Below are 72,089 nucleotides of genomic sequence, written 5' to 3'. Positions count from 1 at the left end.
CAGGACAAAAGATAAAATTGACAATACCCCTCCCATTCCTTTCTACAGAGGTGTAAACACTTCAGCGTTCTCTCAAGCATGTGAAAACACATGTTACATTTTGTTTGTTGAAGTGAATTTTTATTCTATAAGATCATAAATATATGTGTTTACATATATATGTGTGGGTGTGAGTGCAGTGCATATAAAGATAGTGAAGGAGAGAACAAGAGGAGGTTGCATCATGTTTTTATTATTTTTCTTATGTAACAACATTTTGATAATGTTTCTAAGGCCATATCTATACATCTCTGTGATTTTTATTACAATTGCATAATAACCCAAATATGAATGTACCTCTGTCTCCTTATCCAATCTGAAGTTTATTTAATTATTTATTCCTATTATAACCAACTGCTGCAACCAACCTTTATAAATAAGTTGTTATGTCTTCATTTGCATGTTATTAAAATAGATTGCTAGATTTTTAATTTCTGATTAAACAAACCAGCAAACACTGCACTAATAGTCACACATTCAGTTCTCCCAATCTATTTAACATCTTATATTACAGTCTTTTCCAATATTACCAACATGACACGTAAGATATGATGCCCTGCTGTGTACATTGTCTCTGTTCAGGTCTAAGCATAGCGCATTTCATGATTTACTTGAAATACTAGTATTGTCTTCATGAAGATTTTGTTTTTAATCTTGGCTCCATTACCATGAGGTTGCTTTTCTCTTGCATTGGTTTTTCAGAACGGATTTAATATCTGATTTTTTTAAATTCAATCTGATACTACATTCTTTCAGTCACTCAGGTGACTTAGTAGGTGATTTTTCCAAGGAGGAAAATCCGGTCTTGAGATAAACCCCTTCAATTGATGCCCACGTCTACCCCTTCCCAAGTCTGTGGCTAGGGAATGTGTGCATGAGTGTGTAAGTACATGCACACACACAAACACATAAATGTTTTTTTCTTGGTATAAAATGAGTCAGAGAACCAAAAATAAACATGTATTTGTAAATGCTTGAGAAGGCTACCAAGGCTTCTATACTTCAATGGCAGTTATAAACATCCCTTGGTTCAATTTCTGGGTCCTTAATTCTCATGGTTTCTAGTCTTAGGGACTTACAAAGTAGTAAAGGGGGAAAATTGGTTTACTAATAATAAAAAATAAGACAAAACAATATAAAATTAACCACAAATGTTTGGGTTTGACAATCGATCTGCATTTAACCAGGGCCTGAAAGTTTAATAATTTCCAAGTTAAATAATTCCTAAAGATGACCAAGAAGAAAAGTCAAATGGCTTGTCTTCAAAATTGAGATATAAAACAGCAGATGGAAAGAGGGATATGAAGAACTCTCTGATATCTCTATATTATATATCTTTCATTGGAGTTTTATAGGTAGATCTCTGTATATCTCAGAGATAATGGGGGGAAAAAAGGAAAAGGAAATGTGGGAGGAACGAGATGTGAAAGTAAGAAAAAAAAACTTAAATAACATAGGCATCAACTTTAATATAAAGATGGAAATATTTCAAAAAGTTCAAGAAATTGGAAGAATTAAGAGAAAACACAATGAGTATTATAAGTTGAAAGAGTTGACAAAAAAAAAGATAAATCTCTGGAAAAGTACAGTAGTATATCCAGTATTGCAAAATCTTTTATAGCAAAGACTGCTTTTAAAAATCTAAAACTTTTATGCGAGTTTCCTGCCTAAATGCTTCTGAGGGGCTTTTGTTCATCGATGTGACTTAAAAGTCATTTTCTCCTGAATTCTAAGCATTATATTCTGCACAATTTTCTCTACTTGATTATGACTTCCATTTACTTTATGAAGAAAAGTATTACTACCATTTTTGATTTGCACACAAACACACACACACAGACACTTGGTGGAGTGATCATTGCATCTTTCATCAACATATTATGTTGATAATATGATAAATATTTAAAACTTATGATCAAAATATTGCATGCAGTCTATTGAGTATCTTTTTGGAATGAATAGACACACTACCTGACATTTTCAGGATAATTTTCAAAGTAGAATTTTGAACTAAGACATTTATAAATAGAAAGTGTTCTCTGGTAACTGAGATTGTGTTTCAATCTGAGAGACACAGACTCGTACATCATGGTAATCACTGAAATTAGGCGAATGTGCAAATAAAGCAAGTTATCTGTTCTTGCTCTATTTCCTTTTGTTCTTTCTTACAAAAGACAAATTGAATCATAAAATTACTTTCAGCTGCAAGTACCAGAAGATCCAGTTACAAGGAGGACAACAACAAGAGTTCATTAACTCATGTATCCAGAAATCCAGAAGTGGGTGGATCCTGGTTTGATGAATTCAGGAACCAAGTGCTGCCTGTTTATCTTTTCTGCATCTGCATCTGGGTATGTTTTTCTCATGGACACAGAAGTGTGGCAGTTCCCAGCACAAACAAAAGTGAGGGGGAAGAGAAGAGGCATGCTCCTTTTTAGGAAACTGTTTACTAAAGAAGAAAATCTCTTCTGGAAACTCCTTCGTGAACTTCTCCATATGATCCATGAAACATGGTAATGGATTGTCAGTTTTGGTCACCTGAATGCACATTTCTGATATAAGGTAAAGGGTGATGGAACAAAGTAGTTTGTGTGTGTGTGTGTGTGTGTGTGTATGTGTGTGTGTGTGTCTTTTAGTGGGGGCAGTGTTGTCAGTGGGCAGGAAATTAGCCTTATCTGTCATGTCAAATAAGTAAAAAAAAAAAAAAATGATAAAAGCTTTTTTATGTAGGATGATTTGTGTTTATGATGTTGAATTCAAGCCTATTGTTTCTTTCCACTTTCTACTTTGGAATATGTAACTGTTACTTGCTCTAATGAATATATACTGCCGGACATAGAGATAATTTGTATGGGGGGAAGGGTGGAGAAGAGTCAGAGAAAACGTATTCTGAATAAATTCACTAAATTTCCTATGCAGTGGTCCTTTAGACATAGCTTCATTTGGGGGGTGTCAGTTACCCACAGTCAACTGAAGTTCAAAAATACTAAACGAAAATTTTCAAGAATAATTAATCAATTTTGAATTGCACATTGTTCTGAGTAGTGGAATGCAATTTTGCACCATCCTCCATCCTGCCAGAATATGAATCCTTCCTTTGTCCAGTTACCCATTTAGTGTACTCCTCCTGCTTGTGAGTACCAATTAGGACTATCAGATCCACTGTCATGACACTGCAGTGCTTGTGTTCAAGTAAAACTTTTTTATGTAACAGTGACCCCAAGGAGCAAGAGTAGTGATACTGCAATATGTGTATGGCTAAGAGAAGCCATAAGGTGACTCCTTTAGGTGAAACTTCTCTACTTAATAAGAAAGTAAAAAGATCATAGGGGATTTCAGAACAGTAAGATATTTGCAGAGAAAGACATCATATTCAAATGACTTTTATTACAGTATATTGTTAATATTTGATTTTATTATTATTGTTAATTTCCTGCTGTATGCAATTTATAAATCAAACTTCCTCATAGATACAGGAGAATTATCATATGCAAGAATTTGGTACTCCATAGTTTTGGGCATTCACTGCAGTCCTGGAATGTTTTCTCTGCAGCTAAGGGGTCTAAGGGGGATTCTGAATGTTAAGGAGCAGCCTGTGCCCATAGTGGCCAACTGTTAGCATAACCCTGATCCCAAGACTAATTCAGACCCAGAGGGAAGCCACCTACCTTCTCCTGAGTGACCCTACTGAATTAAATGCCTCCTTACTGCTCTTATAAGTGAATAAAAAGGGGTTTTCATTAAATATCCAGGCCTAAAGCCAAGTATACTGCAGTCTTTCTGCCTAAAGAACATACAAATATGAAATAGCCTTGTAGATAATAAAACCCAACATTTTCCATCTTGGAATGGGACCCATGCTATAGAGGAAGCCTGAGGCATCCTAGAATTTTGACTCCTTGAAGAGGACATTGGCACCCTGGGGCAGAAACCTGTGGCAAAACTTCCCTGGAAATGCCTGCTATGAAAAAGTAACATAGGGACAAATTTCTGTTCAATTCCTCTGTTGTCCAGCCAGGGTCTGAGTAGAACTTGTGAGGGGCCCAGTCTATCATTCACACGTGTCAAGGCCAAGTCTCTGATCTCACAGAGGAATTTCGTCCAGAGTTCATTCGAGACAGAACTCCTGGGGCCTCTGACACCTGACCACAAAAGTGTCCATGTGGATGCACAGGCCCTCTGGGGGCTTTGGGCTATAGATATCCTCAGGTAGTTTATTCCATCTATCACTTTGTGTCTGGCCAGCCCACTTTTGGTGCAGAAGGGCACCATGTTTTGTCCACTATGTCTGTTACCCCTTCCACCAGAGGAGGGACACACTTATTTTCCTTGCATCAGATTTATAACCTTACTATAACCATAGAATCCACCATCAAACATTTTTGACATCTTGCAATAGAAAAAATTTCTCCCAGTGTTTTATGATAAAGGGCAATGGGTTACCTCCTTGACTATGCCTTTTCCTTGGCAGGAAGCTGCTCTGTTGCTCCTTCAACCTGGCGTCTGTGCTTCTCAGGACTGGCCACCCTGACCTGGTCTTTTCTGTGTTCAATTTTGGAGTGAGGAAGGAGAGTGATTGCATAGATAAATCCCTAATTCAGGTGCATACAAGCCCATTTGACTCCAAAACCACATTTAATTGACTGAATATCTGGTTCTCAAATTCATGGTAATTATGTTCCATACAGTGGCTGTGAACAATGAATTAGTGAAGACTGAGCCATTGCTCTTAGGGGACCTGCAATTCCTGTGGATTTCTAATCACAACATTTTCATCAGCTGATCAACACACAGCCTTGTTGTATATATCTCTCTGTTTGAAGACATCATATTCAATATTAACTTTTTAGATTTGTTAGCATTACCCTCATAGCTAACTGCACCATAACTCAAATAGACTTTATCTAAGACACATTATTTTCTCCATAAGGCACATCACAGTGAAATCACTAACAAATGTATATAAGTTTGAGAACCAGAGCTCTACATAGACCATGGAAAGCACACTTGTTTACCTTTTGAACTGAGATAAGAAGGCAGAGTATCCCCTTTGACCATCTCAGCAGGGAATATGCACGTTTGACAACTCAAGTTTTTCAGTGCTTGGCAAATGTCAGGGAAGGAGCATGAAAATGCCACAAGAGTTGATTTGGAGAGTTGCAAATAAATTTTAGCAAGCAAGTGAATTAGCAAATACAGAATTGGTGAATAACAAGGTCTCCTTATTAATAGCTCTTCTCTCTCCACCCCTTACTCCATGTCTCAATTGATATCACAGCTCAGAAATGGAGGAGAAGGCAGAGATTTCATTTTCCTCTATTGCTTTATTTTGAAAACTTAGGAAACTAAGGGCAAGTTAAAGAAACAGCAACACACACACTTCTTATCAGGACTAACCAGTTGACAACATTTTGCCACATTTACTAATTCTGTCTTCATCTACCTGTTTATATACTGACATTTCATTCCTCATGAACTCACCAAACGTTTTCTAATAATAAGGATAGTCTCCTACCTCACCACCATGATTGTCTAAAAATGACAAAATTCAGATTTTTTTCCTCTAACATATATGCAATTCATATTCAATACATGTTGATGTTTAAAAACATGTTACTTTTTAAATAGATCATTTATTTCAGAACACAAAGTCTACACACTGCTTACGGTCGTTATGATCCCTTTGTTTATTTTGTGAAGAGCAGTCTTACCATAGTATTTATTTACTGAGTTAGTTGCATTGTTTGTCATGACATCCACTGTTTTAAAGGTTTCATCCAACTGAGTAGCAGAATGCCCCTCGTTCTATAATTTTTAATGGTTTAATCAGAATTACATTCAAATTAAGCCATTATAAAAAGAATCCTGAATAGTAATTTTAATATTTATTATTGTGCCATGTCAAAAAGTATAGAATGTCAGCTTTATCTGCCATGGATGATACAAGTTAGAATGGTGGGAGAGGGGTTTTATTATTTAAGCTCCTAAATCTGTAATGCTTGATAACTAATTCCCTGAGGCATCTAAGATCTTTCTCTATTGAATTTTTCTACTTTTCAAAGTCTTTACATTCTATTCTTTTCTTTTTAACCTCTACTAACTCAGACATAGATATTCTCAATTGTTTTTAAGGTTTAAAATACCCAAAATAAATTTTACTATCCCTGGAACTGTAGCATGCTGTGTTTTCTCTCTTCTTCCTTTAAAAAATATATATCTTAAAGAACTAGTTTATATAATGTCTTAAATGACTTGCTGCTAGTTGACTCAATCAGTCAATGCAATCTGGATAGTGCCATGACCACTCTACCAGATGCTTCTTTCTAGGAACTGTAAAGGTGTGCTGAATGAATACTCCTCCATGTTTTCTTCATGTGTTCCTTTTGCCATATTTACAGCCATTCCTTTCCATTTTACTTTTATTATGCTATTATCATTTGGTTCTTTCTTTTCAAAATTTATTTCACCAATAGCCTCTCTGACTTTCATTCTAAGTCTATTTTTGGGAATCTTTGTCTTTACCTAAATACTGGTTATCCCCAAGTTTCAAACCTTAATGTTTGATTATATTCACCAAATTTATTTTCACTTATGCCCATAGCTTTCATGACCATGTGAGTTTGAATGATTTATACATCAGCACCTTGGCACTGGCTTATTTCCTAAGTCAGTCACCATATATAAAACCTATGTAAAAATTAGTTATTCTATAGGTATTTGTAGCTACATTTTACTCATATTATTTTATGTTGTAAGAATTTTCCCATGAAACTTTTTCCATATTTTGCATTTTGTGGTTCAGTCTCTTATTTTAAAATGCCTTTTGAAATGTAAACTAATTAATATGTTATATGTTATAGCATCTACAAAGAATCAGTCAATATGCTAGTTCTTGGTAACAGAGTGGTATAAACACAGTTCACTAGAGTTTTTATCCTTTTTATCCTTAGCAGCTCACAGTGTACTGAGGGCATGCTGACAGCCATATATATATATAAATATATATATATTTATTTATTTTATAAGTATGTAACTATATTTATTTTATAAATATGTATACTTATATGAATATTTGTGGTTCTTCAGCTTTTCTAATAAATGCACATTACATATGTGTGTGTGTGTGTGTGTGTGTGTGTGTGAATGTGTGTACAGGTCAAGTATTCCTTATACTAAATGCTTGGCACCAAGTGTTTTGAATTTCAGATTTGTTGTATATAGGGATATTTGTATATGCACATTAAGGTATCTGGGGATGGGGCCCAGGTCTAAACACAAAGTTTATTTGTGTTTTATATGTATATATAACCTGAAGATAATTATATACTACTTTTTTGTTTTGTTTTGTTTTTTGCGGTGCTGGGGATCAAACCCAGGGCCTTACGCTTGCAAGGCAAGCACTCTACTGACTGAGCTATCTCCCCATCTCCCCAGCCCCTATATACTACATTTTTAATGAGCCTTCATTTTGACTGCAACCTGCCATATAAAGTAAGGAAGTAAATTTTTCTGTGCCTATGTTTTGACTGCAACCTGCAATATAAAGTAAGGTGATAAATTTTCCACTTGGAAAATTTCATCATCGCTCATTATGTTTTGGATTTTAGAGCATTTCAGATTTTGGAATTTTAGATTATGAATGCTTGACCTGTAGGGTGTGTGTGTGTGTGTGTGTGTGTGTGTGTGTGTGTGTGTGTATTTATGTGTCTATAGTGATAGAAATCTATATACATCTATGAAAGTATTTGTTAGTTACTTGACCTTGTGCAATTGTAGGAGCTGATCAAGCAGTGGTACTAAGGTTGTCATCTTTGTGTTTGATGACGGGACATGAGGTTCACAGGACAAACAAGTTGGAATGGAGGATGAAGGGAAAGATTCAAAGTGCAGGTAAATTGGAGGAGAACTCTCTGGTATGCCCAAGCATGAAATGAAGCCCAAGAGGATGAACTGAAACTAATGTAAACTATTTTTTCCACAAACTTCAGTGGTGGGTGTATTCTGCAGAAATTAAGGCCCTTTGCCATGTAGCTAAACATGAACAATTATCCCAAAAGCTGAAGAAGCTGCAAGAGGACCAGGGAAAAATGGAGCTATTGCAGGCCTGACTGCTGGCTCATGTCAATGAGGAGAGCCAGAAGACTAGCCATAGCATCTGTGCATGACAATGCAACTGTTCTCTGCACTCCTTAAATTTTGCTCAAAAAACTTTTGAGTGGCCTGTTATACACAATAACATACAGGTCCAACTAGTCAATTAAATGTAGTGTGATAAGTGTAATTATTAAAAACAAGTATAGAAGTGAAAATAGGATAGATATAAGATGCTAGTTGACACTTCCAGAAACAAGGACAAATTATTAAACATTTTTTTGAAAATTATAAGAACTCTAAAATAGTCCCTCATGCATAGATGTGTAGGTTAACCTAATACCATTGAAAATTTAAGTGGATTTCTTTTGAAGTAAGTAAAGCACTTTAACAAACTTGAAAACTCTACCTTCTAACATACCTGTTCCGTCAGCCAATATTGGCCTCTACTCCATTGTCTTCCAATGCTGTTTACCTGTTTGTAATTTTTCTAAAAAACCAATCAATTTCAGACTTTCCTTGAGACTTTAACTGTCTTTTAAATTGATTTAGGGAAATGAGTTTCAGAAATGTGTGATATGAGTGGGTGGGACATTAAATTCAATAAAGAACAGAATATCCACACACTGCAAAAGTTGCTACTGTTAGTTGCAGTGTGGGGGGAACCAGACCAAGTATTTGAAGTTACTTTAAAATTTAACTAGTCACCTTTACAATTGTCAGACCCTGTTTCCTATAACCCTTCAGAGTCACTTCTAGTTTCCTATCTATATTGGCTTTCTTTATTTTTAAGTTGTTTTTTTATAATTGCTTCTAATCCTGCATTAATATATTTACTCATTAATTCATTTTTATAATTATTTCCAGCTGAAGATATGCCAATGCTTATGTTTTGCTAATAAATTTAAAAAATAACATTATTACTATTGAATATGTTGACAGGTACTTGAAATATGTGATCTCAATTAAACTTCATATTAACATAGCAAGTAGTTATTATCATATTCAATTTACTTGGAGAGTATAACTTAGAAAGATAATCAATCACAGAGTTAGGGTTTGAACATAAGTCTGTTCAAATCCAAGAATACTACACCAAGAAACTCACAGTCTAAGGCAAAGAAATGAGAAATGTAAATGAACAACCTCATCATTTAAACACTCAGTAGATTTATTTGGAAAATAAAATGTGGAAAATAAAAGTGACCAAATGGCTTTAGACTGACGGAAAGAACTTTATCTGGTCTTAAGGGATTAAGTAATCATTTATTAAGATGCGAAAATGAAAAAGGCTTATGCCAGAAAGAAAGGACTTATTTAAAACCAAAAAACTCATGTGGAAACAAAATCTTATTTGAAGAGCTGTGAGCAATTTAGAATGACTAATGACAATGTTAATGTAGGTATATGGTAATAGACAAGGACAGGGAACTAAGTGGTTTTCCAAAATCTGCATCAGTCAGCTTAAGCTCTCTAACAAAATACAAAATGGTGGCTTTAACAATAATAACAAAAATATTTCCTCACAGTTCTGGAGGCTAGATGTCCAAGTTCATGGTCCAGCAGGCCAGTATTTTTCTCTGAAGTCTCTTTTCTTGGCTTGTAGGCAGCTGCTATCTCACTGTGTGCTCACAGAAAATCTTTGTGCATGCACACAGAGCAAAAGGGAGAAAGAGAAAGAGATAGATTCTAATATTTATTCTGATCAGTATACTAATCCTACCAGATAAGGGCCCTGATCCTATGACTTCATTTAACCTTAGCTTATCTCCTTAAGGGACCTGTCTCCAAATGAGGTGAACTTGTGAGATACAATTTCAAAATAAGAATTTTTGGAAGGATGTGATTCAGCCTATAGCATTCCACCCCACCCCTCTCCCTAAACTTACGTGTCATTACTACATGCAAATCACATTGTTTCCATTCTACAGTCTCAAAGGTCTCAATTCATTCCAGTTTTAATTCTAAAGTCTGGAAGTCCCAAGGCTTCTTTAAAAATGATATAAATCCAGTATGGATGAGAATCCTTATTCCTGAGTACACTAAGTGATCCTCCACTTTTAGACCAGGTTGAGTTTTGACAATAGGAATGATGGGGAAAAAAAAGCAGAGAAATTTTTGAGATCTGAAGGAAATAGACCTTAAGAGGACTAGGAACCAGCTAGGTCTGAAGAATTAGGAGAATTGTCATTCTACAGATGATCCAGGTCTCCAGCTCTGACGAGGAAGTGCATAGTGTCCAATTTATCAAACACAATGAGGGGAGAATAACTGTGGAAAGGGAATGGGTTTGGTGAGAAGGTACACACAACTCATGCCTTCACTTTTTCCTATAAATCACTAACTCTCTCATATAACTAACAGTACATCAATTTACTTCTTGCCTGTTATCAGTCCTTTTGAAACTCAGCCCAACTGCGGGAACCTTCATTTATATGGGTTCACAGCAAACTGTAGTCTGAGTCATTGAGAAAATAAATGGCGCTATAATATAAGACCTTGTTTTAGAAGATAAAATTTTGGAATTACTGTATTGTCCTAAGCCAGAAATATGCAAGTTGAGCTCTTGAAACTCATTCCACAAACTAGGCTCTAACCTCCATCTTTTGGGAATGAGCTTCCACCCTGGTTCCTTGATGGTGTTTCAATTCAACTTGCCCTGTAAAAGAAGCTCCCAGGGTTCATAAGGCAGGATGACCTACCCTCTTCCTTCTGAGATGTTCATATCTGTCCCTTTCATTTGGGCTTTAAGCCGGGATTTTGTTTCGACTCAGGCGACAATGTCCATTAATCAATCTCTCTCTCTCTCTCTCTCTCTCTCTCACTTACACACACACACACACACACACACACAATCCCCCAGAAGACACTGCTTACCTCAGATCAGCTACCTCTCTACACTCCTTCTATCAATTCTCTTTCTAAACAGGAGTCCTTGGCTGAGGACACAAACAACAACACAGGTTTTTGTTTCCTAACATGACCTTATTATTTAAACTGCTTTGGAGCACCGCTGACAAGCAGCTGTTATGATTCAATCAAAGCCTCCAGTTGAATGTCTTCTAATTTTCTAAGTACAAATAAGGCAAAGTCACAGTTACACTGACAGATTTAATTATAATTTATTGAATATTTAGTTAAAAAGAAATTTTGTTCCCAAGCTATGAGAATTTCACAGTTTAGTCTTATTGGTATATTCCTGTTAGTCTGTTATCTCAGAAGTAAGAAAACTTTAAATTTAGCAAAAACTGTATTCAGTTAATAACGTGTATATATGGTATATTAATGGATGGTCAAGTATTCGGTTTTCCTCGCATTCTTTTATATCTATAAAGTGTGTTCATTTATTTATTCCTCGAGGTTAGATTGCAATGAATAAGTAAGTGCTAATTAATAGTCTGTTAAATCACCTGAAAAATAAATGCATAAACTTAAATATTTAAGAGCAAACAACAGTAGCTGCACCACGTTTGTTGGTACATTACCATGACACTTGCATCTGCTTTCTGACAAAGTTGGTGATAGCATTGAAATGTGAGTAGGAGAGTTATTAGCAATCATTCAGAATTACTACTTTAAAACATTTAAAATACTATTTGTTCTCCCACTCTTTTGAACTCAGGAGCATATAAAATAGTAATATTAATGAAAAATAACTTATCCTCTAAAAGTTATCAGAATCCAAAAGTATGAATGGCATTAAGAGATCTGTAGTTCTAGTAGATTTGACCATAGGGTTATAATAGGATAAAACTTTATCATACATTTCATGTAATTTGGTGAAATATTTTGCCCAACAATTTTGGGTTAAGTATTATATTGCCTAATAAGAATAAATGAACTCAATTATTATCAAATAATATTCATTCAAAACAAGTAGCACTAAGTCTATTAGTAGAAAAGGAGGAAATAAAAAGTTAAATTTAAAATCTAAGCTAATCATAAGCTCCTTGTAAATACTATGTGAATCATCTGAATTAGAATTTGATATCATATATTTTTCCTTCTGAAGAAATTTAGTTTGTAGAAAACATATTTACTGGAAAATTGTTTTTGAAATCTTTTGTAACACAGAAAAACTTACTAGAGCCAAACACATTTTTCTAGACAATGCAAACACCTAAGAAGACTTAAAAGCTTCTTCACAGAAAAGGAAACAATCAAGAGCATGAAGATAGAGCCTACATAATGGGAGAAAAATCTTGCTACCTGCACCTCAGATAGAGCATTAATCTCCAGGATATATATAAAGAACGCAAAAACCTTAAAGTCTGCTGGGCATGGTAGTGCATGCCTGTAATCCTAGCAGCTCAGGAGGGTGAAGCAGGAGAATCACAAGTTCAAAGACAGGTTCAACAACTTATCAAGGTCCTGAGCAACTTGAGAAGACCCTGTCTCAAAATAAAATGTAAAAAGGACTCCAGATATGGCTCAGGGGTTAAGTGTCCCTGGGTTCAATTCCTGGTACAAAACCAAACCAAATGAAACAAATATTTACCACCCCCAAAATAAAGAATCCAATCAATAAATGGGCAAAAGAACTAAACAGGCACTTCACAGAAGAAATATTCATGGTCAACAAATATATGAAAAATGTCCAACATCTCCAGCAATTAAAGAAATGCAGATCAAAACTACACTGAGATTATATCTCACTTCCAGTCAGGATGGAAATTCTTAAGAATACAAGTAACAATAAATGTTGGTGAGGTTGTGGGAAAAAAGGTACTCACATGGAAAAGGCATTCCAACACATTGCTGGTAGGACTGCAAATTGGTGCAACCTCTATGGAAAGAAGTATGGGGACTCCTCAAAAAACTAAGAATGGAAACACCATTTAACCAAGTTATTCCACTCCATGGTATATACTTAAAAGATTTAAAATCAGCATACTTCAGTCACATAGCCACCTCAATGTTCATAGCAGCTCAACTCAGTAGCTAAGCGATGGGACCAACCTGGGTGCACTTCAATAGATGAATGGATAAAGAAAATGTGGTGTACATACACAATGGAATATCACTCAGTTATAAAGAAGAATGAAATGATGGCATTTTCTGGTAAATGGATGGAATTGAAGAATATCTTGCTAAGTGAAATAATTCAGTCCCTTTTGGTCTTTTTGACCAAAAGTCAGACGTTCTTTTTGATATGTGGATGCTAATACATAACACGGGTTGGGGGAGAATAGAATTTCAGTGCATTAGACAAAGAAAAATGAAGGGAATGGAAGGGGATAGAATAGGAAAGAGAATGAATTGGACATGACTTTCCTATGTATATATATGAATATGTAACCATATTCATGAAACTCTACATTATGTACGACCCCAAGACTCGGATCCTAATTAGAATAAGTTATGCTCCATGTATGTATAACAGGTCAAAATACACTGTGCTGTCATGTATATCTAAAAAGAACAAAAAACTGTAATGTTAAGAAAAAAGAAAACACGGAGATGATAATTTTAAATTTAACATCAGTATTTTGTCAATTATATTTATTTTTATTATATGCAATAATATAAAATTGAATAGTAGGGAAAACAAAGATACTTCATTTCTTACCAGTGAATCATGCAAGCTCCTTCTGGCCACAATGTCCCAGACTTTTTTTTTTTTTTTTTTTAAGAATGACCCCTCGGCCATTCTATAGAATCTGACACTCATTATTAACAGTGCTATCTCTCTCCTGGCTCAGAGCAAGCCAGGCCATTGAAAATATTTTTTCCTTTGACTTTAATCTTGAGCAAAGTAAAGCATTGTATCAAATGTAGTTGGAAAATTTTATTCACATAGTACCTTTAAAGATTAGCCTTCCTTGGTTCCTATACTCTCTAGGCCTGGATTAGACTTGATAAACTAAACAGAGACAGTTTATTCTGTTGTAGTTAATAAAGTTACCTGAAAAAATACACTGGTGTACCCAGGATCATTTCTTCTCAAATGCTCAAGAGTAGTTTCAAACTTCTTAGAAATAATTGTAATACAGAAAAGTCAAGTGCCTTCATTGAAAAATGACATGTAGGTAAACTGAAACTGCTATGGTATGAATTTTTCCCTTCAAGTTCAACGTAGGTGGGAAAGGAGAGATGATAGAATGAGACAGACAGAATATGTATGATTACATGAATGGTGTGAATCTGCATTGTGCGCAACCATAGAAATGAAAAGTTGTACCCCATTTGCATACAATGAATCCAAATAGAGTCTGTAAAAATAGACTTTTATGAAGTGATTGGATCATGAGGGTGGAGTTCTTATGCCTGGGATTAAAATCTTTAAAGCAGAAGCTTCTGAGAGATCCCTCAGCCCTGATAAGGGGCTATCTGCAATGAGATTGCCCTCAATAGAAAGAATCTGCTGGTGATCTTGGCCTTCCATCCTCTAGACCTGAGAGTGACAAATTAATGCCATTTATAAGTCACCAATTTCATACCGTTTTGTAATAGCAGCTGAAAGAGATTGTGAAACTTATCAGAATACAAATGGTGTCATTTTTGTCAAGTCCTAACCAAAAATAAATTAGTGAATCCAGAAGGTTACGAAGAAGAACATCTTATGCATATATGCCTGACAAAGACTGCCAGAACCACAATCTTATACAAAGGCCACCATAGGCTTTTACAAAATATCTATGTAATTCTTACTTTTGCATTTAAAATTGTTCCTTGAATATATTCATAAGCTATTATGGCATACACTCTTATTGCAATGCTATTCTATTTCCAAATAAGCTTAGTTAATATTTAGGGAATAACTCTCCGTTAGGCTGATGAGGTGAAGTCAGTAACAAAGGCTCTTTTTCAGGCATTAACCCTGTTACATATGTGATTGTCAAATAATATTTTAGATGTTTTGAAAGTATTCTGACTGAGATTAACATATAATTGGGCTCAGTAAATTAGATTATTCTTTTTGATCATTCCAAGGTCTTCCTAGAGCAATAAGGTTTGGGGGATGTGAGTTTTATCTTTCCTTTGGACTCAAATTGTAACATTGGATTTTTTTTTTTTCCTGGATGTAGAACCTTTTTGACCTTTGGATTGGAAATAAACCCCCCTCTTCTCCTGGTCCTCAAGCATTTATACTCATTCTGGAACTACACCCTCAGCTTTTTGGATCTTCAACTCATCTGCAGATCCTGGAACTTTTAGCCTTCATAACCATGTGAGCAAATATATTCTCTCTTCTATTTTTCTCTCTCTCCTTCTGTTTTTATTTCTCTATATCAAAAGATACACACACACACACACACACACACACACACACACACACACACACAATCACAAAACAAGTTATGTCCTGTTGACATAATGAATATGAACACCATTTACCCAAACTGTAAATCTGAGGAAAATTACAAATTTTCTCATTAGGACTTTTTGGTATGCTTAAACACATCACACAAGTTCCTTAGGATCTGTTCATTTTTCTTTATTTCCCTATTTATTCATAAGATTTGATCATTTAAAATGACTTGTATACAAGTTTGTTGAACAAAGTTTGTCTACACACTGAACATGCTTTTGAATCCCTCTAGTAAGATTTTCAGTTTAGTGTTTGTATTTTTTTAGTATCAGAATTTGTTTGGTTCCTTTTAATAATTCCTATTTATCTTGGTATTTTATTTTATTTATACATAGTTTTATTTTCCTTACTTCTGTTTGTGTTCTCCTTTAGTTCATTTTGCACAATTTAGACAGCTATATTTTAAAGTATTGATCAAATAATTCTGAGGACTATGTTCTTTTAGTCCTATTTCTACAGTTTCAAATTGTGTTTTTGCATGGGTCACGTTTCCCTGTTTCTTTGTATGTCCTGCAAATTTTGTCAAAAAGTTGGACATTTGAATTAACAGCCACCTGCTCCCATCTTTGCAGTCTGGCTCTGTGCATGAAAACATCTTCATTGTTAGTTTGTCATAAAGACTTGAGACTTCAGCTCACATTTGCTTGGCACCTCTCATCCCTAAATCTGTATTTTTCCTAATTCCCTTACATAAATGAATGTTCTTAAGTGTCTTAGTTTCCCTAAGCATCTCTCCATTCATTTTTCTCAGGACCTTACATCTTTGTTGCATTTATTGCCCCAATTCCTCTCAAAGTTGTAGGTTTACTGTACTTTGTATTTGTCAGAATGCCTGACACAGTTTTCAGTGGTTTCCCAGCCTGAAACAGAAACTGTGTCACTGTCCTTATCAGTATTCTGAGGTAGGCAAGATAGAAACCAATCCGTTCTGATGACACCAAACAATCTAGAATGCTTCAGGAAAATTTCACTTCTTTCATCCATTCTGAAAAATGAATGGAGAATTAGGTGAGTTCCTACCAACCTTGTCAAGCTACATTGTGTAGAGTGTGGTAAAAAGGAAAGCAAGAATTCACCCAAATTGTCCAATTTTTTTTTTTTTTTTTTTTTTTTTTTTAGCAATGCTGGGGATTGAATCCAGGGCCTTATGCTTACAAGGCAAGCATTCTACCAACGGAGATATCTCCCCAGTCCAAAATTTTCTATTTCTTATACTGTGATTTTTTCTTCTTTGGGGAGTTCTTTTTTGTGGCTAAAGATTCTAAAAAATTCTCCAGCACTCCAGGACAGCTACTTTGACCTTCATGTTACCATTTACTTGGTGTTTTCATTGGTATATATGCCTTGAGCTTCCTAATTTGTCATTGTTGACATAAATATGCTCAAAAAGACTCAGGAGTTAAGACTATTATTCTAAAGGCTTTATTTTACAAATCTCATGTAGGGTTCCCTTAGGTGTGATCTACATCAGTCTGTTTTGTCCCTTTGAATAGATATACCTTTATGTTTATCCGCATGCTTATGATTTTTTCATTGTTAAAAATTTTACTTCTCTATATTATAATGTAGTAGCACTGGAAATCATTATCCTTGCTTTTTTATTGTTTGAGGTATAATACTCCACTTGAATAATATATTTCCCCATCCCTTTTCTCAGACTGTATTCCTTTTCATGTGTGATCACTAAAGATTTTGTTCATTAACTTGCATATAATTAGAACTTTGATGGATAACTTTTTAAATATAAAATGCTAAAAAAAGTCAGGTGCAGTGGCACACACCTATAATCCCAGGGGCTTAGGAGGCTGAGGCAGGAGTATTGCAAGTTCAAAGCCAGCCTCTGTAAAAGTGAGGCACTAAGCAACTCAGTGAGAACCTGTCTCTAAATAAAATACAAAAAGGGGCTAGGGATGTGGCTCAGTGGTTGAGTCCCTGAGTTCAATCCCTAGTACCCCCCCCCCCGCCAAAAAAAAAGGGTAAAAAAACCAACAAACCCAAACTACCAGCTGTCTTTAAAAATAGGTCTGTGCTTGGGATTTTTAATACTCAGATTTGCAGCCATCCTAGTAAATAACATGAAGTAAATGTTAATGTCTTCTCACATCTTGTCTAAACATGGTTTTTGACCTGGAAATATGTATGGATTTACACATTACTCCATATACAAGGATGCTTTTGAGTGACCTACCTTCCTGAAAAAATTCCTTCTTCAGCTTTTGCTCGCAGACTTCTCAGACTTTATTTAGTCTATTTTATGTTTCAACTATAGTCTTTTGCCTCAGGCATTTTTGGGTGATGTTTTTCCCTTAAAATGTTTTTGAACAATGCATTTTTTTTGTTCTACATTATTTCTGAGTTAGAGAACATATAGCACAGTATGTAAGAAATTACCTAGCAAGGTTAAAACAGATCTATACAATAACCTGCAAGTAGATATTGTTTATTCTTCCTCCAAAACCAGGGAGTAGGATTCTACAGGCCAATATTATGAAGACAGGCTACTGTATTAAAGACTGCTATCAAAACAGAAAAATGTGGGACAAGTGAAAGTAATGGTTTCTGGAGATAATCTTCAGTTTCTTCTTCCAGTTCACTAGTAAACTGAAATTAGTACATGCACAAACAAAAATGCCACAAAATTTTTATACCAACTTTAAGTTGCCTTTTTCTAAATTCCCTATCTGTCTGCTTGCTATAAACCCTTCGTCAATATCCAGAACTCTAAAAAAAGTGATTTCTGACAATTTCTGCTGATTTTTGATGTTTTTGTCAGAGCTCGCTCCTCTTTCATTTTGCTGACACCATTTCTTGGTTACTTTTTATAGTAATATTTTGTATTTCCATGGGAAATTTCCTTAACATTAGGATCTTTTTAAAAGTTGCATATTTTCCAATAAGCCTTGATTAAAATGCTTGCATTTTGCCTTACTCTGTCAAATTTATGGGAAAATCACATAAAAATATGAGACAAATGAAAAAAATTAATACAATCTAGTATAAGAACAATTCATCACCCCTGAGCCAGGTGAGCTCAGAGGATAAAAAACAAAGAACATCTTTCATCTTTTCTCTTTACCTAATCCTCAATCTGACATTCAAGGAGCAGCTCACTAAAACTAAGGTTAATAAATGTCAGTTTCTACTTTAATGATTGGAAAGCAAGTAATAGAAGGGCTGCTGGATTTTCATTCTCATCACTGTGGTTTCTTGAATCACTATCAATTTATGTGACTATGTCTTAAGAAATTTTAGTTTGAATAATTAAAGTTATATATGCTTAATCATAAATCAACTTTAGAGTTATATAGAAACTGGTGGGTAATATTGAATGCTATATTTCAATAATCAACCTGAACTCATACCCAGTATGATGCAAAACCAAGCTTAAAGTTCCTCAGGGTCTGAGTCCTGTTCTTTGCTTTATAATCCCATGTACTTTATGTAATGGTTTTTCTTCTTCCTGTTGCTATTACTTTTTATTTTGTAAAAGGGAATAATTTTAGTCAAGCAACACAGAAGTCATTTTGTCTGGAACTGAAAACACTGAAGTTCACCTGGATAATAAAAAAACCAACAAAACACACACACACACACACACACACACACACACACACACACACACACACGTGGAATTGAAGCCAAGGTAGAAAAACATTGATCCAGACAGGTGAATGGAAATGTGGCAAAAGGGAAATAATAAAGTTACAGTTGCAAAAACCTACATATGACCAGTGATAATAGGGTGTCCTTGAGGATGAGATTAGAAAGATCTGAAACAAAGTAGCTAAGGAAATAGACTTATATAAGGAGGTATTTAGAAATTGAAATATTTTTCCAACTCACATGTGCATTTTAGTCAACACCAGGTATTGCTAAACTGGAAAAATGAAATAGGAACTGGTCTCCAGCAATCAATAGAAATCACATATAATAAAGTGAAACAGAGAAGTAACCCTAGCTTCACCAAGGTGAGGCTGATTAGTGGAATAATTACCCTCACAAAACAGGCCTTGCAAGGGCATTTTTCAAGCATATCTTTATTTAAATGCAATCTAGGTAATATTTAAGGTCTTCAAATATACTTTGCACCATCACACATTGTGTTGAATGGCAAAAATATTAAAGGCTACAAAATTTCAGGCAAGAAAAACATTTACAGATCTGGTTCTCAGTCTTAGATTTCTTATATTCTACTTATGCTTAGAAGATATGTTAGTGAGTTCCTCTGGTCATTTTATACAGCAGAAACCTGAATAAGCAGACATAGTATCATGAAAGGACCATTCTGTATGATGTTCCTTGCCTATCATTGTGTAAATATAATCCTACACAAAAGATGAGAGCAATTAAACAGGGAAAGAATTAGACAATCTAAATTATGAAGCATTGTTATCCCAGTGGTCATATGGACCAAGCCTCTGTAAAGAAAGCACATCGGAAAAACAATGAACTATAAAGGAAGGTCTAATAGAGGGGAAGAATAAAACGAAATTAGCTTACAGAAGTAATTATCATTATAAATGTAAAAAGCAATACGAGTAAAAATAATAATTTTTAAGGTAACATTTGGAGTCAAGATAAAACTACAGCAGGAAGAACTCTTATAAATGAGATGGGTAGACTTACTAAAAGGATTTGCTTTGAAGGTCAATATTCAATTAATGTAATTGCTAAGATACTGACATGGGACCTGATTTATGGATATTTGTAGGACTAAAATGTTCTGTTTTTAGAAACCAAAGCAGTTTTAATAGTTTACATCATAAACTACAACCACATATATCCAAGCTGATTAGGCCAAAAGGGCCAGTGTAATTTTGAAAGACCAGGTTCTCATCTACAAGGAATAATGGATTGTGCCTGCAACCGTGGAGAAGTTCCAGATAAGTCCAATAGGCATTTTATGCAAGACATGATGTTAGAAAGCAACACATCAGTGGTCTAGCATACATACCGCATGCTACCTAATAGTGGCTAGGATTGAAGTGAGATCTGACAGATTCCAGATGTTAAAATGTGATTGATAAGTCAACAGTGGATATTATCACTGCAATTGGATAAAACAGCCACTTTGAGTCTACTGAAATTCATTAGTCAGTCTTCAATTGCATGAAACATAATCCTTATTTTTCAGAAAATGTTACTTATTGGCTATAATTTCCAGCTTGTATGGGTGGTCCAAACTTTTCTCAACCTTTCAAAGGATAACTCTGATGTTATTGATGGTCAAGAGCAGATTTGAATCATGGTACTAGGCATAAACTTTATTGGGGAAAAGAATAATTAGAATATATGAAGCTAACTTTATTAATTCTCTCTACAGACACATACACATACATAATGCATTATCTTAAGATTGTCATGATAAATTTCTGGCACCGGGGAAAGGAGCTAGAAGGACTTCTTTTAGCCTTTAGGTAGAGAAAAACAAATATATTTTTGTAAGTAATCAAATAATGTAAGACTCTCCTTGGGAATTGTGAACAAAAGTTCAATAGCAGGACTTTAAAGCATATTTATTTGTGAAATAGTTTATTCATGGAATATGGCAGCACGATATTTAAAACAAATAAAACAGGGATGCCTCCGTTAAAGGTGCTCTGTGTGTCTCACATCTCTGTGTTCAATAGATGGCAAACCCTGTCCATTTTGTTCATTTGGTCTTGTTGACATTATGCTGTGGATATGAAGTGTCACCTGAAGACTCATGTATTGAACGCTTAGCCCCCAATATAGCAATGTTCAGAAGTGGACCTTTTGTGACTCAATTGGTCATGAGGGCTCTGAACCTGAGTTCATTAATTCATTAATAGATGAATGGATTATGTGGAGGCAGTGAAAACTATAGAAGGTGGGATCTGGCTAAAGAAAGTAGGGCTCTGGAAAGTTATTTGTTGTCCTTGGCCCCATTCTCTTTCTCTCTCTGTTACCTGGCTGCCAGGAGTTAGGCAGCTTTCCTCTGCCATGATGTACTACCTCCCTTAAGGTCAAAAACAGTAGACCCAGTCAACTGTTGACTGATACTTTTGAAAGTGTGAGTCAAAATAAAGCTTTCATCCTTTAAGTTGCTTATGTCAGTAATTTGGTTGCAATGAGGAAATACTAACTAATTCAGTTGCCAATTTATGGTGTGTCATTAGATAAGAAATGATCTATAGCTGCTTTAAAAAAAATTGAATGGGATCAACTTCTATTCACTAACTAATCCCTAAATTTTATTTCTCAGTTTTATTATACAGATTAATTGAATCTGGAGCTGTTGTCAAGTGAAGTTTCTTATGATGCTTATAATAATATGGTTACCTTGTTCTTTTACTAAGCATTATAAGCACCTAATATATGCAAATCATCCTGCCAAAGACCAAGGATTTTCAAAGAAAATTGGGGCAAAGTCCCCTCTCTACTTTTCACTCTCAAGGAACTTGCAAGAACTGGAGAGAGAACTACAGAAATAATTCAGATCTAAGCAAACCTAAATGTGTACTAAGATATAAATATAAACAAATAACTTTGGGCCACACCAGAGAAATAATAATTAATATAGCAGTCAATGTCATTGGTCTGAAGGCCAGAGGAACCAAGAAGGAAACTGACCATCCTAAACCTCCATAAACTTCATTGCCTCATCTGTGAAATTGGCATAGCAATCCCTTACTCAGATGACTATATGGAAATCAAATGTAATTATACCGCTCTTTGCTTAGCTCACACTAGCTAGAAGAAGGGTAATTCTGTTAAGTTAGTTTAGAAGAGCTAGAAAAGATAACTTACATTTTGAGATTATTGAGTGCAAGTTATAATGGAAAATCCATGTTTGACAATTGAGAAGAAATATTTGCACATATTTAAGGGTAGTTATTGTCAAAAAATATATGCCCTCTATATATTTTATTCTGATTAATGCACCCACATCAACTTTTTGTCTTTATTACTGCCTGAGATTCTGAATGCAGTGATTGTGGGTAGTAGGAAAAAGTCACTTGTGTCTAGATACAGAGTAATGCTGACTCTAATTCCTTTTAATCATGGTTTCATAATTTTCTTATCTGTGGCTTGTTTATTCTTCCTTGCCCATGCATATTTAATTAATATCCTTTTCCTGCCAAATTCATTTTTTTCTCCCTAGACTCATGGTTTCCCTTGCTTTGCTGGCATTTTCTCTTAGATATACAAATTTACACAAATATCAGTTTAATTTAGCATGCAATAATTGAATGACATCTATATACTAGGCTTTGTGACTGAATCTGGGGATACAAAAATAAATAATTTTTGGCATCATCAAATATGCCAAACACACTCTTGATCCTCATAAGCTGCCCCTTCACTTACTTTGGCCAAAAAATTATTGTAGTAACTTTCACCATTCACTACTGAGTGTCCCAAATACACCTACAATTCCATCTCAGTACACATTGGATGGATAGTCCTTATTTTGTCTTTTTTTTTTCTAGGAATATCAGTATATCAGTAATGTGTGACATAAGGTTGGATGGAATGTTCAAGGACCATAGATGGCAACTATCTGGGAAATTCAATTGCTGAAAAGAGCTATCTCCAAATATGGCCAGGAAACCCAATGATGATATCAATCATTGGTAGATCAGCCCTAGGATATGTCTAGTTTCCATAATTGTTAAGTGTCTAGAGAAGTACAGCATTGAGCAAAGGACAACCTCACCTAAATGACAATCTCTTATCAACCCAATTGCAGATAGCAAGCAGTGCTTTGTCAAGAAAGCATGCAAATATTTTCATCTAAAGAGCAATCCCACCAGACATGAGCCACCTTACAAGGCCCCCTATTCCAGTTCCTAGTTCTTCTGAACACAGAGGACATCATTTTTGCCTTTAGTACAAATGTAGAAGCACTCATCAATAACACATCATATTATCATTTGTGTCATTACAGATTTGTTTAGTGCCCTGGAGGACTTCATAACACAGCTCTGAGAGCATTATAGACACAGAAAGAGGCAAAAGAAACAGGTTGAAATATAATTTAAGAGCTGAAAGAATTTCCCCTTTACCAGAATATTATAGCTATAAAGCTTTTAAGCAGTTTGGGGTTTCAAAGGAGCTCAAGCCTGGGGAATGTACTGACAGAGGCAAAGGCTGGAAAGATGGACCAGCCATGCTTTAGGAATGGCCACATCTCCACAGACAGCAGAGTCAAAGATGAATTGGATTCATAACTCAAGCCAACATCTCCTGCCCATTTCTTCCCTAATCCTGGCATTTTGGAGTCTACCCTTATTTAATACAAAGAGATCAGTTTCATAGCTAGCATTTTTCAAAAATGTGTGCATCTTAGAATCTACTTCTAAACATTGTAAAGATTGAGGTTAATACACCAAAGGATTTTAAATCCAAGTATCAAATTAATTGCCTCTTAAAAATTGAGTTTAGGGATATCTAATTTGGGATTAAGTACTAAACAGAATTACTTTTAATCATGGCAGAGGCATAAATAAAGGAGTACATGACTCACCTAAAGCTTTGAATGATTAAATCTATGGAAAATGACTGTCCTCACATATCTTCCATCAATTACCCTGTGGATATAAGTGTGCACTGAAAGGTGATTTTTTTTTTCCTATAAGGTCCAGATATATTTTCACATCTTTGCAGTTTCCAATATCTTCAGTCAGACAAGATGATTTCTTCTTCCCTGCAATCCTAGGAGAGTTTGCTCACCTATTGTATCACATACCAGAGACTTTACAAGTATAAACTTCAGAATCAGTATACTATTCAAATTTCAGCTATAACATCTTCTACCTATATGACCATGGGGTAATAACAATTTCTTTAAGCTACAAGTGTTCATCATCTGAAAATGTGAGAAAACAATGAATCATGTATTTCCCAGGTTGTCAGACATACCATCCTTAACATAATGAATAGATTTTTTCTGAGGGGCTTGGATTCTGGAGGCCCAGTCCCTAGTTTGTACTTCCAAATCCAGCAACTGAGCTTTAACACCTGAAATGGAGTTAATAGGTATCCAGATTTTACTTTCTACCTAATTATGCTCCTGTGTTATAAGTTGTTGGGTGCATTACATATCATCCCTGCATCTTGTAAATAGTAACAGGAGTATGTTTGCATAGTACTGAACAGTTTATAATGTATAAGGAAATAGTTTGTTTTTATTGTTATAACAAAATGTGGTTTATAACTTATGATACTTTTTAAGGTCTGCTCACTTCTGTAATTTCCTTTATGTAATGCAAATTATGTTTTATTATCTAATTGAGTGACACAGTGTCTTATCCAGAGTAGATGCTCAAAAGGAAAACAAATAAAAATTTCCAATTATCCTGTGTATTTGGGTCTTGCAGTTCTGTAAATATATTATCTTTTTATTAACTACTTTCTTCAGATTAATGGCTTAATGCCCTGCAATAATGATTTTAATATCATTAATGGAGACATAGGGTCCTACAAATGGTAGAATCTTTATTAGAAACTGGATATATAATAACAAGTCTTCATTTGGCTTTGAAAAGACTGTTTATTATGATTTAAGGACTGTGAAGTAAAGTTCTTAAGAATGTTCAGAAAAATTGTTTATATTCTATACATGCCTTTTCAGATCTGAGTTGGCTTGGCAATATCAAAATAAGCCAAGATGTGATCTGGGCCTTACATAAACTTATTAAGTCCTTAAAAGCAGATTTAATAAGTCTTTTCCGTATCAATGACTACAAACTTGAGGCAGAAACATAGACTATAAGATTAGCATACTGCATGAAAAGTCATATGTAATTGGTAAGATATTGTTTTTACTGACTAGTCTATAGAAATTTATTACAAGACAAAAATCAAAAAAACATGGCAAAAAAAAAAAAACATGGATGACAAATTGTTGAAAAAGGCATCAATTCACTTTTATCAACCTGAACAATCACAGTATCAAATCAGAATGAAACCAAAGATGTCATCAGCAAGTTTTCTTCCATTCTCCCTTAGGCTAATAGTACCTTAAGCCCTCTTCTTTTCATCTTTAGTTGTCCAGTTGAAGAAGACGTTTTAAAGTAGGAAGCTTTAAAGTAGGAAGTACTTTATGGAAGTCAGCTTTGCAAATTTTAACATCAATGCTACAACTAAATGGCTCTTTCCTAGTCACTATTCTTCATGCCTCCGTATGTCTTCCAGGCCCAGTACTGCCTTGGTCTTGTCATTTAGTCAGCATTCTGATCTTCCTCCCTGATCACCTTACTTGTTTTCTCCAGTCTTATCCCATGAATGGAACACAAATTTTTCCCCATCTCTGAGCAAGAAGGACTTACTTCTCATACTCAGAATTCCTTTCCTAACATTTAATCCATGTCTTTTAAGCAGAAGTCTCATTAGCTCATAGTTTTCTCACTTACAACCTAGTACTGACCCTATTTCTAAATGAAATATATCATCATGTTATACATAACCACTTTAACACAATTATTGCAATTATCACATATTAAGAGAATGTTAGATACAAAAATGTCTATTTTAATTTTTGGATGTTGATGTTTTATTTTCTTAAGAAGTATGAGAGTTTTTTTTTTATTAGTGATAGGATAACAATTCCCTTTTATACACACATCACTTCATCTTCTTAATATTTTGAATATGTTCAGATTGCTTCATTTCAAAAGCTTTGGCATTTTCAATGTAACAGACACTGTTCATAGGTCCCCAAACCTTTAAGTAAATGATCCATAGTAAATATTTGATCAAGCAATTAACACTAATTTAAAAAATATATAAATGAGGTGATTATTCTAACATAAAAAATGCACGCCCTATCAAGTTGGTGACATATTTAATTATTTTCTTTTTAATTGTCCCTTTTTTCCATCGATGGATTAAGAAATTGATTAATCCGTGATTCTAAATAGATTTTGTTATATTCTCATTTATTATTAAACAAACTTCCTTAAAACTGCTATTTGCCCACTGCTTGAAACATAGTCATGTACCGCTCTAGAGAACTGTGTTCCAAAATGTTTTTTGTTTTTCTTTTTTGTTTTTGTTTTTTTTGTTTTGGTAAATATACATATCACAGATGCTATAACAAGAGTGTGTCAGTACTAATTAGACTTGTCAGAGCTGTCAATTTCTAAAGTCATTTGTGCTTCCCATATCTTTCCTGGTACATGAAACCTACTTTTGAAACTGCTGATTGCTCTAATCTAAAATATTCTGGACTCCACCTGTATCTACTTCCTGCTTTCCGGTCCAACTCCATGATTTCTGATTTTGGCTGGGCATCAGTTCCAATTCTGCCTTAATACTCTATTCCTGACTTTCTCTTTATATTGAAATTTTTTAATAAAAAGGGCCCAACAGCAAATATTTTTGACTCTCATATAAAAATGAGAAAATGGCAGCTTCTACTTGGATACTTAAATGTATCTAGAATCTTCATTTATATATTCAAAGTTGTAGTATAAGTACAAAACCATACAGTTAAGCTGAAAATTGACTAAAGATGTCATCATATAGTGTGTTCTGCTTAGAGTTTGCCATAAACAATTTACCTAGGGGGTCCTAGAAGACAAGTTGGTAGTTCATGTAAAAAGGAAGTATGAGAACTGGCATGTAAGTATTTGAAATATAAAGGATTAATTAGTGTCATAGAATTTATTTCATCAGAAGCATTATTTAATATTAATATTACATAAATTAAATATGAGATCAGTCTGCTGCATTTTCTCAAAGAAAACAAAAATTTAATTAGCAACTTTTCCACACAAGAACAGTTGAAAATTCTATCATTATCATATTGCTGTTTTTTAATATATAATGACTTTCTCAGTCCTAGAAACTAAGTAAAGACAAGCATAGAGTGATATTTAGACTCATTGATTCCAACACATAGGCACATTCGCCAATGAACTCACCCCAACAGCTTCCACTGAGATACAGTCAGGAGGAAAAAATGGAAATGAGTGCCATGTGCAGCTGGACCTAAATACTGTGTTTGTATATGGACACCAAGAGAGAAGAATGGAAAAGTAGCATTTCTAGAGTTTTCACTTTGTTATAGGCATTCGCTGTTTCTCTAATCTTCTCAACTCTTTTGTGTTTAGCCTTTGCTTTATGTCAAGGTTGTTTATACATTTATTTTTATATTTTTATTTTGAATGCAGTGTAGTTTTAATAAGTGTAGTTTTAATAAAGGTCTTAAAAGAATTTGACAAATGGGTTCAAAATGCCTTCACATGCATGCTTAGTATGCACTAGGTTCTGGATTTGATACGCAGCATCCTGTGTATCCTGCACATACACACATACAAAAAATAAATAAATAAATAAATAAACAAAAAGAAAGAGAAGAAAGAAAATTTTAAAATGTCTTCACATTTGTTCTGGGCCCCTTCTAAATGGAATATGAATAAGGCAAGAAAACTTTGATGTTGCTTTTTTATAAAGCCTGGTTTTGATTCTCTTTTAGTGTAAACTTCCCAAAGAAGAATTCTCACTAAACACAGCTGTGAACTGAACTTAAAGTAGATCATCCACTCCACACTGTCTTCCTGGTAACCCTTTCACACCATAAGCACACACTATCAGCTCAGCTTTCATTCTAGCTTAATAAGTGCAAGAAACTATTACCTGAGCACACTCAGTTTATATCCGTCAAATGGCTACTTTTACGCACATGCATTTCAGTGATAAAATTTCATCATTGCATTGAAAAAATTCATCATAACTTTTTCCTTTGAAATTACCAAAATGTTCATTGTGATTTAATAGCACATCATTGAACAGGATCTTCAAGAACAAAGAAAAATAGCTTATTATGTACATAGATGTACAACCACACAAGGGAAGTTTCTCTAGTGCCTTTAGGGTACTTTATGTTTGCAAATTCATGTCTTGTGTTTGTCTTAGGAAGAAGAAGAACTGTTTGCCATAGTTCATTCCGCTATTTTTGTTTCTTCTTCTGGGACTCCAGTTATTAGTGTTTTTTCCCTCTATATTTTCATGTTCAGCTTCATTGTTTAACCCAGTTGTTCTCTTCTGAATGTTAAGAATATGTCTCACATCTGTCTTCCAGGTTATTGGTAACATTCTCATTATATTGATCTTGCTCCTTTTTCCCTCGTGCAGTGAAGCAGATGCTGCTATTGCTTCTCAGAAAACCTCCTTTTAATCTTAATAGATTGTTTTCACATTTTTTATCTTGAGAAGTTCTCATTTTATGAGAACCAGTTCTTGCATAAGTTTCAGGGCAGCTGAATCCTCTCTGAGTCCTGTTAACATCTCTAAATATGTCAAGAATGGAGAAGTCATTATTGAAATGGACACATGGTGAGTATTGGAAACAATTAAACAGTGATTAGGCCAATTTTGATGCCAAGCATAAGTATGAAAAAGAAAAACTACTGAATTAAAATGTTTGATTAAAATATTTTGGTGTCAGCACTAAATATCTGCAATTAAGAAGTGGAGGAAAAGGGAAAATACAGTAATGCTCATTCTTAGTACTTTGCCTTTAGAGGAATTAATAAGTATAGTTTTTAGTCAAAAGAGAGTGTTAGTATTTCTCATATGATAAAAATAATACATGCTGAGAGATAAAAAATAAAATTACCTGAAAGCTTTTATGCCAGGATTTTTGGTAAATTTCTTTCTGTCCTCATCTTTATTTCTACACACAAACACACTGGCACACATACACAGATACAACCATAAAATTTAAAATAAATTGGGCAATACATTAAAATAATAGATATTTTAAAACATGTATATTCATATACATAATATATGTACTACAGGGACATATTTTCATATAAAGCCATATAAAGCTATAAGATACTTTTCAGCATTTGCAAAGTATTGCAGAGTTTAGATGTACGCTAATTTTCTGAGTCAATAATCATAGTATTGAAATTGTTTAAAGATGTTTTCTGTTCAAATTATGATTGGTTGAACATCACCATTTGCCCATGATTAAAACATATCTAATTATTCTTTCAAAAAAATTGAATATCTTTAGTAAGTGGGTTGCATGCACTTTATATTTTCATATAAATTACCACCTATTTGTTTTTGAAATCTTGAGTCATATTTTGCTGACACTAGCAGTGTTTAAAGAGTGCCTGGATGCAACTATCCTTGCAAAACAGATTGTTGTTTTCTGTTATTTACATTTCTTTTCTGCGGCTACCAATTATTTTACAAGTTTTAATAAGTCAAGATTATATTCTAGTTCTTTAACGAATTGATAGTTCATGCCTTTTACCCACATTACTGCTTCAGCATTTTTCTTTGTGCAAGATATGGGATCTATGATGAATTTTAGTCTATCATGGAATGATCTGATGAAACTATTGAGTAAATCTAATTTTGACAATGGAGCTAGAATCAGAAATATTCCTACTTTGCTCAGGAGTACAAATGGAAAAGAATTCTGGAGATTTACTTAATAATATGTAAGAGTTGACATTGTAAGAGATGACATTGTAAATATACTTAAATGAAGGCATCCTAAAAGGGAGAGGGAGAGATGTAAAAAAAAAAAAAGTTTTACTCATGGAAACATATAAATCAATGGCTAATGGAATATGCATATATATTGTTCTCTCTTATATTTAATTTTTTAATTCCACATTTGGTTGCTTATTTATAGAAATGAATATTAATCTTGCATCATGAGACTTGCTATTGTTATTTATCAGTTCCAAGTGATTATATTTTATTCTTGGGGTTGTCTACCTAGATAATCAAGTTATCTGAAAGTAAAAACAATTTTATTAATTTATTTTCAGTCTGTACACAGTTTTATTTCACTTATTTGTTATGGTTTATAGTTTGATATGGAACAGGAATGGTAAGAGAGAATTTCCTCATCTTGTCTCATTCTTAGGGGAAGAGTGTTGTTCTCTCATCAATTATAATATTAGGGATAATTTTAACATCTCTCTTATTCTATTAAATAATTCTTAAATTTCTATTTTTTGTTTTATCATTAATGAGTATTAAAATTTGTCAAAGCTTGTTCTGAATTTATTAATACGATTACAGTATTTTTCTTGCTGAATCTGTTAATATAGGGAATTACATTGATTTATGGAAGTACATGATCTGTATATGGAGAGCTGAGAAACACTGGATGAAAGAAACTATAGAAGAGTATATATATGCATGGAGATGTATTCATGCTCTGGGATTTTAGAAGTCTACACTGTTAAAATGTCAGTTCTTAATTTGATCTATAGATTCAATGTGATCTCAATCAAAATTTTAGCAAGTATTGTGAAGTTATCAACAACTTGATTTTATAATTTATTCTCAAAGGTAAAAGACATAGAACAGGCAAAATAATCCCATAGAACAACAAAGTTATTCTGAGATGGTCTTGCTCAAAGATAACCAAGCACTAGACAAAATTAGCTCAGAAGTAGAGTGCTTGTAAAACATGCAGAGTGCCCTGGGTTCAATCCCCAATACCCAAAACAGAAAAACAAAAAGTAAAAAATCTAAACAGACACCTGACTATATAAAGCATATAAGTGACAAATAAATATATAAAAATTACCAACATTAAAGGAAATTAAAATCAGAAACAATTACACAATTTTTAGGATAGCTAAAATTCAGTAACTAGTGATACCAGTTGCTTCTGAAGCTGCAGAAAAACAAATTTTCATTCCATGCTGACAGGCATACAAAGTGATTCAGCCCATTTTAGTTGGCAGTTTTTATAAATCTAAACAGTTTTTATAAATCTTAACCCTAATATCCAAAATTCACTTTCCTTTGTATTTAAACCAACTGATTTGGTAACTTTTATTTACACAAGAACTGCACACAAATGCTCACAGCAACTTTATGATTCATAATTGACAAAAGCGGGAAGCAACTACAATAGGTGAATGTCTATATGAACTGTGGTGCATGGATGAAAGGAAGTTGAGTTCAAGGATAAGAAGGAATGAGCTATCAAGCTGCTGTGGTTTGAAAGTCTCCTGGAAACTCATGTTGACACGTAATTGACATTGTAACAATGCTGAGAGGGAGAATCATTAAAAGGTGAGTAGATCAGGCACTCTGCCCTCTGAATGGATTAATGCTGTGTGGCAGGACTGGGCTAATTATCATAGGAGTAGCATTGTTATTAAACATCTTTCACAAACATACTCTTTTGCCATGTGATGTCTGCCATCACACTTCAAGGCAACAGCAAGACCCTTCCCAGAAGCTTCCTCCATGTTCTTGTGATTCCCAGCTTCTAAAACTCTGATAAATAAATTTATTTTCATTCTACCCAGAAAGCAGACTAAGACTCAAGCCATGAAAAGACATGGGTGAATCTCAAAAGTATACTGCAAAGAAATTGTTCTGAAAAGGTATGTACTGGACCAACTAGAATGACAATAAAAACATTAGTTGTTTCCAGGGGTTTTCAAAGACAAATTGAGCCACAGGGTATATTTTAGTTGAGGAAATTGTTCTATGTGATACTGTAATGCTGGATACATAATACTATAAATTTGACAAAACTCACAGAACTTTATAGCATAATGAATGGATATAATTATATGAAATTTAAAAGAAATGATTTAGGAGGTTAGGCAATTTTAATAGAATTCAAACTGTGACAAGAGAATCGAATTGCATGATAAATATATGAAATAACCTTACTAAAGGGAATGAGATTAAATTTTCTGACCTAATTTTGGCTATGAGTAGACATCATAAGACTAGTGGTAAAATAAACTGAATATAGATTCTGTACTATAGTAAGTAAAATTGTTTCTCAGTGGAATATTGAGTTATAATTTTAGCATCAATATTCTGGTACTTAAAAAAATAAGGAACTAGCAGATGGTGGGAGGCAGGATTCTCACTACTGGAATAAGAGGTTACAGAAAATCAAAGGGAAAAGTATAGAATAACCAATGAGTTATTGGATTGTCATTGAAGAGGTCAGTATGAACCTGTGTTTAGCTTAATATGGATAACAAAATATATATTCAGGCATATTTGCAGATATGTGTGTACACATGGATTAATATGTATACATGGATTTCATTTTTCAGTCAGTTAATAAAGCCTAGAGGTAATGAAACCCCTCCAATTCTGTACTCAGCTATTAGTTTTTAGATACCCTTCTCCAGTAAAAGGAGATAAGACTCCTCTGAAAAACATCTAATTCTAAGCCTAGTGCATACAACTCACATGATAAACCTGGAGCATTTTGAAATTAGGAAGTGCCAAACAAAGCAAGACAAAGCAAAACTCCATGATGAGGGAATGTCAAAGGGGCATAGGAGCTAGGAAAAAGTTTCCAGTGGCGAAAGCTAGAACAGTTTGAGCAACCAATAATGTAATACTGGACTATAGTGCTAAATATAAATAAAAATCTGTGAACCCACACTGATATAAATGATTCCTTGAGTAAATTAATAAATGGGAGATGCAGGATACATTTTCCATGTATGCAGAATAATTTTTAAGAAGATTCGTGTAGAATCTTTCGAGGCGGCAGTAGAACATAACTCCTTATTCCTTGACTTAATGCTGGGCATAGTAACTTTCTTCCAAAAAGTATAGCATGGAAAGAGTCACTTCACTTTGGAGAAATCTGGCAAACACTACATGAGCCAGCTGGTTAGTTTAACAATAGCCATAAGCCATGCTGGGAGAATAAACCCTTGATAACTTGGATGTGAATGGTATTTTATCCCTGTGATCTTCCTGCCTAAAACCCCTAACCCCAGTGTAACCATATGGAAAGTATCAGATAAATCCCAGTTAAGGGATATTCTACCAAGTGTCAGATTAGTACTCCTTCAAAATATCTAAACTGCCTAAAAGAAGGAAAATCTGAAGAACTGTCAGTTCAGAAGAGCTCAAAGAGACATGATGAATAATTGGGAAGTGGTATCCTAGATGGAATCCTGGAACAGGAAGAGGGTAAGCGTTAAATTTTTTTTAAAATATATGAATGTAGTATAGATTTTGTTAGTAAAATGTGTTACTATTGGGTCATCAGTTGTTAGAAATATTTCATACTGCTATAACATGTTAATAATAGGAGAAACTCAGTGCAGAAATATGGGAACTCTCCATACTATACAAATATTCTACAAACCTAAGATGAATTTAAAATAGTGTATTAAATTTGGAAAGCAAGGTGACGAAGAATAAAAGAGGAAGAAGATCATCTTCTCAGATGGGATTGTCAGAGATATAGGACAATCTGGCACTATGAACATACCAGCTTTTGTTATAGGCAATTTTCCCATGAATGACCAGGACTTAAAAGTAACATTAAAATATATATTATGCCAGGGAGAGATGGCAAGGAAGGGTGTAAAGAACTAAGGGAAAAAAAAAAAAACCCACCAAAAATATCAAATAACCCAATCAATAAATTGGTAACTGAACTAATTAAACAAACATCTCTCAAAAATAGAAATACATATGGCCAATAAAAGCATGAAAAAAATGTTCAATATCCTTAGCAATCAGGAAGTTCTAATTAAAACTACACTGAAATTTCATTTCACTTCAATTAGAATGACAATGGTCAAATACAAATAGTGACAATTGCTAGCAAGAATGAGGGGGAAAAGATACACTCATACATCTTTGGTGGGACTGAAAATTAGTGTAACTAATTTGGAAAGCAGTATGAAAATTCCTGAAAAGCCTAGGAATGGAACCACCATATGACCCATCTATCCTACTCCTTGTTATTTACCCAAAAGAATTAAAATCAGCAAACTATAGAGATACCTTAATACCAAAGTTTATAGCACCCAATTCACAATAGCCAAGTTATAGAACCACCCCAGATGCCTGTCAATAGATAAATGGATAAAAAAATGTGGTATATGTACACAATGGAGTTCTAGTCAGCAATACAGAACAAAAATTATGGCATTTACTGGTAAATGGATGAAAACAACATCAGATTAAGTGGAATAAACCTGACAGAAAGAATGTCTTTTTTTTTCCCCTCATGTGCAGAAACTAGAGAGAAAAAGGGGAATTAAAAAAGGGGTTTCATGAAAACAGAAGGGATATCAGTAGAGTAGAAGTGGGCAACCAAGAAGGAGGGAGAAAAAGAGAAAGGACTTGTGAGTGAAATTGACCTAACTGTGCATGTGCTATGTGCAACATATCACGATGCATTCCAATTTTATATATAACTATAGTACTAATTTTAAAAATAAATAAATGGAAGAAAGATCAATAGAATAGAGAAAGGTGTCAGAGGGAGAGAAGAGGGAAGAGAAAAAGCAAGTACTGGGGATTGAAATGGAGCCAACTATATTATATGCATTTATGAATTTGTCAATATGAAAAACAATAGCATGCACAATTATAATGCATTAATTAAAAATATGGTATGCATGTATGATTAAATACTCTGAGATCTTCAAAACACTTTAAAAATATATTTCTTGACATTCCAGGAGGTTTACAATCTATTGTATCAGAAGCATATGTGGGTGGGTACGTGGTTCCACTGCCTCTTTAAGTGTGCTTCTTTGTGCTTTGCAATAGGTTTTGTAGTTAAGACTCAATGGAAAAAAATAATGCTTTGGTTATTTAATTTATTTTATTCTTGAAGAAACAAAGTGTTTTTCACAAGCTATATTCCTCAAATAATAAAAAATGGAAATGTATGGTACTCTGCCAACTTGAAACAAGTGCTAAAACAAACCTAGGCTGTTAAAAGAAAGTTTCCTTGAGGAAGTGGTATTTGACCTGAGATCTAGCAGAATAAGAGAATTTAAATAATAAGTGAAAAGAACACCATTTTTAGCTGACCCAAGGAGATGCTTAAAATTACTATGGACTCTTAGAGAAACTGAATAAAATAAGATAAAAAAATAAATATAAAAATAACTTGGAAAGTGGCAAATCATGGAGCCAGAAAAGAAGTCACCATTCTTGTCTTGCAGTACATAATGGATGCTTTTCTTTTTTCCTTACAGTAATGGGAAAATATTGAAAGATGTTTAAAAAGAAGGTAGTAGTATGGAACTTTAATTTGTGAATTATTATTTAAGTCACAGCATGCAGAAAAGGCATAAAAGGGGCAAGAAAGTATTAGGATATAGTATCAGGAAGCCTGGGCTAGAAAACACAGACCCCCTCCAGCTATTCTAAGCAGAAACAAAATGTATTTGATGGCCTTATTAGGTAACATACTGTTTTAGTCAGCTATTTTGTTGCTGTGACTAAAAGATCTTGGAGCCAGAATTAAAGATAGGCAGTCAGTGTAGATAGGCAATCGGGCTGGACTGAGAAAATGGAGGCCAGTTCGGGTTGGGAAGTTGGAGACTGCCTGTGGGAGATTGGAATATTAATGTCTCCAGGGCCCTTTGATTACCAAGATTACCTGCCTATACTACCCTCCCAAAAGGTTGCAGACAGGGAGTTGTTAATTAATGCCTCCTGGGCTGCTTCCTGCCTGGATGCTCCATTTGGCCCTTGTACCTGCCCATCTGCTTCTTACCTTGTGGCCATCCCACCAGCATCTCCTGGTCCTAGTCACATCGCATACACAGGAAGGAGAGAAATAAGGGGGAAGAGAGCAGGAGAACAAAGAAAATCTAAAATATATAAAAGGGAGCAGGATGTTCTCATTTCTTGGGATACCAGACTACCAGCTATGGCCCCCTTCTCCCTCCCAGGAGAAGTCTATGTTTTTTACTTTTAAATAAAATCTGCTGTATGCTTGCCTCAGCGTGATTCTCGACTGTTCGAACTTCAACATTTGAGGAAAGCAGAACTCGTCACCAATAATCAGTAGTATCAGTCTTAGCAGAACAATTGTAGAGGAGGAAAAGTTTGAGGGCTCAGGGTTTCAGCGGTCCGCGGAAGGCTGGCTCCATTCCTTGGGGCTTGAGGTGAGGCTGAACATCGTGGCAGGAGAGCCTGACTCATATGATGATCAGAAAGCAGAGAGAGACTTTACTTGTCAGATACAAATGTATACCTAAAACCATGCCCCAATTCCCACCTCCTCCAGCCACATCCTACCACTTCAGTTACCGCTCAGCTAATCCCACTCAAGGAATTAAATCACCGATTAGGTTAAGATTCTTAAAACCCAATCATTTCTCCTCTGAACCTTTTTGCATCATCTCACAGGTGAACTTTTGGGGGACACCTCACATCCAAACCATAATGCTTACAGATGTCCAGGGGAGTCATAGAATCAGTAGTGCAAATGATTCAGTCAGGAAGCATACTTTTAAAAAGTACAATATAAATAATTACTGGAAAACAAACTTCGACGAGCATAAAAAATAAGATTAAAGTTTTCATAATTAGACTCAATAGACGTGAGTTGTATTCCAATAAATATAATCAGAATAATTTTAATTCATTAATATAGGAAAAAGTCAATATCTCTACTTTTTTCATTGCTATTGTTCATATAAGGGCCTAATTTGGAGAATTATTATTGCTAACTTTTTGTTTTTTTACAATCATAATTAAACAAAAGGTTAAGAACCAGTGATTGCCATGTTAACACCTGTTTTTAATGGGATGGATAATCTTGTTGATAGTTAATTACTTTCAGTTGATTGATGACAATGTTCCTCTTGAGAACTAATTTATATACGAATTGTTTTAATGTTTTGTTTTAAACAAACTCATAGTAGAGAAACCACAGTCTCACAGAGGTGGTATATTGGAATGAAAGACATTTTAAGCAATTTTGCATTCACAAAATATTCACTCATTGAGTTGATCACCAGTGAGGAAAGTTATGACAGATTTTCAGAACTGAACTTTAATTCCTTCATCAGTAGCCAATTTTAATAATTTAATCTGTAAAGTTATTGTTGTCTTTAAAATACTTTTAAAGGGAGAAACTGATTCCACGTCCATTCACTTTCTTTTTGTTTTATTTGTTTTCTTTTCTTTTTTTTTTTTCTCTTTACTATTTATGGATCTTTAATGAAAAATAGAACACTTAATCAAATTTTATTAGGTATCCTGTGATAGCCTTTCTCAGTTGTACCCTGTCAAGGTCATCACCTAACCCATGGTAAAACATGAAATATAGTACCATAATCTGCAGAAACACTACTCTTCTAGGTTTCCGTCTTTCACGTATGAAACTTACATTTTCTCACATTGTTATACCTTCTTGGTATAAAATGACACACATATTTAACATGGCCCTACACAGAAGGCCTGGTTTACAGCTCTTACTGTACATGACTCGCCTTACACATTTGACAAAACCCTGGTTGGTATCCTATTCATTTGAGCATGTCCTTGGATGTTGCATCAACAACAACTTGCTCTAAGAGCATCTCCATTTCTGCACATATCTTATCACAGAGCAGTGCTAGTGCTCAAGTGGACACATGATCATTGCAGCCACTGCTGTCAGAGAACATGGTATGCTTCAGATCGGCTGGGCAGCTGGCTGAACTACCAGGGACTTCTCCACTAATACCCTGGCAGGGAGCAGTCCCTCGACTTCTGGGACAAAAATGATCCCCTGAATGCTATCTTTCTCATGCCCATCCCTTTTGAGCTGAAGATCTCACACTGATTTGTAATGGTTGGCAGAGCTCAGCTTACCATCATGCAATCTGAAGAAAACAGCCTGAAAACTTTGTCCCTGATTTTTCCCAGTCAGGACAGCAGTGAGGGTTCAGATTGTCTGGAAACAACAAACACAGAAATGGTTTTCAAAAGATACTGTGGAGTTAAAGCAGGATGTATCTCTACAGTAGACCCTATAAAAGGAATTCAGGATAGAAGATTTCATTATCACCTTTACCAGGCACTTAATTGCTTTGTCTCTGAGACCAGCCTGAGTAACCATGTCTACCATGAATCAGAGAGCAGGCTGGTGCCTAATTGTTTTAATTTCAGGACTGCCAGAAAATATCTCTGTGCAAATCTTTTCTCCAATTTGTTAAATTGCCTTTGTTAAAAGGACAAAGGCTTGTAATTTATATAGAGTGGTAGTTAAAATTTAAAAAACACCACCTCATTTGAATATAAAAGCTATCAGACTTTCGAGAAGGATTTTCCACTTGGTCAGAGAAGCAGATAGCAGAACAAACCTAAAAGTTGCAGAAGAAACAAAACTTGGCCTACTGTCACATTTGGTAGCCTGTTAGCTCATGCTGTCTACTACCAATTTTCACAATTTTGAACAGAGCCTAAGTTATTCCTGAGAGAGGGAGCTAAAGAAGTATTAAAATGAATATATATATATATATATATATATATATATATATATATATATATTGTTTTGTCCTTCCTCTAAATAGTGCAAGTCAGAGTGAAATCCACTGCTATATTTGATCCTAGGATCATTTATCTATCTGCCCTTCTCTTGCTGATTCTCAGTTTTGATTTGCTGTTTTTTTCCTGGGTAGTGAGAGGAAACAACATGCCTCTTTTCCTACCAGTCTAAAAATAAACCTGCCTTAATTAAATTGCAAATGCAGTCATTAGGGTTTGATTCAAGAAAAATGACATGTGTTGGCATTACATAAGATCCCTTTGAAGCTTTCATGGAGTGCTGCAAGCAGCCCTTGCTAACTTGCCTTGGTCAAATCTGGAGAATACAGAATCGTGAACAGGCGCACATGGAATGTACAGAGAGATCTCACTAAGTTTTAAACCTATTTCTTTTGGAAAGTGAGGGGGAAAGTATGTTCACCCAACTCTGTTTCAAATTGTTCCCAGTGCTTCCACAAAATCTTTGTAAGCTCAAATAAAAATGTGAAACTTCCCGAGAAAACTTTGAGTACCCAAGTGATTCCTGAGAGGTGGCACTGCTTCAAAAGTTTTGTGGTTCAGGGCACCGTCAAAATGGGAGGTAGAGGCTACAGCCAGGATTGGTTACATCCACAGCTCCACAGCCGAGGTGCAATTTGAGATCCACATAATGTGCAATGAAACAGGTTGTTGATTGAAGTAAGTAATAAAAACACCAGCGAGCATATTGCCTTAGGGGACCAACAAATAAAACTCCTGAAAGAGGCAATAAGAGATCAGTGTGCTGAATGTTCATTTTGAATCCTCTGTAAGATGAGACTGTTGATCTGTCTTACGCTTCCATTTGGTTAAACATATTCTGTTGTCTTGTAGTTTTAAAGTGAAAATGTACTTGTTGTGAGGGTCACTTGATGAGTATTCAGGATGTGAAGCACATCAGCCCATGGGAGGGTTGTTAAGACTCCTCCAGTGATGAACCCAGGCCCTGCAGGAATTAAAATCATAGTTTGCAATTCTAAATCGAAATCAGGCAGATGCTGGTTAGTTACTGTACACAAAATGTGTACGCTGAGAGCCACACAGCCTTTTCATTTGAAATAGGAAAATCTAAGAGGTGAGACACGTAGAGCAGAGAAAACAGTTATATATTACTTTATTCCTACTCAAATAATAATCAGGGCTTATTAATCATTTTGCCTCACATGTTTCTAGGAATACAGAAGTAAACAACCCCCCAAAATATCTTGTCATCCTACAGCTGATATTACAGTGAAGAGGACAGAAAACATCAGTTGACATGTGCAATATACTGATTGAAACAAGAGCCCCTCCCACCTGCTCAAAGTGCCTAGCAAGGTGGACTAGATAAACACCTATGGCTTGCCTAATGGAAGAGAGGCATCTGCCTACTGGCAGTGGTCTCAACTACCTGTGTCACTGATGTATCTTCTCTACCAACCCAAAGTTGAACAGCCATTGCTAATGATCTTAGAGAGCTTTGATTAGTAAATGTTAAGATAGAGGAAACTTACATAGGATATAGTTATGTCATCAGGATCTAACATCAGTTTTAGCAATCTAAATATATTCTAATTTTTCTCTGTGTGACCTTTTGGTTCAGAGTTAACAGAAACACTCTCCATTTCTCTTCACCTCATCACTTAATTTTCTTAATTTATCATGGCTACCTTTATATGTCATTTTCACTGACTTATTTCATTTTCCATATGGCTTTTGCACTTTAGTATATATTTGACATTTTTAACCTGACTTTAGGATCCGTCTTTTCTAGGGAAATTAAGTCTAATTTTTTATGATTTTGGCCCGTATTTTATTTATTTATTTATTTATTTATTTAAATTAAAAATCATAAATTTACATAGGGCAATGTTGTTTGATTCATTCTGTTATTTTTTCCCTTCCCCCCCACCCCTACCACCCCTCTTTTCCCTCTATACAGTCCTTCCTTCCTCCATTCTTACCACCCTCCTTATCCCTAACCCTAAACCTAACCCTAACCCTAACGCTAACCCCTCCTACCCCCCCTTATATGTCCTCATCCGCTAATCAGCGAGATCATTCGTCCTTTAGTTTTTTGAGATTGGCTTATCTCACTTAGCATGATATCCTCCAATTTCATCCATTTGCCTGCAAATGCCATAATTTTATCATTCTTCATGGCGGAGTAATATTCCATTGTATGTATATGCCACAGTTTCTTTATCCATTCATCAACTGAAGGGCATCTAGGTTGGTTTCACAATTTTTTGTGTTTCTTTTCTGTTTCATGGTTTCATAGTTTTTGCTATATGAATCATATGACTAGTGTGTGTGCATATGGTATATATAATGAATGTTGAAATCTTAAGTTAATAAAAGGAACACATACCTAATAATTAACATTAAAATTTAGACCATCTCTAGGCTCAAGCCCAGAGTAAAACAAACAAGAAAAACAAAATAACCACATTCCTATAGCCATAGTTTTGACCAACCATCTATGGCTCACATTTTGCATTTTGTCTACACATCTTGAAGATTTAGAAACTATTTTTAATTGTTAAATGCAGGCATATTTATAGTGTCATACAGTTGCAAATATCTATATCTATGCATGTTATCAAAAGGAGTTTGGTCCCTCTTCAGCTTCCTGGGGTGATGAAGAGGTAGAAAGAGGCTCAGGTAGTATCATTCTGATAAGAGATAGGGAGTGACTCCAGAGGTTGGAGGGCTGATGGAAATCTTCATTGTGCCCATTTGCTGTAGTTTTGTTAGGGACGGTATTAAACAAAAGCTATCAAAATAGTATATTCGGATTTTAATATTTTAGAATATTCTCTTAATTCCATATTAGATTTGTTTATACATGTATTAATTTCTGTTTAATCATCTTTGACAGTTGAGAGGTCATTGCTCATGACATGTTGAAGAGATTTTGCCTCAGTTTCCTCATGGTCTTACTAATTGCTAATACTCTCTTCTCACTCGGAAGCTATTTGCTATAATTTTCCATGGTTTGTTCCTCATCCAGGCAACCTAGCGGGAGGAAAGAAATGTGGTAGTCCCAGAAGAATATCTTTATCTCAGTGAGATTTCTTACCTGTGGGTGAAATAGCTTCTCTTTGAGGTAAATGCAAATGTTTTTGTTTTAACTTTAATTCAGCATTCGCTTTGCTCAGCATCCACCAAGAGTATAATGAGGATATGCCTAGTCTCCATTGATATATTGCTACATACCAAGAGAAAAAAGATCTATTCTATCAAGGAGCAGCCCATTCACATCTGGGCTGTAATGTGTTCTTGGTTTTCTGAGTAAGAAGAGCAACTTCCCTCAGCCACTACTCTTAGGAAGTGGAGATTGCAACAGCTAGGGGAATATATTTTTTTCCCTTAGTATCTTAAACAGCTGCTTGAACTCTAAAATGACAGTTTTGTATGCATTGTGTTAGTCAATGTCTTCTAAGCCAGTGAACAAGGAGAAATTACAAGTAGGACCTCAGTATTTTTAAAGTTTTAAATACATCATACCAAAATGTGCAATGATTCTTAGCATTTTTATTATATTTATTATATTGGCCTAGCCTGGATGGCTCTGTCAGAAAACTTTTCTATTTAATGCCAAGTGTTCCTTTTTCCCAGTTTTGGAGATTATAGTTGTATCTGCGATTGGAGCCAGAGGTGGGAGTGCTGGCCAAAAAGGCCTTAGCTCAAAGTCTCAGTCCCAACTAGAATGGACTGTGAAATGAAAGTTCAGAATACTTAAAAATGATAGCAGTTTATCCCAGAGCTAGTACTGGAAGACACATTGGGTAAGAAAATTTTAGTTTAAAACAAAACCAAAGCAGAACAGAATAATGAAAAATTACTACGAGATATAGAGGTTATGTTGATTTTTGGCAAAGCAGAGTCTTTCAATTTATTTAGAGACAGATAATTCACATACAGATGTGACTAATTCTGTAACAGCAAACTAATAAGAAAGAATTTAAAATTTTTGCTTTACAGCTAAGTCCTTAACTTAGATTATGAAGATGTATTTTTTTTCACTTTTATTAGAGAAAAATTACAAAAAAAAAAAATTGGAATTAGCAATCTGAACATGTGCTTTCCATGATGGAAAAGGTAGGTTTTTTAAAAATAAACAATTTGTAGTAAAGAGAAATATATTAAAATTATATTGAATGATGATAAACACAAATCCTTACATTTGGCATTGGGGGTGCGGATAACAAACAGTAAATGAAGAAGTCATCATTAATTGCAAACACCGTAGGCCTCATCGTGTGTGTTCTCACTGCACCAAATAATAAACCCAATTTATAGACTATAAGTATTTTCCTGTAGTGGCTTTTGGCTAGAGGACAATGACATGTCTATGAAAAGCTATGGCCAGTGAAGAGTACAAGGTGATAATCTTTTTTTTCATATTTTGAATGCTGCATTCCAACTGTATTAGCTTATGAGGAGTACAGAATTCATTTCCCCACCCTTGGCTGGGGGCCTTATCCCAATATCCATAGTTGGACAATATCATGATCTTATAATTTTTCTTCATGTTGCCTGATAAAAATCTCATAAATATTAACTGTTGGGACTTACTTTAACTGGGATGGAATTGAGGATGTAGTTGCCACCTATTTTTTTTTTAACATAGTAGATGGCATTTAATGTTCATCTTGTTAGATCTATTGTTTCCTTAGGTCACAATTTGATTCTGAAATTGTAATTGGAAACTTTAATAACAGCCTTTAATCTAGTAATTATGTTCCTGGAACTAAAGAAGAGAACTAAATTCAACAAAGTGAAGGAATCAGAGCCTTGTGGTCCTCTTCTGGAGTAGTAGCACCTTTTCCTCCGTGGATTCTCATTTTATGCAGGAGAATATAAGGCGACTTTGTCAAATACTTTGCTAAAGGCATGTAAACCTATAAACCCCAAAATGTTCAGAAAATGGGATGAATGTCATTTATACCTGCAGGTGTCTTAGATTTATTATGTATTTTGAATTTGGATTGGGACTAAGAAAAATTATCAGAAGAAATAATAGAATGTATCCACATGGACAAAGTGAGCAATATGGATAATGTCAAATCAGTACTTAAAAAAACCAGGAAACATGCAGAAGAAGAGATCATAAAAACTGAATATACATTTTCTATTACCAGAGTCTAGTTCTTGTCAACCCATTACCTATACCAGTTACCAATGGGAAATGTCTGCACTAAGGGAAAGGTACATGCTTTAGTGTAAGTTGTGATTCTTGAAATCCACAAGAGTCCCTTGCTCAATTATGCCAGATTAGGTGGAAAAATGTCCTCCACCATCCTCCAACATAGACTAAAATACACCTAAGATGTCTTGTTTCCCCTGTCTCCTTGCTTTCAAACCACTTAGTACGTAAGAATGAGGTCAGGTGAAAGTAGAACAAAGAACAAAATATGAAGAACTCTTTCGTACCAGCTGGAGGAAAAGGGTGTGTTAGTATATGTTCTCTTACTTAACAGGTCCTGGGTCTGAGACAGAAATCCAGGGATTTGATGTTGATTTCTCATTTTCACAATTACTCAATAAGGAGGAAAGAAAAAAAAAGTATATTTTTAGAATTGAATTTGAATCATAAGGATATGAAATTATTAATTGATATTTTGTGTTAATTAAAATTTGAATTTTCTAAGATATTTCTCCTAACCCTTGTCTGTTACACTGTGAATGGCTTACACTTGTTCAGGCTAGTGTGTGGTGAAGTTCCATTTACCAACCACAGTGCTTGGCATATAAATAGTTTGTTGTGTCAATAAATAAAAGTAAATGCGATTCCATTTAGTTCAAAAACATAAAAAGTATATTAGTAAAGGTACTAAGTGCCTTAATAAAGTCTCCATTCTCAATAACAAAATAACAATTTTGTTTTCCATTAAAGAGAGATACTATTTAGATTGATTAGGAGACTCAGGTCCCCATGTTTATTCAGAGACTGAGGCTCTACCTTTATTTAGCTAAGATACCTGATGGTCACCAACAGACAAAAAAGAAAAGTAATGGTACTGAGAAGCTGCTCCTCTTCTTAATTGCCAGTGCCTTCAACTGATACCACCACCCAGATTCCCTTCATCAATGAGTTCTGCTTACCTGACCCAATCTTGATGCAAGGTGACCTGGAAAATGAAGTTGAGTTGTGTCCATGAGGAGGAATTGTGTGTACAGAGCCTCTAACCAGTCTTCACTATGTAGTCATGCTGCAGAACCTTATACAAACTTTGTTAAATAGTGTTGGTAGATTTGATCTCACAAGACTATGTAGTAGCATAATTGGTGATAGTCTGCTGATGTATAGCTCTCAATAGTCATTAAATTCAGAGGCTTGTGCTGGCCCAAAAGTGTTTTCTTAGATTATAATTTATAGAATCTCAGTTTACAGTTACATTATAGAGAATAAAAAATTTTGTTAAAGTCGATCTAGAGAGGGGGAGAGAACTAAAGAAAGAATATTGCCTCCTCTTAAGTTATACGAATTAGGTCTCTCACTTAAAATAAAAAAAAAAATGATTTACTACAATTATAGCTCATAAAGCCAAACTGGTGGATATTTTCATTTTCTTTATAATTCGATCTATACGTTTTTTGAATTTTTCTATGCAGAGATTAATTTACTAAAGTTTAGTTTATACTAGTTCAAAATTACACATGTAAATGTAATTTATATTATATATCACCGACTATATTTCTAATATGAGTTTCTTATTAACCTTTTTAAAAATACTTAGAAATTTAAAATTGTGAAGTTGTTGACCTAATTGTCATTTTTATATTTGGAGCTAATGACTCCCAGGAATAGGTAGTTAAATGTTTAGTTATAAGAAGGACACAGAATGCTTTTTGTTAAACAAACAACAGAATTTTACTTACTTGTATATTTATGCCCAGGAGTGTTTAAGAGTGGTTGTAGAGATAACACAAAAGAATAGTCATGGATTTTTAAATAAACACTTGTTTAAAGATTATATGTGTGAGGCATTGTGAAGAAAAAGCATTATAGAAGGTAGAAAATCATCCTTCATATCTAATGATGGCTAATTTTAGTTGTCAATTTGACCAAAATAAAGGATGTCCAGAAAACTATCAAAACATTATTTCTGGGTTTGTTTGTTGGGGTGCTTCTGAAAGAAATTAACACATGAACTACTAGAATGAGTAGAGAAGATTGCCCTGACGCTACAGGCCAGTACCATCCAGTCCTTTCAGGGCTGGAATAGAACCAGAAATCAGAGGAAGAGCAAATTTCTCTCTGTGCTTTTGTTGGAGTCCCTATGTATCTTCTCCTGTCCTCAGATATTGGTATTCCCAGTTCTTGGGTCTGCAGACTAGGACTTGGATTATACCATTGGCTGTCTCTGTTCTCAGGTTTCTGGGATTGGAATGCAGCTATATCACTGGCTTTCCTGAGTCTCCAGTTTGTGGATGCAGATTGTGGGCCTTCTCAGACTTCAGAATAAATCTAAGACTTCTCAGCCTTTCTGCAATAAATCTCCTTCTATTTATTTATGTATCATATTGGTTCTGACTCTCTGGAGAGCATTGAATAATATGGTATTATAGATAACAGATGGAAGTATTGATGAGGAAATATCAGGGAACAAATGTAAGAAAAAAGACCCATACCCCCCCCATAAAAAAGCATAATGTTATGAAAAAGGCAAAATGTTATGTGACATTTAGTTTGAAAGAAAGGAAAACAGGCCATTTTCTTTTTGGACAGATTCTCTTCAGTTTGGTGAGCACATTCCAAATGAACACAGTTGGTGAGGAAACAAGAAAGGGTCTCATCCATTATGTTTGTTTGGAAAAGGATAAGTCATATGCATTCATCAATTACATGGTAAATGTTGTTGCCTGATGACCTATAGGTATGGACAATGCACTTTTATAGTTATTAGCCAAAAAAAAAAAGCAAAATGGGGGTGAAGGTGGGATATGAGTTACTCCACTGTTTTTAGCAAAATAAATACAGAAAAATAGACAAAAACTTTTCAAGAAATGTATTACTATTCATTATAGACATATTGGAAGAAAATGTTCATATAAGATTCTCAAAAATTAAAATATAAATGCTAATAAACAGTTGGACTTCCATACCCTTCTTGATGCCTTGCATTTATCAATCCACTTAATTTCCACACAATACTTAGGAGTCAGTATCAAAACCATACCCAAACTATATATGAAGAAACAATCTAAAGGAGATTAAAAAATTTCCCCAAACCTTACTGTTATGAAAATGGAGTCAGGATTTGAATTTAGGTACAGGTGAATCTGTACTCTTAACCAAACTATTAAATTAACTCTCTCTATATTTCATTCAAAAACATCCTAGAAATAGGAAAAATAATACTAATATGTTTAGCTCTCACAAATATGAATCTTTCCTGGACCCTGTTTGGGTCCTGGGTTTCTTTTATTGTTGCTTGGTTCTTAAATATGTGACTTCTGTGATTTTCCTTTCTCATTCCAAAATGTGGGTCTCTCCTTCATTGTCACTTTTCCTGCTTCAGTATGAGTAGCTACAGGTGGCTGATGATGAATAATAAGCAATGCCATGTGATGTTCATGAATATGGGCTTTGGAATTAGAAAGTTTTATGTTTGAATACAAATGCAACCTGTGGCAGTGGCTGTCATTTTTGACATAGTAGACAATTTATCAATACTTCAGTCTCCATTTCTGTATATTGGAAACAATACTTGATATGTAGTGTTGATTTTCAATTTAGGGGTGCGATCAGAACAAGGTCTTTAGAACACACTTAGAATATTATAAATCTATTCAAATACAAGATACAGATTTTTTTTTTATTCAGTCATTTGTAACATGTTTGCAGTGGAGGTAAATGCATATGCATGCATTTTTTTCATTTCGTTTTGGTCTCCAGATTACCTCATTTATTAGCATGTTAGAATATCTGTGCCATGTGCTCATGAATCAAAGATATATTCATGTCATTGAGCAAGAGGAAGACATTGTAATATTGTAACACGGAATTAGAAAGTCTACTATTGTTCAAAACTGTGTTCTAGCCAGGAGCGGTGGCACAAACCTGTAATCACAGCAACTTGGGAAACTGAGGCAGGAGGATCACAAGTTCAAAGCTAGTCTCAGCAATTTATTAAAGCCTTAGCAACTCAGTGAGACCCTGTCTCTAAATAAATATAAAAAAGCGTTGGGAAGGTGGTTAAGGGGTTAAGTGCCCCCGGGTTCAATCTCCAGTACCACAAAAAAAAAAAAAAAAAAAAAAAAAGTAGTGTCTCTTAGGCCTATTGAAGCTTGGCATTTCTGCCCTTGTTTGTATCTGTGTCCTTTATTACCTTAAACCTTGGGTCAGGTACCCACTCAGCTCTGCATGTGGGCATGTGAATCATTTTTAAAGAGTGTTCATCTAAGAACTAGTAATACAGTTTATTGACCTTAAATTTGCCTCATCTATCTCATCCCCTTTTAAGATTGAAGCCAGATGTGCAGTGAAACTCACAGCATCCTGATTTGGACCCCTAGACAGACATCTATAAGTCTTTAGTTCCTGTCATATGCTTTCCAGATCATCTCAGAATGAGACTTCTCCACAACAGAAACAATTGTTTCTTGGAAATGAATTGTTCTCTTCCAGGATCACAAGTCTGACAGTTAAAAATCCTGAGTGCCAAGTGGGAATTGATCCCCTAATGATCAAAACTTCTCTGGAGCTACCTTGCAGACCAAGAACAAGAACTGAAGAATTTGACTGGACCACAATTTGACCAAGACTGCTTAATTTTGAATACCTCTCACCTCTGCCCCAGTTCTTCCTCTATATGAACCTACATTTCATGTCAGCAACTGGAGGATAAAGCTGAGGTTTCATTTTGCCTTCTCAGTATGTCCATATTGATTGCTTTTCACATTATTATTTCTGCTTGTTTTTTTTGAGGAGTGGCTAGACCTGGATAGTTGGGACACCCAGAGTTAGGCTTCTGGTAACAATTTCGTGGACTGGGTCTGTGATGAAGGCAGTAGCTGCTCTTGAAGCACTAGTGTAATGCTGTCTCCCCTTTCCTACCAGCCACAAGCAGCCCAGGGCTTATCTCAATCCTCACAGCCATTCCTAGGCTCAGGTGAACTCCAGGCAGCAATTATAGCCTCCACACCGTAATTAATATGTAGTACAACAAACGAGGCCCTTGTTTACAGTAATATTTTTATTCAATTTATCTTCACAATCTGAGAAAGTGTTTAATTTGCCTTAATGATATTGGCCACCCCAGCCTTTATTACAACATAGGACATAATTACCCTGCTTTAAGTTAATTTATAGACCTCATTAACACCCTTGCTTTTCCACTGTGATTAAAAATCTCCTAAGAATTGAGAACTCTCTGAACGGTAGGAGAATTATTGTGATTTATTGTTCACCCTGGCAGTCCTGAGCATAGACTGATTTACTATTGTGGATCCCCACTGAGGTGAACAGAGTTTGGGGGATGAGGTTGGGCTGCTGGGGAAGTGCCTTTACTCCTCACAGGTTGAGGGTAACGGTTTAATATGGAGCCTGCCGCTTGCTGCACAATAGCAAGAAGGAGTCTCAGGAGGACAAAACCTCCAGCAATAACTAGCTAACAAGATGTCGTTTCTGCCAAAGGGAAAGTAATTGTATCCCTTTATTGGAAATGAAAAGCTAGGACAAGTCTTAAATATTCCAGCTGGTATTCGTTTTCCTCCCTCCCAGGGGGATGGCTTCCATAGAGCTCTGAACCAGTAACATGGAACCCAAGTTGCTTGTACATTCTTTTTCTGACAAAGGATTGCATCCTTACATTTTCCTAGGACTAATACTTATTTGCAATAATAATTCTTAGCTAATAGATCAAAAGTACTGGCATCACAATTGCCCTTAAGGTTCAAGAGGAAGAATGGGAACTTTCGGAACTCATGTTATCATTAATAAAGGCTGTTTAGTTTCCACCTGGTGCCTGGTATTATATTAGTCTTATATCATTTTCACAATAGGTTTAGAAAATGAACTTTGATGGTGATGCTAGGAGGCAGAATGTTTTTAAATTCAAAATCGGAGTTAACCTCTGCCCAAATCAGGACATTTTTTGTAGACAGAGTGACTTGGTTGGAGTTCTTATGAATTGAAAAGAACTGGGGCATCTATTTTCTAGAACTCAAGAACATTATTGTTCAACTCTGAAGGAAGAAGGCAGGGAGCTTCAGAAAAAGATCTAGCCAAAGACTTAGGACAAGAAAGTCAAAAAGTGTTTCATGTATTTTCCTTGAACTCATTCTGATCTGGTTTAGTACCGCTGTGGAGGAGGGTGTGGAGTTGGATTGACTGGATACATAAACTGTAACTGACTTTATAAATTAAAAACTAATGTTTAAGACACTTAATTGTTAATGATTTTTTTTATTAGTTATCAGATGCTTCAGAGAGAGAGACACACAGAAAGACAGAGAGAGAATAAAAGATACTTGATCTTCTTTATCCTTTCATTTTCATACCAAAGAAAAGCAGTCCTGACTCATTCTTTCTAAAGAGTTAATGGAGTGTGTGTTAATTGAGAAGGAATCTTGCACCCAGGAGGACTGAGGTTTACTCCTGACACTCCTAGAAGCTTTGTACCTTGTCTCTAAAGCTCTTTACAAATCATCATAAAAGAGAAATGATCTCAGAAGCACTTAAAGCCTTTTCTGCACCCACTTTTCCAATAAATTTCAAACACATCTTTCATTTTGATCACAGAAATGCAAATTTTCTGAGAGGCAAACTACAGCATGACTAAGTCCAAATTGAGTACAGAACATTTACTCAAGTGGAAAGGATAATGCAATGAAACATAATGCAGTGAAACATAATGGAACTCACTCAACTTCAACTGCCAACCACATATGCTTTACATCATTGGCTTATTGTCTGGCGTCGGGTTTGCACATATTATTTTAACACTATTAAACCACTTAGAAAGAAAAATAATGTTTACACACTGCAGGCAATTTAATGCACTTGTTTCTCCTTAAATGCATTTTTTATTTTTTCCTATAACTGATTCATAAGAAAGTCAGATTTAAGAGTAGTAAAATGGTTTCAAACTAATCAGGGATGTAAGTTTTTATTTTCGTTAGGCTGAATCTCATCATAGGTACAGAAATGGAAATGTGTGGTCTAGTTTCTCCTCCTTCTGCAGGATAATGGTTGCTAGGCAGCCTCCTGTATAAAGAAAAAAAACACAGAATTTTCTTTTATCTATGAACTTTTTCAGTCATGCCTTGTCCTCTATGCATTTCCTTCTGAATCTATATGGTGGGGTATGGCTTGCTGGGCAGCAGTTATACCATGTCCATATAACTGCCTTAGTGCTGCTGAGGAGTCAGTATGTAAACACAAGGGGACAGAGTAAAGCAGATGAATGCTATCCAAAAAGTAAGCCTGATAATGTCAAAGAGGCTTAAAATCTGCATCATGAATATTTTCATTAAATTCTATTTTATCAAAGTAATGCATGCAAAATAGCTTAAAAAGTTAAGTAGTAAAACTAAAAGGATTAAAACCAAATGACTCTCTGCTTCACCACTCCCCTCGACCGTCTTCCTCTCCAAGAGCAAGTGCTCTTGGTCCTCTTTTAATTGTTTAGTCTTCATAATTCTAAAGACGATGAGTAAATTGCTGCCATTGGATTTATTATTTAAATATCAGTCGACTTCCTGTTATAACAAAAAAAGGATTTAGGTCTCTTGTTTTGAAAGTTTTTTTCATGTCTTTCATTCTCCTGATTTATATAATCCTGTTAAAATTTGGTGTTAAAACAACATGCAGAGGTTATGTTGTTTAAAAAACAATCACTGTGTTAATATGATCATTTACCATTTTATTCATTTTTTATAAAGTTTAGAATTTCTTGTGTGCTTGTGTTTTTATTTGCCTAGTTTTCTTGATATGTATTATTAAATCCTGTTATATTTTCTATTATATGCTAAGTGTTTTTTTTTTTTTTTTAAGTCAAAAAATTTAGTAAACTGTGAATTCCAAATTCCTTCTGCAGGTCTTCCTTCTGGAAACTTTTATTCTCCTGCATGTGGTCTACATCTGCATTCCAGCTATTTGCTTTTGAATTTTCTTGGCTGCCATCCTAGATAGAATAGTTTATTTCTTGTATACCAGATTTTCTTTCTTGGCTGATGCCATTATTTGGGTGGCACATAGTCTCAAGTGGTTTCATCAAGTTAAAAAGATGTAAAGGTAGAAGCTGTGGTGATCAACACTCTTTGCCCGTCTCTTGCATCACACTGCCCCAAATGGACTGATAGTGCTGTATGCCTGGTCCTTCTTGTTTTCCTGTTTCATAATCCTCCTGGTCATTCCCTTTCTTATTTCTTTTTTTGTTTTTCACTTTTTAAAATTGTATTTTTTTCTTTTTAGATATACATGACAGTATTTTGATATATATACATATGTGAGGTACAACTTCCCATTCTTGTGGTTGTACATGATGTGGAGTTATACTAGTTATGTATTCATGTATGAGCAAAGGAGGGTTACGTTCAATTCATTTTACTGCCTTTCCTATTCCCATTTCCTTTTTTATTTCTTATGATGAATGTCCCATATTCAGGTAGCATATCTTCCTCTTTGCTGTTGTATGGAAGGGAAATCTTCTTCTACCCTCTGAGCTTTTGATAACTGAGTCTACGAAGCAAAGTGACAGCAGACAGATTAGCAAAAAAAGAATACAAAGTCATTACTTGCATGGGACATCACAGGAACAAAAAGTGAATAATGAACAATGCAGGAAAGATCTGGAAATTTATATACCCTCTTTATAAGGTAAAAGGAAGAGGGGCTATAAGTAATATAGAACAAAGAAATGTTTTGGTGAAAAGATGAATCTTGCCTCAGAAGAATAGATGACATCCTATGATAAATCCTGCCTAGGTGTAGTGTTGACCTGGTTGAGAAGATTTCCAGGAGGGATTCCTAAATGTTCAATTTTTTGGTAGATCTATCCATTAGGACCGATAAAGAATCTTTGTGCAAAGTCTGTCCACGCATTTGTGTTCCTCAAGTGGCATTTGTTTGAAGAAACAGCATAACAAAGTGGCATATTTGAGAATGGCATTTATTGAACTCCTTCGTGGTATATTATATCTCTTTAGGGGAAGACATCTCTAGTCACTTTCTAGAAAATGTAGCAAGAGATGAAATTTTGAGAGATTGTGCATATTTAGAAATGTCCTGATGTTATACTCCCCTGTGTCTGGGTTTGACTGGATATTTAAATTGTAAATCATTTTTTTTCTGCCTGTATTGGAAAGAGCATTGCTCTGCTGACCTTCTTCCAAGGTTGCTATTAAGAAGTCTGATATATTCTGATCCCTGAGTCCTTTATTCCATCTTTCTTTTTCATTACAACTCTCAACATCCTTTCTTTATCTCTAGTGTTCGTATGCAAAGGTAGAAGCTGTGGTGATGAACACTCTCTGCCTGTCTTTTGCATCACACTGCCCAAAATGGACTGATAGTGCTGTATGCCTGGTCCACAGTTCCCTTCTTGTTTTCCTGTTTCACTCTCCTCCTGGTCATTCCCTTTCTTATTTCTTTCTTTTCTTTTTTTTTTTTTTTCACTTTTAAAAATTTTATTTGTTCTTTTTAGATATAATGACAGTATTTTGATATATATATATACATATATATATATTTTTTTTTTTTTGTGACCGAGAGTTGCTTTGTATCTTTTTTTTTAAATTGTAAACAAATGGGATACATGTTGTTTCTCTGTTTGTACATGGAGTCAAGGCATACCATTTGTGTAATCATAAATTTACATAGGGTAATGTTATTTGATTCATTCTGTTATTTTTCCCTTCCCCCCCACCCCTCCCAACCCTCTTTTCCCTCTATACAGTCCTTCCTTCCTCCATTCTTACCACCCTCCTTATCCCTAACCCTAAACCAAACCCTAACCCTAACACTAACCCCTCCCACCCCCTATTATGTGTCATCATCCGCTTATCAGTGAGATCATCCGTCCTTTGGTTTTTTGAGATTGGCTTATTATACATAATGTGGAGCATAACTTCCCATTCTTGTGGTTGTACATGATGTGGAGTTATACTTGTGAAGTGTTTTCACTCAATATCAATATTTTCATGCATTGTCCTAGTCCTTATCTGTCTCAAAACTAGTGCTTTAGTGTTAAAGGTAGGGTATAATCTCTCATTCTCTCTCTCTCTCTCTCTCTCTCTCTCTCTCTCTCTCTCTCTCTCTCTCTCTCTCTCTCTCTCTCTCTCTATTCTTTAGGTAAATTTGAGAATAGGGTTGAGAATCAGTCTCTGACAAATGATGGGGTAGACTAGCAGTCTTTATTACTCCTGGAAGTGCTTTATAAAGTCCCTGTTTCTTTCTCTTTTGTCTTTTTATCAGACACACAGAATTGCTTTCTTCCTTTTCTTCTTCCTTCTCACTTGTAAGGCTATGATCTTATAATGACAATTTTTTTTTTCTCTCTCTCCAGGTTTTCAGCTTGTTAGTATTCTTTTTTTTCCCAATAAGATTCAAAAAATTTCCATTGATTATGTGCCTACAGTAATTCCTATAGTTCCATTATAATGTTAAGCCATAGCTTTTGTCACCATTTTGCACCTTTGTGAAAAATAGCTTGAAGAATCCAAGTAATAGGAAGTTTCATTCATCAAGAAGAAATAAAGACAAGGTTTACATCGAGTTTCTTCAGATTTCAAGATCTGTCCTCTTCATACCATTTTTCTTACCTTCTAACTGTCCAGTAAAAATTATCAATCAGCATGAGATGGTTTTGAAGAGTAGAGTGAACAAATATATGAGTTATTTATTGACTTTACAGCATTATAAATTTAGCTTTATATATTCAATGATATAATTTAGATTAAAAATATATTAGTAACAAGAGTTTTCCCAGACTAATTTAAATAGGCTTAAATAGTCAGTTAAACTGGAATTTAGTTTTATGTTGATAACTGGATCATTCTGCATTGGTTTGCTACTTGTTAGTTTCACACGCTCTTTGTGAACTGTCCTTTACAATCATGGCAAGGTATCTACTAAAGAAATGGCTAAAACGAATTATATTATTGCTGCTATTAATGTTCTACAGTAGGGAAGAGGTTGCTCACCTGTTATCAATTATTGTCACCTATTAGAATGAGAAAAAATAAGACTTTGTAGACATTTGTATGTGACCATGCTTTTTTTAGTCTAAGATTATTACATGTAGAAAGATGCTGAGCCCCAAAATACTCATTCCAAAAAATATTTGCCCAAGAATTCTTTTCTGAAATGAAACAAGATAAATCAAAAAATTACGTCACTTCTAAAATGAAACTGGGAACAATCATATCAATTGAGATCACCCATATGAGGAAAGGTTTAGAGATAAATTTAAGGCAATACATAAATATAATAGGGAATTGTTTCTTCCTTAGAACCTCACACTTTTGAGACAAAAGAAAAAAATCTATTCTTTTGCTATTAGATGTATGTCTTGCCTGGAAAACAATGATAAAATGACAAAGTTCCATTTTATGTATAATCTTATGACTGGAAAAGAATATTCTATAAAGCTTTAATTTTGAATAAAAGAACTAAAAAAATTACAAAATTCTTTTTGTAAAGGCATTTTTAACACAAATAAGACATCTTTTTCTTTCTGGCTCAGTATGAACTGAAGTTTGTTGGAATATCAAAATACCATTCTGAATACTTCTGGAATAGATTTCTATTTTTAATTCTGTTATTATATGATTTTGCACACTGATCTCATCTCATTTCAATCTGTCATTCACTTTCAATGAATTGAAATGTACCTGGTAATGTGTTGCCTTGTGCCTGTTTCTGGTTGTGACAAAAATAGTCACATACACTTAGAAAAGTCACAAATTATCTCCATTACTTCTGCGTCAAAAGGAAGAATGTGTCTATCTCAGAGGTTCTCCTTCCTAGCAGCCATCAGACTCACCTGGAAAACTTTACATCTTTTTACTTCAGTGCTTATCAATCCCTTCCCTCCCACTCTGCTTCATTTTGATATTGAGTGGAGTTCAGAAACTTGTATTTTTTAAAATGATTAAAGTAGCTCAGTAATTTGCAAACATTAAGGTGCACACAAATATTTGGGGGACTAGTCATTAACGTGACGTTATTAGCCTGGGAAAGAAACTGAAATTCTTGTTTTCTATCATGTTCTCAGAAAATACCAATAATGCAGCAGCTACTAGAAAGTTACTCTGACTAGTAAAACTTGAGATGCACTGTAAGAGTTCTCCCAGGAATGGGAAGAAACAGAAAGAGCAACCCTACTTTATAAAATTGATATAATCTAATGGCTCATAAAGTCCTGGTGTTTTGTCAAAAACATCTAAAAAAGCAGGCAATGGGAACTTTTTTTCTCAGTTATCATGTAATAATTTTAATAAAAATCCACTGGAAATGCTATTTCTAGTGTTATAAGTTTGAAACAGACTAAAAGACTATCCATCATCTGTTGATAAAATTAATTTCACTCATGAGGAGTTTTTCTCAGTTCCTGAAATTCAAGACTGACCATATTGTTTCTATAGGGAACACCAGGTCTTCATCAAACTTCCACCCATGGCAGGAGTCTGACTGGCAGCTGCAGATCACCTGACCCCTCCCATGCCCCACAACTCATAAGCACTCTTCCTGCTCCTGTAGTTAATTTTTCAAATCTCAGCAGTGTGAGATTTCTAGATCATTAAGTGCATTAATCCTTTCTTAAACATGGTTGTCCTTAGGCTCATTTCCAAGTGCAGCTATGACATCACTGTGATAAGACCTGCCCCACCTAGTAACAATTCCTCTCCCATTTTTTAGTTTTTTGGGTTACTTGCTCCTGGTGTGCCCTCTTCTCAATAGCCCTCCATACATGCCTGCACTTAGAGAGAATCTTGGTGCTATCTTCATTTTGCTCACCCTTCTCCCACAAAAATTTCTCAAAGCTTTTACAAGTCCTACATCATAGTTCTGACTTTGGGTATTCTTAAGTTACTCTGCCAAAATGATTATCACACTTTATTGTGATTACTGTTTTAATTTTCCAGTGCTATAACAAATAATTGAGATAAATCAATTATGAAGAGAAAAGGTTGTTTTGTTTTGCAGTTATGGAGGTTTTAGTCCATGATTGATTGGGTCTGTTCTTTTGGGGTTTATAGTGAAGTAGCATGTCATTATTAGTGAGCACGTGGCAGAACAAAATCCTCATCTCAATGCTGGAAACAGAAAAAGAGAGAAAGAGGAAGTGACCAGGGTTCTATAGTCCCCATCCAGGGCACATCTCCAGTGACCAAAGACCACCTACTAGTCTCTTATTAAAGTTTCAATCTCTTTCCAATAGTGCCCAGCAGAGGACTAAGCCCAAACATATGGGCTTTTGGAGGACATTCCAGATGTAAACTGTAGAAATCACTTTCTTAATGCTTGGCTTTTAATTAGACCTGAAATCCCACCATCAGTAGTGGCTGACATTTAGTTGGTACTAAAAAGTATTTTTCAAAATTGAGTGAACGAGAGAAAATTAAGGTTTTCTACAATCTGAGTATTAAAAATATTAGGCTAGTGTATTTAAACACGTTTTTCTCTCAAAGACTTAGCATGTGATATATAGAAGATAGAGTTAAAAGGGTTCTTAGTACTAAGACTTTTCCCACATGCATAACTATGAATGATTTTCAAATGTAACTTTTTCCCTTCCTGCTCTATTGAGCATGCATGTTCAAGGAAAATGGTCTGAGTTTTCTGATATTTATTTATTTATTCATTTCCCTGCCAAGGATATTTGGGACACATAAATCACTAGTGTGTGTTCTTATCTTTCCTGGTGGTCAGTGATGAGAGGGCATAAGGCAACATAAATCCATTTTGTGGGTATTCATGAGATATAATTTCAGTGTGTAGAATTCAATACAACTCCTATATGCGACCTTCAGACAAGTACATGGATTGAGATTGTCCATCATGAAAAGGACTGTTCTTTTTTACATTTTACTTTTAGTAGAATATCTTAGGAACATTATTTAAAGCTATAACTCCATTCTGCTTTTTCAAGATTTGTTGTTTTTCAAGCTAGAGAACAAGTAAAGAATGTTCTGTCTGTTCACCACTGATGTCAAGTACAGAACCCAGTGCTACAGATATATCAGGAAACAAAAGTGTAACCCCAGTGATGAGAAGAAACAACAACCTTTATTTCTATGGAAGTATGGGTGACAGAAATCTATTTCTATAATTTGACACACTGATCTAATTGTTCTTTGTATTCATCAAAACAAACGACATCAAGATACCTCTGTTTTACCTCTGTCAGTTACCATGTTGTTTGAAAGCAAAAAAATATATTTCCTATAAGATGTTTAAAAATCAGATTTTTTTCATTAATTTGGACCAACCTACCTCTTCATCACTGCTTGGTAAGATTGCAGAAGTTTAATGTGGTAATCCAAAAACACATATTCAAAAGCATTCATGATTAGATGAAGTCTCAAAATGAAAACAGAAAGGACTGTGACATTGCAATACTTTTGAAAGAAATTTTGCAGAAGATGGCATCTTTCATGCTACTGCTATTTTTTTTTCACTGTGAAAACAGCCTGACAGCCATTCAAAATTCACAGTATCATTAAAAATTGAGCCATATACTTTTGCAGCTTTAAATGAAAATCATACAAATCCACCTTTCATACAACAAATATACCTGATGATTATCTATGAGCATATCTGTGAGCATGTTGTCTTATTGTAATCATTGAATCCGGCTTTCTAGTGCAGTCTATTTTTATATTAATCTCTACTTAGAACTTATGCTGGAAAAATATATTGATAAGACAGTTATCACTTTCCAGTAAAAGCATCAAAGCTGTCAAAATGTAAAAACCAGACAGCAAGTATGAAACAGCATCTTATAACAATTGGACATTTTTAAAATCTATCATTATGGATAAAACATGGCTATGGGTCCCTTTGTTGGTACAAATCGTGTGTGTTTTTGTCTATTCCTCAAATTTATTACAATAAGCTATTTTATATAGGGAAAAAAGTAAGCAATACCTAAAGGTGTAGTGTAATTCAGAGTCAGATTTCTTGGGCTTGAGTTCTGTCCTTTGTGACCTTTGGGAAGGTCATGCACTTGCCATGATTCTTAAACCTCTTATCTTTAAAATGAAGACCATTCCTGTGGTGGTCTGAATGTGGTTTATCCCCCTATGTCCCCTCATGTTAGAGTTCGATGTCTATTGTGGAATATCAAAAGAATAGAACCTTAATCTGAGTATGGTGTTGAGAGGTGGGGCTTTGAGAGGTGATTTGAATTAGATAAGGATGACAGGGGGGAGCTCCACCAATGGATGCTAGGGTCTTTACATGAAGAGAGAGAGAGAGACTAGAATACATGCATTCCCTGTCTCTCATTATGTGATGCTTGATGCTGTACCAGGACTCCTTACAAATCATCACCACAGTGAGCCTCACAACATTGGATCAAACCTGTAAGTCAAAAATCAAACTGTCTTCTTTATTACTGCCCAGTCTGTGGTATGGTGTTGATACAAACAGAAACTGGACTAACACAACATCTATCCCCTTTGTTGTGACAGTGAAATGATATTTCATATATAAAGCACTTAGAACAATTGAAAGAGTATGTGCCCAATAAATTATCAGTATCAACATTAGTATTACCAATATTCTATGTATTTTGAAAATGGAGGAATATAAATGTTACTCATCTATAGTTTTCATTTTTCTAATTTTCCTAGTCTGTTTTGATAGTGTTCCTTTATTGATCCCACAGAATGGATTTTAGGTCTTTTTTGCTAAAGTAGGTCTTTATTTATACTTTTTAAAATATTTAACTGTCAAATCAGTATTGCATATATTCAAGGTTTACAAGGTAATAATTTGATATATATATATATATATATACATTGTACAATGAATACCACAAATGAATTAGCTCATCCATAACCAATCAAATTGTAGTTTAGATACCCAGAAATTATTCATCTTGTGACTTAAAGTTTGTATCCTCTGACCAAGGTTCCCCATTCCCCCACCTCTCAGCCTTAGTAACCATATTTATACTCTGTTCTTACATAAGCTCAACATTTTAGGTTCCAAATATAAGTGAATTTATGCAGCATTTGCTTTTTTATCTATGGCTTGTTTTATTTAGCATTATGTTCTTCAGATTCATCCACATTTTTGCAAATGGTAAGTATTTTTTATGATCAATTAATATTCCATTGTGTATTATAATATAAATATGTTACATTATCTTTATCCATTCTTTCAATGATGAGCATTTAGTTTGTTAGATATTGTGAACAATGAATGCTACAATAATATAGGAGTGCAGATATCTCTTCAAGGTAATGATGTTTATTTCTTTTGCACATGTACCCAGAAGTGAGATTCTTCCATCATTGTTCAATTTTGAACCCTTTGAGGAAATTGCATACTGTTTTCCATAATTCCTGTAACCATCCACCTTCCCATTAGCAATGTCCAAGTATCCCTTCCATCCACACATTTGTCAACGTACTTTATCTCCTCTCTCTGATAATAGCCATCCTTATGGGACTGAATTGATATCTTGTTTTGAATTGAATTTACCTAATAATTAGTGATGTTAAGCACCTTTTCATATACCTGTTGTCCATTTGTATGTCTCTTTTTGGACACTAGTTTATTTAGGTCCTTTCCCATTTTTTTAAATTGGATATTGGCTTTTCTACTATTAAGTTCTATGAGTTCCTTATATATTTTGCATTTAACCTTTTATCAGATATATGATTTGCAAAGATTTCCTCTCAGTTTGTAGGCTGCCTTTTCATTTCATTGACTGTACCCTTTGCTGTAGAGGAGTCTTGTAGACTGATCTAGTTCTATTTGTCTATGTTTGCTTTTGTTGCCTGTGCATTTGGTATCATGCATAAAATATTATTGCCAATACTAAGGGCAAGGAGCCTTTCCCCATTTTTTTTTTTTAAGGAGTGTTATGTCTTCTGATCTCACATATAAGTCTTTAATCCATTTCAAATTAATTTTCGTGTATTTTCAGGCAAGGGGACAATTTCCTTCTCTGTGTGGGTATACAGTTTTCAGCACACTTTGTATTTATTGAAGAGACTTTCCTTATTATGTGTTTTCAGTGCCATTTCAAAGTGTAATATATGCATTGGTTAAATTATGAGCTCTCTCTTCTGTTTCACTAATCTATGCGCTGCTTTTATGTCTGCATGCTATGTTTTCATTGACATATCTTTATAATGTAGTTTGAAGCCAAGCAGTGCGATGCCACCAGCTTTGTTCTCTTTTATCAAAAGTGCTTTGGCTATTTGATATATTTAGTGGTCCCATATGCCCTTTAGTACAGTTTTTCTGTATGTATAAAAAATGTCATTGTCACTTTGATAGGGATTGTATTAAATCTACAGGTCTTTAGTTGTGAACACTTTAACAATATTATTCAATTTAATGTACATGTGATATCATTCCTTTTATTTCTTCTTCACTATCTTCTAGTTTTCAGTGTACAAATTTTTTAGATCCTTTGCTAAATTTATTCACAAGTATTTCTTTTCAATCCTATTATAAATGAGATTGTTTGCTTGACTTATTTTTTCAGATATTTCATTATTAGTAAAGGAATCTGATTTTTTTTTGTACTAACGATTGAACCAGGGGTGCATAACCACTGACTCACATCCCTAGACCTATTTATTTATTCATTTATCTATGTATGTATTTATTTATTTATTTTGAGACAGGATCTCACTAAGTTGATTAGGGCTTCACTAAGTTGCTGAGGCTGACTTTGAACTTGTCATTCTCCTGCCTCAACCTCCTGAATGATTTTTGTATGTTAATTTGTCCTGAAATTTTACTGAGTCTGACAGACTTTTTGTGAGGTCTTTGGGGTTTTCTATGTGAAAGATTATGTCATTGACAACAGAAACAATTTTACTTCTTCCTTTCCAATTTGGATGCTATTTACATTTTAACATGCCTAATTGCTAACACTGTATCTTTCAGGATTATATTGAATAAGTTTGACAACTATAGACACCCTCGTCTTCCTGCTGATGTTAGAGGCAGAGCTTTCCAGTGTTTGCCATTGAGTATGATGTCAGGGTGGACTTGTCACACATGCCCTTAATTATGTTGAGATACAATCTTTTTATTCCTAATTTATTGAGAGGTTTTAATCATAAAAGGTTGTTGAACATTGTTAAATTATTTTTCTATACCTATTCAATTGTAGTGTGACTTTTATCCTTCAGTCTATTAATATGGTATACACATTTATGAATATGTGTTGTTATGTTTGATTAATTCTTCATTATCTAAATAGTCTTCTGTTATTGTCTTTGTATTTGAAGGAGCAAACAAATTTTACAGTCTGCACAAGTTTGAGCAGGTAAAGGTTTTTTATTCTCAAGAGGTCCTAGATTCATAAGATTGCCCTGCTAAATCATAGTTTGGAATTGGAGTTTGATCCTGTGCCTGTTGCTAGAGATGCAATGAGGTCCACAGTCAATGGACCTGTAACCACAGCTGAGAAAGTCTTGTACCAAGTCCCAAGACCATTTCAGTATCTGCTGTAGAACTGAATCTGTTTAATGTGTCCCAGGAATTCGAGCCAGAACCTCTCCTCCCGGGCTCTGTGTGGGCAGGTATGTTGCCAGTACAACCAAGAACTGATTCTCAGGGTCACTTCATGGTTTGGTGTGGCACTGAGGTTGGCAAATATACCCCAGGGACCCAGAGCAGCAAAACTTCTCAAACAAGCAACAGAGATTCTGTAGCTGACTCTCAGTGGTGCTTTAGAATCCACAGCTGATTCCAAGTTCTGCAGCCCTGTCACCCAAGGCAAAAGTGAGCTTGACTCTTCTGTGATCCCTTAGCTGATGATTCTTGTGGCACATCCAAGACTGAAAAGGGCTTGGCCGAACCCACAGGAAGACAGGGCCATTTCTGTGCCTGAAGCCAAGTTGATGAGCCTGTCACTTAAGTTTGAGCTGGAATTTAATAACATCCTACCTGAATCCCAAAACTCCTAGATAAGGACATTTTTTTCCCCTTGAATAGCTAAAAAAAATTATTATTCATATAGTAGGAGGACACAAGCAGGGGATTTCCTTTCCCACCATCTTGTTAACAAAATTTGTCCTGAGTTGCCATTTTTCTATTCATTGGAAAAGATGGTATAATTTTGGAATAATTTGTTCCTTATAAGTTGGTGGAACTTAACTTTAAAATACTTCTCTCAGTGTATCCTGCATGGTTGGATTTGTCACTTCTGATCCACCCTATTTAATGGTTATGGGAGTTACAGCATATTATCTTTTTTCTAGAAAATGTCTAATGCTGTCAAAGTTGTCAAATGCCTTGGCATGTATTTTATTAAAATATTAATGTCTGATGAACACATGCTACTTCCCGTTTGTCATTCTTTGTAATATTTATTTTTGTCCTCTTTTCTATTGTTTTTCATTTGTTCCCCCATTCTCCTCTTTCTGATCCTTGTCCTAACTATCAGTCTGGTAGAGGTTTGTATATTTTATAAATTTTTGTTTTGATCCAGATTTTATTCTCTTGATTTCCTTTATTTGCGGGTGGAGGAAGAGTCCTAGGGATTAAACTCAGAGGTGCTTTACCACTGAGCTACACCACATCCCTGGCCCTTTTTATTTTTTATCTGTGAGACAGCATCTCGAAGTTACTTAAGGACTCACTAAGTTGCTCATGCTGTGCTTGAACTTACAATCCTCCTGCTTCAGCCTCCAGAGTCATGGGGTTACGGGTGTGCGCCACTGCACCCAGCCTCTTGATTTCCCTTTTGACTGGTTTTCTATTTCTTTAAGACCCTTTATTATCTCCCATCATCAGGCATTTTAAGATTTATTTTATTTTTAATGATTTTTATAATTCATGCTCAATTTACAGACTTTTGTTCTTTCTAACATGTTTAATGACCTATTTCCTGTAAGCTTAGCTGAATTTCAACATTCTTAGCATATTCTTTCATTACTTTTTAGTTAGAATGTAGTTTTACATTTTTATTGTGAGTCCCCTTTTCACTTATGCATTACTTGAAAGTGTGCTTTTTATGCCTTTGATGTGGAGATTTTTTCATTTATCCATTATTTAATAAGTATCTAATTTAAATATATTAATGGACTCATTAATATCATATCCTTAACTTTGTTCCACTTCTCATCTTGCCCAGCACAGTTAAATTTTGTAAATAGCCCATATTGAAAGGGATTAGCTATATATTTTAATAAACTAAGCCTTGTTAATTTTGTTTTCTATATTGTCTCTATTCGAACTATGGTTTAATCGCCTTGAAACATCAATAAGTTAGAGGGATGTGTTAGAGCACTCAAGTTGGTTACAGATTTGTAGGTATATTTTTTTGTTAGTTGTATACCATTATATAATTATATGTATTTTTAAATTTTTATATATTCTTGGTGCATTTAACCTACAACAATGCCTTGAGGTCTTCATATTGTAATATAAAACATTTGTGTGCTTTTAAAATGTATTATTGAAGCATAATGCCTATACAGGCAAATCTAAAACTTGAGAAGTTTTTACAAACTCAACACATCTGTGTCACCAACACCCACATTCAAAACAACGGAACCCAACCAAAACTCCAGGAGTTTTCTCTTTCCCCATTTTAATTGCTACATGTACACCAGTGTTAACTTCTGCTGTGACTTCTAATGCTTTCATTGAGTTTGACTTGCAATTGAAATTTACATTAATGGAATTGCAAAATGTCTACATATTTGTGTCTGATTTATTTCACTCAGCATTATGATTGTGACATTTCTCATGACAGTGAGTATACAGTCATGCTCACTCATTTTTATTGATGATCAGTATGTAATATTTGGTGATGCATATGTTCATATTTCAATTATATCTGTTCTTAAAAATATTACAGGACTAAGAATTTTATTAACTTTTGTATGGAAATCCAATTTTAGTTTCAAAGTTATCCATTTATATAAACATACATATAAATACATGCATGTACATGTATGTATACATGTATGTATTTATACACATGTATGTATATACACATTTTTCTACATGTTGTATGTTTTCATAATCCTTTTTAGCGTTTTTCAAATGAATTGTTTTATTTGTCTCCTATGTCTTTTTTCTCTTAGCCAACTTAAAACTTACTTATTCCATTTCTGTTCTTTTAGTAATTAATTTCAAAATTTTAGCACAAAGTTTTGGAATATTTTAACCCCTCATTCACATTCTCTCTTTACTCCCTCTCTGATACTCTTACTTAGATACAAGTTTGATTTTCTCTTTTGGTTTTATTTCTTCCATTCTATTTCATATTTCAGTTATCTTGTTGCATTTCCTTTGTTTACTGTCAATCAATTAGTTTCATCATAAATCCTGTGTCAAACATTTAAAGGAACATTTGAAATTAGAGTTTTACAAATTTATGATTTTAACATTTTCAGTTAAAATTCTTTTGTCTGCTGTCTGATAATCAACTATGTTATTTACATAGACTATTTCTCATTAATGTTTTCCCTGTGTTTTTGAGATTTTTTTTAAAAAGTTGTACATGGTTAAAATCATTCTGTGGAAAATCAGCAGCAAAACGTTTGACAGTTTTTCTCCAAAGAGAAGTTGTATTTGATTATGTGTGGAATCAGAGGGGAACACTTTAGCCAACATTCAAAATCTCTGGTTTATGATTAAAAAATTCTCAAGTTCTCCTTTATCAGTTTTTTGTTTTTCCAAAGCTTAGTCTCCTGTTTATAGGGCATGGGTTAACATTTGCCTTTAGCAGCTCTGATTTTAATGTAGATTATTTTTTGCTTCTCAAAGAAAGGGACTTTGTGCAAGTCTAGAACTACAAATAAAAGTGTATATTATTCAGTATACAGTTTTACAAGATGAACACCTTTTAGAGTATATTGGTAACTTGTTTTCCATACTGTTTGAACAGTAAAATGTCAGTGCAATGATTTTTGTACTGTATTACAATTTTATTACATTTTATACTTATTTCATGGAGTGATACTATTATTTTTTTAGCATTTATAGATTAATTAAAAGAAAAGATCTGCATACATTGTTATAAGATTAAACACAAAATGTATTCTTTGAGTAAGAGATGAAAAAATAATTACAAAATAAAAACAGCTACAAATTCTTCTAATGTCTTATTATTTAAAACAATAAGTGAATAAAATAGTTGTCATTGTCACCATTGCAAGGATACTTGTTGACCCAACTTACGTCTGCTTTTACATATTTCCTAGTCCCGCTGTACTTGGGGAGGACGAATTCAGATGAAGAGACTGCAGATAAAAGTAGCATGGACCATGCTAAGGGGAACACATGAGAGAGCTAACCTCAACTCCAGTGGCACTGGGGACTCTCACAGATCTTCTGGAGGCAAAACCTAAAGAAGCTTTAACAGTTGGGCACCACATTGTCCAGACCACTGCCCAGACATGTACATATTAATGGAGTGAAGACACTGAGTTGTAAAGTTAATTCCTACTATACCTAAATCTAGCCTCATCTGACCATATGCTAAAATATTATTTCAGGGATAGTTCTTAATAATGGTAATGGAAACACTTTCTGAGATATTCTGCATAATCAGAACATAGTTTTCCATCTCTTCTCCCTCCTTCTATTTTCTCCCTTCCAAGCAAAACAGTGCTGTTAGGGGCATTTTGTGGACCACGGGCTGCTCATCAATTATGAAGCCCAAAGCAAGTTTACATCCACATTTTTATTCTTGGTCTCATCTTCTGGAATGCAAACAGCAGTTAGGGTACTGCTTTCAAATGATTATTGTGTGAATGAAAATGTTAACTGTTTATAAAGCATACATCCTAGTGTCCAGCAAAAATATTTTATTCTATGTAGAAGTTAGAGCCAATCAGAGATACACTGTTTTTATGTGCACATTTTGTAATTATCCTGGAATATATTTCTACCAAAGACAAAATTAATCCACCCTTACCAGCGAAAAGTGAAACTTTTACTGAGAACTAATGGACGAGCTAAAGATTCGTAAGAGAATGCCAAATATGTAAGTATGAGACAAACACACACACACACATACACACACACACACAAATTATTTCATGCAGTCATTTTGGAGGCTTAAAAGTCCTATGATCTGTCACTGGCAAGCTGAAGAACCAGGAAAGCAGATGATATAATTAAGTCTCTGCCTGAAGGCTTGAGAGTCTTCTCCCACGATCAGAGGAGAGTCTCTTCATCAAAGGAACTGGTGATGCAACTTCCAGTTGAATTTCAAGTGCTTATGTGAGGACCTGAGTTCTGAGAGTCACTGATGTATGAGGACAGAAAAAGATGGATGTTCCAGCTCAAAAGGAGAGCAAGTTAGTTCCTTTCTCCATCTTTATGTTCTATCAGGCCTTCAATGGATTTGATGATGTTCATTCACATTTCAACTTTAATCTTCTTTACTCATTTACCAATTCAAATGCTAATCTCTTCTAGAAATACCTTCATACACACAGAAATTTTTTTTTTTACTGGTTATCTAGATATCTTTTAACCCAGTCAGGATGATGCAGAAAAATAACCATCACAATTTCACTCTTAAAATCCTTGATTTCACCACATCTCTTTCCTTGTAAATACTTTTACATCACCTGGTCCAAATGCACATTCCCCAGCTCAAGTGTCCCTGGATTTTCTCAAAGGCCTTTCTTACTCTTATTTCCAATATTAGTAGTCTGAAATCAGCTGAGGAAAGATAAAAAAATCAGCAAGCTTAAAAATAGACCCACAGGAACGTCTTAAACTGAAATACAGAGTGAATATAATAATAGAATTTCCATTAAATGTGGGATATTATCAATAATGTACGTGTCTTTGAAACACCAGAAGACAAAAAGAGATCCAGCAGAAGAAATTTTTAAGTAAAAATGGTTGAGAATTTTCCAAAACTAATTATGGTCACCAACCCAAAGATCCAAGGATTCAAGCAGAATACATGCCAAAATAGCTACACGTAGATCCATCATATTCAAACTCCAGAAAACTAAAGGTAGAAAAATCTTGAATTAATCAGATAATGAGATAAAAAAAACAATTTACCTATGGAGAGGCAAGGGTAAAAACTACATTAGACTTCTTATTAAATTGTGCAAGCTAGAAAATAGTCCAGTAAAATATTTAAACAGAAAACAATAGCAAATAAATTGAACTTTTTATCAGCAAAATTTTCCATTAGTAATGAAAGAGAAATACTTTCTCAGACTCACAAAAACTGGTTAAATTACCACCAGATATTGTATAACTAAAGTAATATTAAGATAAATCCTTTAGGGAGAAGAATTATACAAGGTAATACATTCAGATACTCAAAAACTAAAGAAGAGTATCAGAGAAAGAACAAATGAATGTAAACAAGATTTTTTTTTTTTTTAATTCTTTGGGTTTTTTTCTTTTGGTGGGGGGGACACGTGAGTTACTACTGAGTCATTTTCTTTCTATTTTATTTGTTTAAGGCCTAGCTAATTTTCAGAGCTGGGCTATGATCCTCCTGCCTTAGCCTTCAGAGCTGCTGGAAGGAGGCTGAGGCCACCATGCCCAGCTTAGTTACAAGGAAAACTAGAAAATCTGAATAGGCCTATACTGTTTGAAGTAATAGATCATTAATGAAAATCCATCTAAAAAAGAAGTATGAGACATAGCCATTGAATTCTACCAAACCCTTAAGGAAGAAAGTGTATTTGTTATTCATAATCTCTTAGAAAATATAAAGAGAAGGTAAAGCTCCTTGTTCTAACTGACTAGCATTCCCTTGTTCTAAAATCAGATATGACATTTCAAACAGGAGACAGATGCATCTCACGAACTTAGATTTAAAAAATTTCAACAAAATTCAGCAAATTAAATTAAAAAATATATATTTAAAAAAGAATTATATACCAAGGAGGATGAGGTAACTGAAGGACCCACATTACTCAATTTCAAGAATAAAGGAACGTACAAAAATTAGCGTACTGTAGTAATGCAGCCATATTGATGTTTACAGCAGCTCAATTCACAATAGCTAGATTGTGGAACCAACCTAGATGCCCTCCAACAGATCAATGGATAAAGAAAGTGTGGTATATATGCACAATGGAATATTATTTAGCCATAAAGAAGAATAATATTATGGCATTTGCTGATAAATGGATGGAATTGGAGAATAACATGTTAAGTGAAATAAATCAATCCCAAAAAAATCCAAAGGTCAAATGTTTTCCCTGATAAGTGGATGATGAAAGATAATGGGGGTGTGGGCTGGGGGTGAAGGAAGAATGGAAGAAATTTAGATTACATAGAGGGAACTGAGAGGAGGAGGGGACGGGGGTATGAAAGATGGTATAATGAGACAGACATAATTACCCTATGTAAATGTATGATTACACGAATGGTATGAATCTACATCATGCACAACCATAGAAATGAAAAGGTGTACCCCATTTGTGTACAATGAATCAAAATGCAGTCTGTAAAAATAAAAAAATTAAATTTAATATATGTATATATATTATATATATATATATAATATATATATATATATAAAAAACAGAAAAATAAAGTTCTACAGGAGATAAAAATACAGGAGAAAAATCCTGAACACCTTGGGTTTGGGAAAACCTTTTTAGACAAAACACATGCATACACAAAGAAAAAACTGGTAATTTGGACTCTGCTAAAATTAAATATGATCAGTTTTGCAGAATTTTTAAAAGAATGAAAAGACAAACCACTGACTCAGAGAAAATACTTGCAGAATGCCTGTTCTAAGAAAGGACATGTATCCAAAACATGTAAAAAACGCTTTAAGTTCAATAATAAGAATCAAAAAGTCCAATTTAAAATATATGCAAGTTTAAAAATATGTACTTCATCAAAGATAATGTACATATTGGAAGTATTGAAAAGAAGTAATTAGGGGATGCAAATTAAAATAAGAATGAGATAATACCACACATCTATTATAATTAGTAAGTCCAAACCTTGAAGTGTTGCTGAATTCCATGGGTCTGCTTGAACAGGTTATAGTTCCTACTCATTTTTCAGGATGTTGCTCAGAAGGTATGTTTTAGATGTGGTTAGCATGTACATCATGGACTTTTAGTAAAGAGCAATATACTCAATAAACTAGGTGGGAAGCATTCAGTCACCTGAAATTCTTTCTCAGACAAAAGACTGACAGCTCTTTAAGAAGAAAGAACTTTCTAGAGAACAGGAATTTGATCTGTAAAATGCAACATAGAATTCCTACATAAGTTTCTGGTCTGTCTATTCTTTCCTGAACATTTCAGACTCAAGACAGCAATATACTCTTCTTCTTGTTTCTCTTCCATTTGTTTGTCTTATGAATTTCAAGCTTGACTAGCACAACAGTCCCATGAGACAATTCATTAAAATCTCAATCTTTCTCTCCTTCTCTTTCTCTCTAGAATCTGATTGGTTCACACTGACTAATAAACTTGGAAAATCTCTTGATGGAGAGGTGATGAAACATCAGGAAGTATGCATTTTGGTGGAAATGCCAAAGGATGGGGCATCAGTTATGACACTGTAGCAGTTTCTTACAAAGCTAAGTGCATTCTTATCTTACAACCCAGCAAAATACTCTTAGGTATTTACCAAACTGAAGTAAATACTTAAGTTCACATAGAAACCCTATCCTGAAAGGTAGTAGAAAGGTATCTCTTTCATACAACTCATGGAGAATCAGAGACTTCCTTATCTACCTTTTTATAGCAATCCCTCCAAGAACAGTCACATTGTAATGTCACTGTTTGATGTTTTCTGAAGGAAGACAAGGAAAAATGTGAGTATGTGTGAGATAAGGAAACTGAGTATTCTGGAAATTTAAATTTCATATTACTTAAGATTACAAGGTTATTTTACTATTTTCTGGGTTCACTCAACAGGTAGATAATGTTTTATGAATGGTTTTCTGAAGGTCAGAGTCCAAAGGTTCTCAAAGAAATGACTATTATTATTATATTTAATATCAATATTTCATAATAAAATATTTTATTTATTGAATCTTATTGTTAAAAAGTCATTCTCTTTAGTGCTTTACATATGTTTCAATTTCATAAGTTTATTTTCAAATTGACATCTTGAGTTCCCGCATCATGAACCCCATATTATTACCTGGACATGGAGAACAAGGTAACTAAGGAAGCTGCCATTTATATTCATGTTTGCCCACCTTTGGAACCTGTTGTTGCCACCAGTATGTCATACTTAAAATAAGAGTAACTGAAGAACGTGATGCATGATTTTCTACAAAACATTTTAATTTTTTAAAGTGACTAAGAAAATATTCCTAATCCTGCAATTTTCTTTAAATTATTTTGGGGAATGTGTGGCAAAAATATTGGTTGATCTTATAGAAATCAAAGAGACGTACCTGGGACTTAGGATGCTGACTTCTCTGGCTTCTCTCAGTTTCATCAGCATGTGTGGTAAGTTTATGATCTTCTTCTGCTTGTGCTTACTCCAGAAGTCAAAGAATATTTCTTATGTGAGTCCTGAGAACATATGACTCAAGTTTAGATAACTGAAAGATGAAATGTTTAGCTTCTAACTACTTAAATAAAATTCCAGGGAAGCAAACTTACTAGTGCAGCCTGATTCACCCAACCACTTCTTAGAACAAACACAATTTGTATGAGAATAAAAATCCACATGGACAACCACAAGAATAAGAAGTTATACTCCATGCATGTATAATACATTAAAATATATTTTGCTGTCCTGTTTATCTAAAAAGAAGAAATTTAGAAAATATAAACACACACACACAAAGAATATTGATATAAAAAAAGAATAAAGATTCACATCTGTGGCCACAGGACCTCAAAACTAGAATCCCAAGTAACAGGACTTGATTGGAATGGAAAAAACTTTTCCTCAGGACAGAACAGTGCTATTAATGGGGTGGGGGTGGTGGGGAAGGAGGTTAGGAGAACCCAATTGACCAAATAATATAAGTCCCCTGAGCATGAGTCAGAGTATTCTGACCTAAAACACCAGGATCTGAAGATCCAGCCTGGATTCACATTCCTGTTCATTACTTGTCGATGTGCTATTGATCACATGACCTAGGTACTCCATGCATGGTTTCTTCATTCACAAAATAATAATATGTGCATTTACTCCATAAATTTGTTAGGACATGTCAAATGGTGATAACTTAAAAGCTGTATGAATGTAGAATAGCAAGAATCAAGAAATACCTTAAAAACAAAACAATGCAAATTTTAAAAAAAGTTTGCTCTTAAAGATCTCAAA

The 72,089-nt window shown here is 34.5% G+C and overlaps 1 long non-coding RNA gene across 1 annotated transcript; it reads left to right on the top strand.

Moving 5' to 3' along the window:
• Positions 1-31,708: 31,708 nt before the first annotated feature.
• On the top strand, positions 31,709-48,793 carry LOC306668964. Its single transcript, XR_013765988.1, has 3 exons — positions 31,709-31,788; positions 41,691-41,786; positions 48,154-48,793. It is a non-coding gene; the product is annotated as an uncharacterized lncRNA (long non-coding RNA).
• Positions 48,794-72,089: the final 23,296 nt, after the last annotated feature.

Source organism: Sciurus vulgaris (genome assembly GCF_902686455.1).
Source record: "Sciurus vulgaris genome assembly, chromosome: 8".
NCBI classification, from domain to species: domain Eukaryota; kingdom Metazoa; phylum Chordata; class Mammalia; order Rodentia; family Sciuridae; genus Sciurus; species Sciurus vulgaris.
The sequence above is the reverse complement of the archived record's forward strand: the minus strand, read 5'-3'. Positions and strand labels throughout refer to the sequence as shown.